Source organism: Erinaceus europaeus, chromosome 18 (genome assembly GCF_950295315.1).
Source record: "Erinaceus europaeus chromosome 18, mEriEur2.1, whole genome shotgun sequence".
Taxonomy (NCBI): domain Eukaryota; kingdom Metazoa; phylum Chordata; class Mammalia; order Eulipotyphla; family Erinaceidae; genus Erinaceus; species Erinaceus europaeus.
In genome coordinates this window covers 68,747,869-68,819,957 of record NC_080179.1, presented here as the reverse complement: position 1 = coordinate 68,819,957, position 72,089 = coordinate 68,747,869, and the positions used below count along the sequence as shown (strand labels likewise).

General features: G+C 41.6%; 1 protein-coding gene, 1 non-coding gene and 1 pseudogene across 5 annotated transcripts; 2 read left to right on the top strand and 1 right to left on the bottom strand.

Moving 5' to 3' along the window:
• Positions 1-14,205: 14,205 nt before the first annotated feature.
• Positions 14,206-31,623, top strand: MMADHC (metabolism of cobalamin associated D). Of its 4 annotated transcripts, none has more exons than XM_060178107.1 (8): positions 14,335-14,412; positions 14,903-14,968; positions 19,131-19,275; positions 22,653-22,870; positions 26,012-26,117; positions 26,971-27,101; positions 29,581-29,667; positions 31,008-31,623. In XM_060178107.1, exons 2-8 carry the CDS (start codon positions 14,960-14,962, stop codon positions 31,200-31,202), a joined length of 891 nt encoding a protein of 296 aa, XP_060034090.1. In that variant the 5' UTR covers positions 14,335-14,412; positions 14,903-14,959; the 3' UTR covers positions 31,203-31,623. The 4 variants fall into 4 exon arrangements, with proteins under 4 accessions (XP_060034089.1, XP_060034090.1, XP_060034091.1 ...); XM_060178108.1 differs by lacking the exon at positions 14,335-14,412 and adding an exon at positions 15,579-15,749 and having other exon boundaries at positions 14,762-14,968; XM_060178106.1 differs by lacking the exon at positions 14,903-14,968 and having other exon boundaries at positions 14,206-14,412.
• A 4,822-nt stretch (positions 31,624-36,445) lies between these two features.
• LOC132534518 (U6 spliceosomal RNA) lies at positions 36,446-36,553 on the bottom strand. The gene has a single exon (XR_009546224.1). It is a non-coding gene; the product is annotated as a U6 spliceosomal RNA (small nuclear RNA).
• Positions 36,496-38,435, top strand: LOC132534278 (dihydroorotate dehydrogenase (quinone), mitochondrial-like; annotated as a pseudogene).
• The last annotated feature ends 33,654 nt before the right edge of the window (positions 38,436-72,089 follow it).

Genomic DNA, 72,089 nt, shown 5'->3' with positions numbered 1-72,089 from the left:
TATTATGTGCACTTAAGCAGGTGCACCATGGCCCAGACCTATGATTGTGCCCTTTAGCTAACATTTCCCCAGGTCCTCCCACTCCAGACCCTGGCAATCTCTATTTTACTCTCTGCTTCCTAGTTAGGATTTTTTTTTCTTCAGATTCCACATATAAGTGAAATTATATAGTAGTATCTGTCCTCCTATATCCGGCTTATTTTACTTAGGATAATGTCCTTCAAACAGACTATTGGGCTTCTCAGTGGAGATCTCTGAATGACTAGACAAACGATACCTGACAAGAATAGAAAGTGATGAGAAAGGTCATCAAGGCTAGGAATCCTGAGAAGCTAGAAGTCCATCATAGGGAGAAAATTTCAGGAACTGGGTGTCTTGAGGAAAATTAGACATGAGCAGCCTGAGAACACTGGGTACACAGCAAGGGAAGCCAGAGGACCTATTGCTAAAAAAAGACATGGAGGTACACTAGAAACGAACTAAGATAGGCATCAGAGTTCCTGAAACTCAAGCCTGGAAAACAATTGCAATTTTCAACAGATCATCAAGTATGTGAAAATTCGTGAAATTCCACACAAACACCTTATTTCATATATTTGTTATTGGTCTTCCCCAGAACTGGCTCCATTCCATCTTTAGCCAGTCATAATATCAGACTACATAACATCAAACAGCCAGTCAATTCAACATTAATCAAAACTCCAGTTAGCCAGCCAGCTGTTTTCTGTCCACAACACCAAGCAATCAACGAACTAACTTCATTGCCTAGAAAGAGGGAGTAGACCAGATGTCTGGGCATTATAACAATTTTAGGGGCCAACTGAAAGCAGAAGTATTTGTTGTTATTTTCACACACAATCTTAAAATTATCCACCTTGCAATTTTTTTCTCATGGCTAGGACAAAGACCCAACAAAAATCTAAGCAATACATATGCAAACTGATGTACACGCATGCGATGAATTCTAGGAATGAGCATATGTGTTACAAAACATTCCACTTATGGACGGGGGGGGTGATACACCATTTCATACAGTCTCAATATTACCAGCTTAATTGAGCATGACGCAAAATTGAGTTTTCTGCCAGTTTGTGACTTTTCTATGCCCTGCCCTGCCGTGCTCTGTTCGCAATTTCAGAGAACAGTTCTAGGTTCTTTAGCCTTCTGATGTTAGATAACAGAAGACGCTACCAGAAGATGAAGCCCTGGAGGAAGGAATCGCTGGAACAAACTCCCTTCTTTCCCTGTTTCCAAGGACTTCTCTGGAAACTACAGTTCCAGAGAATAGGTAGCCCCTATTTCCATGTTCAAGTTCCCACCAGATAGCCACAGCTGTGGTTCCTTGAACTCCCTCTGTGACATCTGTGAAATCCATACTCTGGACTAAAATTCATCTACACAGAAACCTAGTTTTTTTTTTGTTTTTTTTTTAGTTGGATGCTTGAGTGATACTCAGAGTAATCTGGAATAAAAATGGATCTTCTCAACCTGGGGCTTGAAAAACTGGTCTACAATCTACTAAACAGCAGCTCAAGGAAGTCGGGTGGCAGCGCAGCAGGTTGAGCACACGTGGCGCAAAGCGCAAGGACCAGCGTAAAGATCCCACTTTGAGCCACCGGCTCCCCACCTGCACAGGTGGTGAAGCAGGTCTGCAGGTATCTGTCTTTCTCTCCCCCTTTCTGTTTTCCCTTCCTCTCTCCATTTCTCTCTGTCATATCTAACAATGACGACATCAATAACAACAACAATAATAACTACAACAACAATAAAAAGACAACAAGGGCAACAAAAAGGGAAGTAAGTAAATATATATTTTTTTAATTTAAAAAAAGAAAGAAAGTAAGTTGTGGTCTATATACACAATGGAATACTATTCAGCTATTAAAAATGGCAAGTTCACCTTCTTCACCTCATCTTGGATGGAGCTTGATGGAATCATGTTAAGTGAGCTAAGTCAGAAACAGAAGGATGAATATGGGATGATCTCAATCATAGACAGAAGTTGAAAAAACAAGAGCAAAACTTGGACTGGAGTTGGTGTATTGCCCCAAAGTAAATGACTCTGGGATGGGAAGAAGGTTCAGGTCCTGGAACATGATGGCAGAGGAGGACCTAGTGGGGGCTGAACTGTTATATGGAAAACTGGGAAATGTTATGCATGGACAAACTACTGTGTATTACTATCAATTGTAAACCATTAACCCTCCAATAAAGGAAATTTTTAAATGAACAAATATATATAAATATATACAGATAGTTATAGAAATAATAGTCAACCCATATCAGTGACCAGGGGAGAACTATTATAGCTTTCAATGGAGGGAATGGATACACAGAACTCTGGTAGCGAAAATGGTGCAGAATTATACCTCGGTTATCTTATAATATTGTAAATAAATAATATTAAACCACTAGTAAAATTAAGATAAATGACCAAAAAATTAAAAAATTAAATAAAATATGTGTTATATCACCAAGTGTTGGATTAGCAACTAGCAGCAAATATTTGGGAACCCCCTAAGTATTTGAAAATTAAATAACTCATAAATAAAAAGGACATGAGATACTTGAATAAATCAAAATTACAACATGTCAAAATGTATGTGCTGCAGCTAGAGCAAATTTTAAAAGAGGAAATAAAATAGAAAATCAGAAAGGTCTAAAATCAACTATCATGGCTTCTGCTTTATGAAACTAGAAAAAAAACTGCAAAATTAAAAACAAAGTAAGAGAGTAGGAAATATTAAAGAACTGAAAAACAATGATACAAAAAGACAGTCCAAAAATAATGAAAGCAAAATTTATTAAAAGCTGGGGTTAGAGAATAAATGAAGTTGATAAACATCTAGTCATATTCATGAATATAATAAGAGAATAAATTAATTACTAGTACTTGAAATAAATTAAGGGAATTACATATCATCATATATCTGAAGGGAAATGCCAGATCTTTAAGAGTATATTATCTAACTGATATGGACACGCTCCGTGCATAGAGAACAGTGAATGATTTTACATTCTATCCATAATATTAATAACAACAACAACTGATTATTTACAGTTCTTAGGTGAACTTCTAATAATCACAACAATAATAGAAAAATGCCATTTATTCCCATTCTACAGATATAGATTTGGAGACTTGTTCAATGGAGATATGAAAAGATACTTTAGTTATGATAACAGAAGAAAAAGTATGAGCCAGAAGAAGTAAGAATTGAAGTCTTGGCAATTCATCATAAAAGAGAAATGGCTTGAGCCAGTGCTCACAGGATCAATGTTAATGACTGCCAAGATTTTTCACTCTAAATGTCATAGTCTGATACTAACAGCAATCTAGTCGCTTAGCAAAGTACTTTAAGTCAATTCTGCAGCTGTTTCAACACTTACTGAACACCTGCTCTATCCTAGGCTCTGACATCACAGTGATGACAGAAGACAGAGAATGTACCGATATATGTACAAAACCAGCACACAGCTCGATGCCACTGCGTATAGTCCTCACCCTCAAAAAGCTTATACTCTCTTTAGTTGCCTGTGTACATGTGTACATATATGTAAATCAACAAAAAGAAACATAGGAAGTTAGCATCTGAGCTAATCTGAATAATGAGTTCAGGAAAGCCTGAAATTAGTATGAATTACCCAGAGACACTTTCATACTAATGATGCTTTAAAGTTGAATAATAAAGTCAGTTGCAAAAAAAAAAAAAAAGTCAGTTGCATTGGCTACCTATGGTTTCACTCTTATGTGAACCGGACCCCAGCTTGTTGTTGAGTGCACAGCTTTCAGAAGTGTCACCAGCAGATTTTCACTAAAGCATTTTGCTTTAAGTAGACAAGAGAAAGGACAGCGATACACAAAAGGGTGGGAGAGAATTTCCAAAACAAAAAAGAAAAAGGCTACAAAGCTCATTTGATATGCATGCAATGTCCCTGGACTGAGCAATCGAGATAAAAGTTAAAATAGAGGAAAGATTTCCCTGACCCAGGGCTTTATTGATTTCTCAAGACAAGATACTTTGATGAACAATTAATAAATGTGCTTCAAACATCAAACCTAACAGAAAATAGAAATTTTCTTCCAAAGGATACATCAGTGAAAAGCTTGTGGGCTGGGGCAGAAGCCTGGTCTGCTCAAATGACAGGACACAGGGCAGGAGCCTCCAAAATGTCCAGGGGATATTCCCATTGCAATTTGTCAGCAGAGTAGAAAATGTTCTTAGTGACAGGAATACACAGCCCAGAATATAGCCTTCCCCTCACACCTGGCTCAAATCACCTCAGAGCTATGTGGCTCTCCTCTCGTGGCTCCCTATAATGGCCCCAAATGCCAATTAAACATCTTTACCATCTCTGTGTCTAAATGTGGACACAGGTATCAAGTGTGGATGCCTGGTGAGACTAATTAAGTATGTTGCCCAAGTGTGAAGCAATCAGTCCTAGAATGGAAGAAGAAGAAGAAGAAAAAAAAAAAAAGGAAGTAACTCCCAGAGGTAAATCTGATACGGTTACTGTCCTTATAGAAGTTTCATAAGACCGCAGCTCTTAGCACTAAAAAAGCAAATGACCCCATCCACAAATGGGCAGAAGATATGAACAGAACATTCACTACAGAGGAGATCCAAAAGGCTAACAAACATATGAAAGACTGCTCCAGGTCACTGATTGTCAGAGAAACGCAAATAAAGACAACATTGAGATACCACCTCACCCCTGTGAGAATGGCATTCATCAAAAAGGACAGCAGCAACAAATGCTGGAGAGGCTGTGGGGACAGAGGAACCCTTCTACACTGCTGGTGGGAATGTAAATTGGTCCAGCCTCTGTAGAGACTGTCTGGAGAACTCTCACAAGGCTAGACATGGACCTTCCATATGACCCAGTAATTCATCTCCTGGGGATATACCCCAAGGACTCCATAACACCCAACCAAAAATATGTGTGTACTCCTATGTTCCTAGAAGCACAATTCATAATAGCTAAAACCTGGAAGAAACCCAGGTGCCCAACAGCAGATGAGTGGCTGAGAAAGCTGTGGTGTATATATACACAATGGAATACTATGCAGCTATCAAGAACAATGAACTCAACTTCTCTGACCCACCTTGGTCAGAGTAGAAGGAATTATGTTAAGTGAGCTAAGTCAGAAAGATAAAGATGAGTTTGGGATGATCCCACTCATCAACAGAAGTTGAGAAAGAAGATCAGAAAGGGGATCTGACTAAATTGAAAGTAGGGCACCAAAGTAAAAATCCTGTGGTGAGGGGGAGGGTGGACATGTGGCTTCCTGGGCTGGCAGGGGAGTGGGGGTTGGTGGGATGGGACACAATCTTTTGGTGATGAGAATGGTGTTTATGTACACACCTATTAAATTATAGTAATATTAATCACTAATTAATATGAGAGGAGGAAAATTGATTATATGTCTAACAAAGGGACTTTTCAAAGCTAACCCAATAACCAAATAATGTAATGATAACAGTAACTATCCATTTTCTTCTCAAACCCTAAGACAGCAGGAACCTCACATTTCCACTATAGAGCCTAAACTTCCCCCAGTCCTGGGACCCTAGGGTGGGGCCCACTTTTCCATATGCTTCTCCCAATTCTTATCAAATAATGTTGCATCCGCTGACTGCAACCTAATCAAGGCAATGAGTGCCACCCCAGCATGTTTCATTTCAGACTGTGTCCAGAGACTTCATGTGTGGAACGACAACCCTTCAACTTCATCACTCGGGTGAGACCTTTCCTTTCATAGTATACTCTAATTCCATCCCAGGTGGTTCACTTCCTAACAAAGTCCTAAAACCTAGATACAGACCAGGTTCCAGGAGATAGAACATATTTTCACAGGTATCCATAAACTAGGACAAATATATACCTGAAAGCAGAAGTACACTAGAGTTTGCAGTGAGTACCCCCCCCCCCCCAACACTTCATCTCCACTATTCCAACCTTTGGGTCCATGATTCGTCAACAATTTGTTTGGCTTCATATGTTAGCTCTCTTTTCAGCCACCAGGTTCCAGATGCCATCAGGATACCGGCCAGGCTTCCCTGGACTGAAGATCCCACCAATGTGTCCTGGAGCTCCGCTTCCCCAGAGACCCACCCTACTAGGGAAAGAGAGAGGCAGACTGGGAGTATGGACCGACCAGTCAACGTCCATGTTCAGCGGGGAAGCAATGACAGAAGCCAGACCTTCTACCTTCTGCAACCCACAATGACCCTGGGTCCATGCTCCCAGAGGGACAGAGAATGGGAAAGCTATTGGGGAGGGGATGGGATATGGAGATTGGGTGGCGGGAATTGTGTTGAGTTGTAAGCCCCCCCCATCCTATAATTTTGTTAATGTGTCCTTTCTTAAATAAATAATTTAAAAAAAAACTCATTTTCCAACTCTTTCCCTCACTAAGTCACCATTTCCACCATGACAAATTCTAGCATCATAACATGGCCCTATATTGCCACCTAGTGCCTAGAAGTAAACCTGTATGTGTCCCAAGGTGGCATTTTCCTGCATTCAAGGCACCAGCATGACCAGTGTGTTTCCTCCTTCTATTACTTCAGGGTGTAGGAAGTCACAATTATGGGTTTATTTTACTGTAGTTCAAACTATCATTTTTAGATCATTCTCCAGTACTCTGAACCTGCAAATCATTTTACCAGGATAACTTCCTCAGCACTTAGTATATAATATATAGTAGAATAATAATATAATAACTCCCTTCTTCCCTTCTCCCTATTATCCTTTATTATTGAGATGTAGAATCTCTAAATAGAAGTGATACATTCTAATGCTACTATTTGAGGCATGAAATATAGTTGGGAAGAGAGGTTTGCAGCTAATAAATGCATCCCAATTATTCATAACATCAGCATTTGACTGGCTTTAGAATCTACATGAGTATGTTTATGCCCACATCCAGGCTCACAGATATTAAGGAACTGTCACTATGAGACACATGGTACCATATGGAAAGGGGGGGGGGGGCTTGTATCCAAGTCTTCCGGTGTGATGCAGTATCCACAAGTCAAGATGAAATATATCCAGGTCTTCTAATTTCTGACATGCAGATGCAGCATAAAACCAGGAAATGGAAAGATACTCTTTAGTCCTGCAATTTCTTAGTTACTTTCTGATGTAGAATCCAGTTTGATTTCTTTTAAAACATCTGCCTCTTTTCCCAAGTATGGGGAGCCTTTGGCCTTCTGCTGTGGATTTATTCACATCTACCCAAAGTCTGTAATCTCTAGCCTCTGGTCTTTGAGTGGCATCTGTACATCTCAGAAAGCGTTAATACAATCCCAGAATAGTACAGATCAGTATAAGTTAGAGTTCAGGCTCCTTATATCTTTCCACTTCCAATGTAGAAAAAATGAGTCCCGAATAATTCTTTTGGCTCCATAGTCATTGATAAATTGTACGGCAGTGACAGCTAGTGTTCATAATGTATATTGCACTTTTCACCAATACAGTTTTTTCTTTAACCTATGATCTTCAAATTTTATCATTCATAAAAAAATCCCGATTCTTAAATACAAGTAGCGAAGTCTCTCTCTCTGTCTGTCTCTCATCTCTGTGTCTCTCTCTCTTTCTGCCTCCAGGGTTATAGCTAGGGCTCAGTGGCAGCACTAGGAACCCACTGCTCTTGGTGGCCTTTTGTTTGTTTTTGATAGAACAGAGAGAAATTGAAAGAGGAGAGGGGACAGACAGGGACAGAAAAAGACAGACACCTGCAGACCTGCTTCACCACTTGAGAAATGGCCCCCTCCCCTCCCACTGCAGATGGGGAGCCCTAGGTCTTGAACCCAGATCCTTTCACGGGTCCTTGTGCTTAGTACTATCTGCACTTCACCCAGTATGCCACTACTCGGCTCCCTACATTCTGCTTCTCTAAAGCTGGGATGATATACACCATGAAAATCCCACTGTTTTCAAGCCTTTCCCAGTGCCTAGGCGATCTCATTCCAGAAAGTGCCATGGCTCTTGCTGAAATGCAGCTTCTACAATGGCAGTTTGGGGACACACCCAAAGAGTTTACATTGTTTTCACAAACTCTCAGTTTTATGCCCCTATTTAAACCTAGGCATTCCTACTTTTTTTTTCTTCTGGTCACCAAGGTCCCACTGCTCTGAGAGGACATTTACAGCTAAAACAAGAGACAGAGGGAGAGAGAGAAATGCACCATAGCACAAAAATTTCCTCCAGTGTTGTGGGGACCAGGTAGGAGCCTGGGTCATAAACACAGCAGAGCAGACACCCTCCCAGATGAGCTATCTTGCCAGGCCTTTTACTTCTTCACCACAGCGTGAATCCTCTGGTAACATGAACTACTGAGGCCTCTTGCTCAAGGGTTAAACAGATCTTGCTTAAACCTTCTCAACTTTTTTTTTTTTTTGGTCTACAAGATAGCTATAGTCAGGGCGAGGGGAGAAATCAATTACTAATGGGAGTCCTGCCTAGTCCAGGCCTGTCCTTTCTAGACCAAACCACAGTATGGAAAAGACAGGAAGGCTTAAGGCAGTAATAGCCCCTATTAGCACCTTACATCTATGGATCTATGGGAACCAAAGTTCCGATTGCCCTACCACCTCCCCACAAAGATGGAGTTCAAGAGAATTCACTGGTGATGGGGAGAAACAATAGGGGAAGATGACCAGAGGACTCTGAAACCCGACTCGATCAGGATCCGGAGAGAGAAAAGGAAAAAAGGAAGGACATTTGGAAGTAGTAATAGGTGTGAGTGTGACTTGGAAGAGGAGAGAAGGACCACAGGAGAAACAAAAAGGGCAAATATGTATAAATATAGACAGAGAATTACAGAAATAATAGTTAATCTCTACCCGCAACCTTGGGAGAACTATTGTAGCTTCCAATGGAGGGAATGGAGATACAAAACCCTGGTGACAGAAACAGTACAGAATTATGCCCCTGTTATCTTATAACTTTTTAAATTGATATTAAGTCACCAATAAAATTTAAAAAAAAGAATTCAGGGAGTCGGGTGGTGGCGCAGCGGGTTAAGCACAGATGGCGTAAAGCACAAGGACAGGCAGAAGGATTCCGGTTCGAGCCCCGGCTCCCCACCTGTAGGGGAGTAGCTTCACAAGTGGCGAAGCAGGTCTGCAGGTATCTGTCTTTCTCCCCCTCTCTCTGTCTTCCCCTCCTCTCTCCATTTCTCTCTGTCCTATCCAACAACGAACAACATCAACAATGGAAATAATAATAACCACAACGAGGCTACAAATTGCTTAGTCAATAAATAAATATTATAAAACAAAGACGTGTTTCTCTGTGTAGAACGTATGGCAACCTTGATAGATCAACTGTCAGTGAGCAAACACGGGTAAATACTGCCAAAAACAAGACTGGAACTGCTCCTTGTCATTGATGTGGTACAATCAAGCTACCAGAAAGTTCTGGAGAAGGGAAAGCTCACCAAACAGCCTGTCGTCATGAAGGCCAGATTCTTCAGTAGAAGAGCTGAGGAGATTAAGGATTAAGGTGTTGGGGTGGGTGGTCATTGTATCGGTAGTCTGAAACTACATAGGAAGGTTCATTAAATGTCGAGAGAGAGAGAGAGAGAGAGACAGAGAGAGAGAATGTAGTTTCAAGTCTAATTCTGTGACCAAGTAAAAGGATAAAAGCCAAATGTTTACATGCTTTTTCCTTTATCCATACCTTTTATTATTTCTTCTACTACCCTGCCTTTTTTTTTTTTGCCCCAGGCTTATCGCTGAGGCCGAGGAATGCCTACACTTCTGATGGCCATTTTTTCTCTTTCTTTTTTTTTTGTTTTTGTTTTTATTAAATTGGATAGGACATAGAGAGGTTGAGAGGGGAGGGGAAGATAAGACAAGTGAGTGAAACACATCCACATGCAGACCTGCTTCACTTGTGTGAGTCCTTGTGCTTTGTACTATGTGTGCTTGACCTGATGCGCCTCCCCAGGGGCTCCTCATTACCCTGCCTTTACATCTCACTGTTTCTCAGCCAGCTAGTGGTTCCAAGCAACTTTCCTTAAAGTAAGGCATACATTGTCTCCAAATTTCTAATGTGATTTAGACAGGCTTGGTTGAGCAGAAAAGATTCCCTATTGTCTGTTGGGGTTTTAGAATGCTGTTGTTACTGAAAGAACTAACTACAATTGTTTTCCTAGGTTGAGCATTTCATAGTGACAATATAGTCTTTAGTTTGCTTAAAAAGGTTTCCCTTATTACTGAGAACTAGTGTTTCTTAGAATAAAAAGGACACCATTTGTTTATCAAAAAGTTTTCAGGTAGACAAAGGAAACCCCAAATATTGGCCTCTGAATAGTCTCACACTCTAGTAATGTCATCAGTCCTAAAAGTTCTATGAAGCTATAACTTTGGCTGACTTTGCCTCTTAAAAAGAACAATTCAAGGGGGTCGGGCGGTAGCGCAGTGGGTTAAGAGCATATGGCACAAAATGAAAAGACTGGAGCAAGACTCCTGGTTCGAGCCTCCAGCTTTCCACCTGCAGGGTGGTCACTTAACAAGCAGTGAAGCAGGCCTGCAGATGTCTTTCTCTCCCCCTCTGTCTTCTGTTCCTCTCCCATTCTCTCTGTCTTCCCCTCCTCTCTCGTTCTCTCTGTCCTATCCAAAAACAATGACAGCAATAACAACAATAATAATAAATAATAACTACAATGATAAACAACAAGGACAACAAAAGGTAAAAAATAGCCTCCAGGAGCAGTGGATTGGTAGTATAGGAACTGAGTCCCAGCAATAACCCTGGAGGCAAAAAAAAAAAAAAAAAAAAAAGGCCCTGAAATGAGTGCAGCCTAGAATGTTCTTTGCTACGACCACAGAATGCTGCAAGCTCAGAACTATAGGGATGCAGAGATTACACTGGCTCCTGTGCTGAATATGGGCCCCAGATCAAATTGGTGGGGTTTACAGTTAATATTTTTAAAATTTATTTATTTATTTTCCCTTTTGTTGCCCTTTTTTTTAAATTGTTGTTGTAGTTATTATTGTTGTTTTTATTGATGTCATTGTTGCAGGATAGGACAGAGAAAAATGGAGAGAGGAGGGGAAGACAGAGAGAGGGAGAGAAAGACACCCACAGACCTGCTTCACCGCCTGTGAAGCGACTCCCCTGCAGGTGGGGAGCCGGGGGCTCGAACCGGGATCCTTACGCCGGTCCTTGCGCTTTGCACCACTCCCTACAGTTAACAATATTTATACCCCTTTCCCATATTTGGGAGCTACTCTTCCCTGACCCAGCTTTCTAGCCCTTTTTCCAGCCATGACAAAACAGCTGATAAACATCTACCTAGCTATCTCTCTTCTTTCACTCAGTTTTACTGTCATGGAAGGAATAGAGTTTTTGGTTTTTTTTTTTTAAGCCAGACAAACCCAAGATGGGCTCTTGCTTACCTTCACCATATCAAGCAGTCCACTTAATCTCTCTGAATCTCAGTTTCTTTACTGATGCATCGTAGACAATTCTCCTTCCAGCAGAATCATTGGGTCAACAGATGTATGAACATATAGAAACTGGAAACAGACAAAAGCATAAAAGCATCTTAGGACAGAGATAGGACAGAGAGAAATTGAGAGGGGATGAAGACACGGAGAGGAAGAGAAAATAACACCTGTGGGCCGGCTTCACTGCTTGTGAAGCTTTCTCCCCAAAGATGGGGAACGAGGGCTCAAAGCCCCATCCTTGGTGGGTCCTTGCACACAGTACTCTGTGCGCTTAACCGGCTGTGCCACCGCCTAGTCCCCCTCAGGGAGTCCTTCTGTTACATATCCGTACCTGACAGGTTACTCTCTGTTATGGCAAGGATGAGTAATTTATGGTTCCTGGTCTCAAAGAGTTCCTACTAATCAATCAGTCAGACTTACCGTTAAGGAGCCTGGACACCTAAGCTAAATCAGAATAAAAATTATGAAATAGAGAAAGTAATGAATTACACGTATATTCAATATAAGTGCAGTAGCCACTTCTCAGAGGTCTTCTGTGGCTTCCAAGTTTTGAACTCTGTGTGTGCGCTGCCATAAAGTGTTAGCTATGTGTTGTTAGCTCATTTAATCTTCACGGTCCATGAGGTGGGAACTATTACTCACGTTTTAAAAAAGAGGAGACTAAGGGGATGAGTGGTGGTGCCCCCACCCAATTGTGCACATACATGACTTGTGCACAAAGAACCATGTTCAAGACCCTACTCCCTACCTGCAGGCAGGAAGCTTCACAAGTGATAAGCAGTGTTTTAGGTATCTCTCTCTCTCCCTATTTCCCCCATCTCAATTTTTGTCTCTATCCAAATTATTTTTAAATATAAATTTGTGATATGAATTTATACTTTTTAAACTATTTAAATAGATGAATTTTAGTAAGGGGGCTTGGGAGGTAGCATAATGGTTACACAAAAAGACGTTCATGCCTGAGGCACCGAAGGTCACAGGCTCAATGCCTATGACCAATATAGACCAGAACTGAGCAGTGTCCTGGTATAAAAAAAATAGACTAGGATAGGATAGGGTAGGGTAGGGTAGGGAAGGAAATGAAACAAGAAGGATAAAATAACTTACTTGGGGCCTGCAAAACACCTCAGTTGCACAGTGCACCTGCTCTGCTAACCGCACAACCCCAAGCTCGACACCAACTCTCACTGCGTGGGGTAAAAACTAATGACTTTGGTGCACTTGCATCTCTATCTGAAAAAGTCGACCAGGGCGGTGAAGCCTCAGCAAAGACAAATGGAAACGGGGGAGGGAAGGGACTGCATAATACAGTCCAGATATAAATATGGGAGGGGGGCAGGCGGTGGGGCACTGTTAAGCGCCCATTTTACTGTGTGCAAGGGCCAAAGGTCAAGCCCCCGGCCCCCACCTGCAGGAAGGTTTCATGAGTGGTGAGCAATGCTGCAGGTGCTTCTCTGTCGCTCTCTCTCCCTATCTCCTTCTTCCCTCTCAATTTCTCTGTCTATCCAATAATAAATAAATATTTTTAAAAAATAAAAGGAGGGAGTCGGGCGGTAGTGCAGTGGCTTAAGCAAGGACAGGCTTGGTGTGGGGATCCTGGTTGGAGCCCCCCGGGCTCCCCACCTGCAGGGGAGTCGCTTCACAGGTGGTGAGGCAGGTCTGCAGGTGTCTGTCTTTCTCTCCCCCTCTCTGTCTTCCCCTCCTCTCTCCATTTCTCTCTGTCCTATCCAACAACAATGACATCATCAACAATAATAATAACAACAACAATAAAAACCAACAAGGGCAACAAAAGAGAAAACAAATAATTATAAATAAATAAATAAATGGAAATATCAGGGTCTGGAGAGACACCTTTCCATCATGGTTATACAGAAGACTTTCAAGCCTGAGGCTCTGAGGTCCCAGGTTCAATCCCCAGCACCACCATCAGCCAGCGCTGAGCAGTGCTCTGGTGTCTCTCTCTTTCATTTAAAAAAAAAGAAACGAATGTAAAAAAGGAGGAGGAGGAGAAAGAAAAGAAATGAAGTATCCGCATGAGTAACGTGTGGGCTTGCTGCTTTTTTTTTTTTTTTTAAATGCAATTGGGGCCGGGTGGCGGCGCACCTGGTTGAGCGTACATGTTGCCATGCTCAAGGACCCTGGTTCGAGCCCCCGGCCCCCACCTGCAGGGGGAAAAGCTTTGTGAGTGGTGAAGCAGGGCTGCAGGTGTCTCTCTCCCTCTCTGTCTCCCCCTTCCTCTCGATTTTTGACTGTCTCTATCCAATAAATAAATAAAGATAATAATTTTAAAAAAAAATGCAATTGAGTGGTCCGGGAGGTGGCGCAGTGGATAAGGCATCGGACTCTCAAGCCTGACGTCCTGAGTTCAATCCCCGGTAGCACATGTACCAAGGTGATCTCCGGTTCTTTCTCTCTCTGTCCTCCTATCCTTCTCATAAATAAATAAAAGACTTTAAAAAAAAATGCAATTGCTAAATGGATGTGATAAACTTTCACGTGAGGCAAGTGTTACTTACTGAGCCTATAGTCCTGGGCTCCAAAACACTGATTCGTGAAAAGTAAGCAACTGAACAGAAGGCTGTCTTTGAAGACTAACGAGAAAGTCTCGGCGTGGACGAAGCTTATCGAAGGAATCAACGCGTTTACGCGGTTGACCCTGAGTCCACTTCGGACACCCAACGTCTCCAGCCTCCACTTCCCCATCACCCGCCCGGGCCAACGGCAGGAGGCGCGCCAGAGATCCGCTGTGCGCATGCGCATCGTTGGCTCGACGCTCCTTGCCATCCATGTGCTCGGTAGCGACTCCTCTAGTCTGACCCCAGCCAAGGGAGGGGCCGAGGGAGGGGCCCGCCCCGTCCGCGCCGTTGCCGTTGCCGTTGCCGCCGCCATCTTCCCAGCTGGAGGAGTCGGGCTCCGGGGCCGTGGGCAGCGGCGGTGGAGACTGGTACGGCTGGCTGCCTTCCGCCCGCTTTGGTCCCCCCAAGTTGGCCCCTTCTTCGGGCTGTAACTCTCACTATTGTCCCCGTCCCCAAAGCAGCCCTGCCGCTGTCCGCGGCCGCCCCGTCACTCCCGTTTCCAGCCTGTCACTTCCTTGCCCCTCAGCTAGCCGGAAGCTGTGCCTTGGAGCTGCTGCCAGGCGGCTCCGGTGGGTGTTTAGACTCCCTCTCGAGCCTCTGGCTGCCGAGCAGGACCCTCGCTCCCTCGTCCTTGCCCCGCGGGGGTCTCCGTTGGGGTCGGAGTGGTGGGGGCGGGGGACGGAAGCCGAGAGGACCTGGAGGCGCCGGTGTGGTGCGCCCGCGTCTCTGTCCGGCTGTCCGGCGAGGGCGGGGCTCGGGGGTTCCGGGGAAGAGCTGGGCCCCCGCGCGCGGCGCTGCGAGTAACGAGTCGCTGCTGTGTGTGTGTCCGTGTCCGTGTCTGTCTGTGTCCTTCCCCAGCAGTAACCTGACGGGAGAAGGTGCCTCTGCCCCCTGCGCCGTCCGGCTCGGCTAGAAATGGCCAGTGTGAGTAACTCGGCGGCCTAAGAAGCCCCGCGGTGGTGAAGAGGGGGACGTGGGGGCGTCTCAGGGCGCAGATGAACCCGGCGTCGCGTCCTGGCTTCTCCCTCCCTTCCCACTTACCTATCTCCCTCCCTCCTTCCCTCCCTCCCTCCCTCCCTTCCTACCTTCCTTTCTTCCTCCCTCCCTTCCTACCTTCTTCCCTCCCTACCTTCCTCCCTCCCTTCCTTTCTTCCTCCCTTCCTACCTACATAACCTTCCTCCCTCCCTTCTTCCCTCCCTTCCTACCTACTTACCTTTCTTCCTCCTGTGTTTCCTACCTACCTTGCTTCCTCCCTTCCTTTCTTCCTCCTTCCCTTTCTTCCTCCCTACTTATCTTTCTCCCTTCCCTCCTACCTTCTTTCCTCCCTTCCTCCCTCCCTTCCTCCTTCCCTCCCTCCCTTCCTTCCTCTCTCCCTTCCTTCCTCTCTCCCTTCCTTCCTCTCTTCCTTCTCCCTTCTCTCCTCTCTCCCTCCCTTCCTTCCTTCCGACCCTCCTACTCACCTACCTACCTATCAACCTACCACCTCTCTTTAATCTTCGCTGTTCATTCACTTACTTCCTTATTTGCCCCCAGGGTTATCACAGTGATGTCACTGGTACCTGCAGAATGAATCCAGCGCTTCCTGTGGCCTCTTTTCTTTCTTACATTTGATAGGACAGAGAGAAATTGCCCTGGATGGGGAGATAGGGAGAGAGACAGATACCTGCAGCACTGCTTCACTGCTTCTGAAGCTTACACCTGCAGGTGTGTTTGGGGGCAGTGGGGGGGGGGAGGCTTGAACCCTGGCACCAGCGGCCTTGAATATATTTTTAAAAACTTGTCAGGTGGCAGAAGAGCTCACTTGGATATTATTACGCTGCTTTGCCAAGTGTGCAACCCAGGCAAAAGACATGTCAGTTGAGTTTTATTTCCTTTGGTTAACTAAAAGGAATGTGTTGTAACCATCTGGGTACCGGGAAGAACTTTCCAAGTTCTACAGTAGATGACGTTATTCAGTGAATCTTGCTCGGAAACATAAGGCAATATGCAATCAGGTACAAATGCAAAGTACTGGTCTATTAGAAAGCTACACTTAATCTGAGAATTTTTTTAAATAACATTTTTAACGATTTTACTAGTAGTTTACCAACTTGTAGGATTATACTTTCACACCCACCTCCAAAGTTCCTGAGAGCCCCACCATCAGCCGTTACCATACTCAAGCGTTGAATCTGAGTTTTGAAATAATGATTTGGGTTATCTGAGTTTAGGGTGGGGAGAGCAGAAATTATGCTCAAATGAGAACACTGTGTTCAAACATCAAAAAGTTGTTCCACTTAGTGGAGTGTAAAATATGTGAAAAAGATTAAAAGAAATAAACTTGCACTGTAAAGTCAGGAGTAAGTCAGAGAAAGCCTAAAACTCAGTAAGTTGGGTCTTTATGTCAACTGATGACTTTGTCAGAGCTCTGTTAGGAAGATCAACAGTCAAATCAAAGTGATGATGGAACATGATAAATAAATCAAATGATGTGATGAGAAATACGTTTTAAAAGTAGCCTACCAACCTGGTTTTATTCTGGTGTTTATGAGGGTTTCCCAGCCATTAACACAGAATGCTACTATTGTTCTGCCCAGGTAGAGCCACCCCTAGCCATTAACACAGAACGCCACTACTGTTCTGCCCAGCCATTAACACAGAACACTACTACTGTTCTGCCCAGGTAGAGCCACCCTAGCACTCTTCAGAATACACATTTCTCAGCTCTACCTTTATTCCCCTGAATTGATGACATCTACCCTCCTCCCAACACATTTCTTTAAAAGTTAATATGTCCTGCATGAAACATTTCCTATTTCCCCACCTGTGTCATATTTTTTAGGTTTTTCAATATCATTTCATAATACAGTGTTTGTTCTTATACTTTTTTATAGTAAACTAAATATCAGCAAACTTAATGTAAAAGGATGAGAAAGTAAATATTTTAGGTTTAGGAGACCATAGAATCTGTGACTAGTTATCTTCTACCATTATGAACCTGTAATGCACAGACAAATGGCTGTGACTATGCTACAATAAAATGTAACCCAAGGAAAGGAAGCCTCCTACACTGCTGGTGGGAATGTCAATTGGTCCAGCCTCTGTGGAGAACAGTCTGGAGAACTCTCAGAAGGCTAGAAATGGACCTACCCTATGATCCTGCAATTCCTCTCCTGGGGATATATCCTAAGGAACCCAACACATCCATCCAAAAAGATCTGTGTACACATATGTTCTTGGCAGCACAATTTGTAATAGCCAAAACCTGGAAGCAACCCAGGTGTCCCACAACAGGTGAGTGGCTGAGCAAGTTGTGGTCTATATGCATAATGGAATACTACTCAGCTGTAAAAAATGGTGACTTCACCGTTTTCAGCCGATCTTGAATGGACCTTGACAAATTCATGTTAAAGTGAAATAAATCAGAAGCAGAAGGATGAATATGGGATGATCTCACTCTCAGGCAGAAGTTGAAAAACAGGATCAGAAGAGAAAACACAAGTAGAAGCTGAACTGGAATTGGTGTATTGCACCAAAGTAAAAGACAGGTGGATGGGGGGGAGAATACAGGTCCAAAAAAGGATGACAGAAGACCTAGTGAGGGTTGTATTGTTATAAACAGAATAAGACAAAAAGTCTTTTAATCTTCCAGAAAAAAAAAATGTAACCCAACTAAACAGTGGGTTATATTCCATGCCACTTTGGCAACCGCTGCGTTACATAATTTCACCCCAAGTCTAATTAAAGCTTATGTTTGGGAAATGTGCAACAAATGCATATTCACCCATTGTAACTCAGGCTGGGAAATGACCACAGCAAGAGGAAGTTTACCACAAAGACTACTTGTCAAAATGAAAGATAAGGGACATTGCCATGGAAACAGGAGAAAAGGTACCATAGGTGAAACTTAACACTAGCCATAGGAGAAAAACAAGGATTCAGAAGTAAGCAAGCTTCGGTTCTGTGAGGTTTGAAAGTGCCTTATTTTGAGGATAGAAGATTCTGACTAGTCATGTGCCATTCTTCTTGTGGAAAGGCCTCTCTCGGGCACAGACTCCCTGGCATGGCCGCTCTGTCGTACACCAGAAGCGGATGCCTGAGAGAATATGCTCTGAGGCAGCCGGAGAGAGTCCGCTAGGTCTTTTCTCCATGTTCGTAGCTAGAAACGCAACAAGAGATCACCAGGGGAATGTCTGATGGACAAATCCGTTTATTGATCAGAGAGGCAAGGCTTTTAAAGGGTTGCAGAGGGAAGTAGCTTGTTTATCCCATATATGGTTAAAGCAGAAAAGGGGCAGAGAGAGGTAAGGGGTTGGGAAAACTATCAGGTGAGTGATGTAAGGAATGAGGAAGCTAGGCTTTGCTGCGCATGGGTGTAGGGTCCTTGAGTGTCAGGAGCTTCAGGTTTGGTTATCGTCTTATTCAGAAGGGCAAGAACAAAGACGTGAGAAAAGCCTCTAACAGCATCTGTGTGAGCAGGAGAGCAGTTTTGGGAATGAGGAAGTGGGGTTGTCAATGGCTGACAGACAGAGTTGTCCTGAGAGCAGAGAGAAGATGGGTCAGGCATGATAACTTCTGGTATCTTGAATAAGCAGAACATTTGGTTTAAAGACAGGGAAGTAAGCTGTTGTATTGGGAATGCAGAGTCTGACAGGTGAAGCTGAGCCTGAAGGCCGTTCTCTGCCATGCTCAGTCTCTGGTAGAGTGAGGCTGACAGGAAGACCGTGTTCCTCAGGCGCCCAGCTCTCAATGGGAGGTTCCACCACGCTCAACCGCATCCTCACAGTTTCCCTACAGTCTTGCAGGGTTTAGTGTTGTTGCTAAATTGGGTATCTTTTAGATGTTTTTATTTCTACTGCAGCATTCTTGATAGTAACCTTTTTTTTTTTTTTTTGGAAAAGGGATATACACTTAAAGTAATTTAGTACTTTTTCTGATCTGGTCTTGTTTATTTTTAAAAATTAATAGACTTACTTATAACATAGCAGATGCTTGTTTAGTTTTAGAAAATAAACTGCAGTGTGAAAATTCATTAGATCATCTATGTAAGTATATATAACATTTGTATCTAAAACAACTTTAATGGTTTTGTTTTGTCATTCATAGGTGCTCTGTAATAGAGCCAGGCTGGTTTCCTATCTCCCAGGATTTTATTCCTTAGTTAAAAGGGTTGTCATCCCCAAAACCTTTTCAACTGCAGGATCCTCAGGGTCTGATGAGTCTCATGTTGCCACTGCACCACCAGACATATGTAAGTAAAAGCTTCTGTTGCTGTGCTTAAAACTGTCTCAAAAATCTTAAACCCGTGTTTCCTATATGCCTTCTAACACCTTCGTTCCATTAAAAACAAAATTATAATTCTGTCATACATGTGTCATTGGAGAACTACAATATAGGAAGCGAAGAATGAATATTCCTCTTTTTTTTTTTTTAGTTTTCCTCAATTTTCAATTTTCTTGTTTTGTTATTTATTTATATAATGGAAACACTGACAAGACCATAGGATAAGAGGGGTACAACTCCACACAGTTCCCACCACCAGAACTCTGTATCCCATCCCCTCCCCTGATAGCTTTCCTATTCTTTATCCCTCTGGGAGTATGGACCCAGGGGCATTATGGGGTGCAGAAAGTGGAAGGTCTGGCTTCTGTCATTGCTTCTCCACTGAACGTGGGCGTTGACAAGTCAATCCATACTCCCAGATTCTCTCTCTCACTAGTGGGGTAGAGCTCTGAGGAAGCAGAGCCCCAGGACACATTGGTGGGGTTTTCTGTCCAGGGAAGTCCAGTTGGCATCATGGTAGCATCTGGAACCTACTGGCTGAAAAAGAGTTAACATATAAAGCCATACAAATTGTTGAGTAAACAGGAACCTAAAGGCTAGAATATTGCAGATGAAGATTTGGGGTCTCCGTTTTGGAAATAGCTATTAGGTCTATTTTAGTTATATTCCAAAGGGTCCATGACTTTATTAGTTTTTGCCTGAGCCTGACATCTGTTATGCAGCTGAATCAAGTAATCATCTGGGGAGATGGTGTCATGGCTGGAAAAAGGGCTGGATCAGGGAAGAGAGTAGTTCCCAAATACGGGAAAAGTGTATAAATATTGTTGACTGTAAACCCCATTGATTTTATCTGGGACCATATTCAGCTTAGGAGCCTATGTGACCTCTTACATCACTGTAGGTCCAAACTCGCATTCTGTGGTCATGAGTAGTAACATTCCGAGTTGACCAATTTCAGGACCCATCTTCTTCAAGTGGTAGACAAAGTATGTTATCCAACTCCCCTTCAGAGGATGGAACATTCTCTACCATTGTTGATCCACACTGAGGGCAAGGTCTGTGGGGGCCCCCAAAGGTTCCATTGTGTTGTTCCTAATGTGGAGATGACCAGTAATAATGGAAAGAGGGATTTATTTGAGGTCTAGGCCCATCATGTCTGTGTGGGAATCTCAGGACTCCCTGACTAGGGCCCCAGCTGATGGGATGGCCTGATAGTAAAGAGTCATCATTAAAGTATGCCAGTCTCTTGCCCTTATTCAGCTTTTGTCGTCCTTACTTTGAATATTCCTTTTTTTTTTTTTTAAGAATTTGTTTATTTATTCATGAGAAAGATAGGCAGAGAGGGTTGGGCAGTGGCGCAGTGGGTTAAGCACACGTGGCGCAAAGCGCAGGGACCGGCATAAGGATCCCGGTTCGAGCCCCCGGCTCCCCACCTGCAGGGGAGTCGCTTCATGGGCGGTGAAGCAGGTCTGCAGGTGTCTATCTTTCTCTCCCCCTCTCTCTGTCTTCCCCTCCTCTCTCCATTTCTCTCTGTCCTATCCAACAACAAAGCAACGTCAACAATGGCAATAAAAACCGCAACGATGCTGCAACAACTAGGGCAACAAAAAGGGGGAAAAATGGCCTCCATGAGCGGTGGATTCATGGTGCAGGCACCGAGCCCAGCAATAACCCTGGAGGAAAAAGAAAAAAAAAAAAAAAAAAAGATAGGCAGAGAGAGAAAGAGCCAGACACCACTCTGGCACATGTGCTGCCGGGGATTGAACTCAGGACCTTGTGGCTGAGAGTCCAATGCTTTATCTACTGCGCCACCTCAAAGTTTATTATAGCCCTCATAAATAACAGATGAGAATGAATGAATGAATCAAGAGATACAGCATTGACCAAGGCTGCAAAGTGCGTGAGTATATCACCATACCTACAGAGAAGAAAACAGTAGAGGAATTGGGCCTGACCTTGGGAGACGAGGGGGTTAGGTGACCCACCTCTGCTTTCTCTGTTGCAGAACCACACGATTCATCAGACTTGCCCTTGGCCTGTGTGAAAAGACCCTGCAATATTAGTGAGCCCTCCTAGCACTGCTCCCAGGCTTATCAGAGCACCACCCTTGACTTAACTTCACTTTACTTGGAATGGGAACCTGTTGGGGACTAGAATGTGTCTAGTGTGCTTAGACCACGGGCTTCCGCCACACTGGCCTCTCAGTCCTCATGTCCAGAGCTCTGACCCAAACTTTTCTGTTCATAATGAGTTTTACTCCCCACTTCTTTTGCCCAGTTAACTCCTGGGACAACTTCCGTCTCAAATCCTACTTCCTTTTTTTTTATTTATTAAATAAAGGCAGAGAGAAATTGAGAGGGGAGGGGGAGATAGAGAGGGAGAGGCAGAGACAGAGAGACACTTGCAGCCCTGCTTCGCCACTTGTGAAGCTTTCCCCTGCAGGTGGGGACTGGCGGCTTCAACCTGGGTCCTTGTGCACTGTGATGAATATTCCTTTTTAAAGCATTTCCTTCGACTTTAGGTTTTCTGTGTTTTTAAACACTCATGGTCCTTCATGAAACAAATTTTCTTTTGATCCTTTGTTACTACTATTTTCACCATTCTTCCCGGAATCCTGTAAATGGAATTGAGACTTTCTGCATGTTAGTGTTAATCAAATCAGTAACTTACTATATGCAAAACCTGCTTCTAATCCATTTTACTTATCACTATCTTTAATCATCGTGATATACTTATGTTGCTTCCTTAATAAACCTTAATTTCTTACTTTCAGTAACAGTGCTCATATTATTCAGAAGCTGTGAATCCTTGTTCAACAACTAAAAAGTTAAATTATGTGACAAAATATGTTTGAGAAATAACATTCCTATCTTGAAGGTTTCTAATGTGCACTGAAATTTGAAAGGTATCCTCTTGGAAACTTGACCTAATGTATTCCTAAGGTACTGCACATAAATACAAGGAATTAAAGTAAATGCCATCTATTCTGTTCTCTGACGTAGTATTTATTTTTTACTGTAGTATGTCCTGGGTTTCATTCAGTATAGTGAATGTACATAAAGACTTGCTGTATGTCTTAATGATTATCCAGCATTGTGTTGTCGGGCATATAATAAAATATTAGATCAGTTCCGTAATAATGGATTTGCCTGTGAGCTGACAACTGGTAGCTTTGATTATTTATTTTGGAGCTGAGATGGAACTAATGTATTCTCAGAGGTAATGTCAAAGGACTTTCATTTAGGTGATAAATACTGATGATAAGATGAACTTTTTTCTTTAGTCTACCAGTACATTTGACTGTTAAGAAAGTGATTTTATTTATTTATTTATTTTCCTCTTTAGGCTCTCGAACAGTTTGGCCTGACGAAACTATGGGGCCATTTGGTCCTCAAGATCAGAGATTCCAGCTCCCTGGAAACATAGGTTTTGATTGTCACCTCAATGGGACCTCAGCACAGAAGAAAAGCCAGGTTCATAAAACTTTACCTGATGTGCTAGCAGAACCTTTGTCAAGTGAAAGGCACGAGTTTGTGATGGCACAATATGTGAATGAATTTCAGGTAAATTACTACTATCATTTCTTCTGCTTTTCCTGTTATTAATGCTATTATACTACTTTTCACTTAATCTGAGCTTCTTACTCTTGAAAAGGTTACAGAGAATCGATTTAATTTCAGCATTATGCAAAAAGCAACAAACATGTAAAATATACATATTGCTTAAGTTTAAACTGGCTTCTTTAGTAATTACATTGTTCTTCAAAAGTATGTGTGTAATCGCAATAATGCCTATTTCAAATGTAAGTCATTTAGCAATTGAGTTGTCAGGGATGCCATGACATATTTGTGGATAGAAAAACAAAAGTAAGTCATGACTTCTCTGACAACCCAATATTAGTATACCGGAATCTTGTCTTCCCTGTTTTTTCTGTTTTATACATGATACTGCAATTTGTATACAAGCCCAGTTCTGATGAATTTTATATTTCTTTAGAGAGCCATTTAAAATAGTAAACCTTTGAGGTCTCTCAGATTTTTCAGATATGTTAAACTTAAGTGGATGGCCTATTCATGTGTTATTTTAAAAAATAATCTCTGAGAGTTTTGTTAAATGAGTGTTTAAAACTGTTACTGCATAATAAACTCAGTAAAAGTGTGTTGAATCATTGCCCACTCAATTGAGAAGTTACTTAAGTTCTGCCAAGGCCCTAGTCTTTATCCCTACTCACTTTTCTACATGTTTTTAGGCTGACTTTGGTCAAAGCCACAATATTGGGTTGTCAGAAAAGTCATGATGCATTTTTTTTGCAGAGGAAAACAATTTTAAAAAGTATGGCATGGCTTTTCCAACAACAACCCAGTGTTAAGAGCAGCAATGTACATCTAGCCTTGGGACACATAGATGGTCTCCCCTGACGCATAATCCCTTTTAAGTCTTAGTGACTCCTACTCTGCCTACCAGTTACAGGATATAATTCCCGACTTGCTATTTCTGCTTCCACATTTCTGTCAGCTGAACATGTTTATCTGGCTATCTCACAGATTCCTAGACTTTTCATGTCTAGTACTGATTAGTCCTAAACCTGTTCTTAACAGCCCTATGATCAGTTACATAAATGACTTAACCATCTTCCCACTGTTCCAAGAAAAAAATTAAAGTACCACCATCAGTTCTCTCTCTCCAAATTGTGACAAAGTTGCAGTGCTTCCATTTCTGAAATAGCTCTTAAAATATGTGTATCCTTTCAACTCTTACTGTCAGAATTCAAAACCTCTTTATTTTGCCTGGATTCTTGGAGACATTGTGCATAAGGAACTATGAAGATAGAGTAAATGCCAGTTCAAAGATTAGCTTTGCTATTTACTTATTTTTGTGACCTTGAAAAACTGGCCTTTCTGAGCCTCTACATGTAAAACAGAGTTGACATAACCCCTAACCTACAAAGTTTCTGTGAGGATTAGATGTGGAAATGCATATGGAACACTTCTGTACACTTAGGTGATCACTAAATACTGGCTATTAATGGTTGCTACTTTCCTGTCATCTGCTTCTTTTTCTTACCATACAACAAGCATTAGATTTTTTTTGTTTGTTTCTTTTGTTTTGTTTTTAATAATCAGAGCACTGTTCAGCTCTGACTGTGCTGGTGCCTGGAACCGAACATGGGTCCTATAAGCCTCTGGATGAAGGTCTGTCACATAATCTGCTTTCTCTGCAGGGCATCAGATTTTAAGGTGTATTTATGTACTTAAGAGAGTAAGAAATGAAAGTATGGGGGGGCTCAGGAGGTAGCTTAGCGGGTGGCGCAAAGCGCAAGGACAGGTGTAAGGTTCCCAGTTCGAGCCCCGGCTCCCCACCTGCAGGGGGGTCGCTTCATAGGCAGTGAGGCAGGTCTGCAGGTGTCTGTCTTTCTTTCCCCCTCTCTCTGTCTTCCCTTCCTCTCCAACAACAACATCAGTGGCAACAATAACAGTAACAACAACAAGGGCAACAAAAACGGGAAGAAATGGCCTCCAGGAGCAGTGGATTCGAAGTGCAGGCACCGAGCCCCAGCAAATAACCCTGGAGGCAAACAAACAAACAAAAAGAAATGAAAGTACTACTTCCTCATGTACAGTGCTAGCGATCAAACCCCGGAGATGATGTGCTAGATAGAGGACTATGCTCCACCCAGGTGCACGCACTGACTCCGTACCTGCTGTTCCTCGCTGCTTACAGGCTAATGGACATTGTATTGATTTCCTTCCTGCATTCAGGGCCTCTCATCATGGCCACCGTTCATTGTGGTAGAAATACACTAAGAGGTTGAGACCCCCCGGTACAGGAGCTTTCCCCAGCGCTTTGGCATCATCCATGTGGTGCCAGAGCTTGAACTTGGGCTCTGCCCCTGGCCAGGTGCATGCCGCAGCTGATGAGTTCTCTCTCTGACCCTGAAGTCAACATTTCTGAACATAGCATCGATGTATTTCCCTACAGTTTAGATGTTTCATTTTCCTCCTTAACTCCTAGTCTTATTTCCATTTACTCTTTGCCTGTCAAAAGCATATGTTTAATTAACAAGTAATTCATCTGTGATGGTTTCAACTTTCTCCAACACAGTCAATTTCTTCATTCTTCGTAACTACAGCAGTCTTCATATTTGATTGCATATGTTTTCTTAAAGACTTACTTATTTCTGAGAGAGAGCTTGAGCACCACTCTGGCACACGCAATGCCTGTGAGTCCAAGGCTTTATCCATTGCCCCATTTCCTGGGTCATTTGTTGGTTTTCTGTTAGTGTCCTGTGCCCTCTGAGCGAAGACTGTGTTTTTACCATCATAGTGATGTATATAGTAGGTGCCCAGTAAATGTCAGTTGAATAAAAACCTCTAGATTCTTCTTTAGAACAAGACATATATTAGTAGTTTAGTTTTTATACCCATTTGAGAGATTACAGAACAAAGGAAAAGGGATATTTAGATCTCAAACTATCAGAAGCGGTAACATTGTATAAAAGCTATTCATTTTAGTTCCCTACGGAGCTCCTAGAACACCAGTTTATTTTCACATTCATCATAAAGAAAAAGTCTGAGTATATAAGTAAGCATTATTAACTCATTCCCGTTGAATTAGGTTTATTTTGAAAACTTTGAGGACAAGTTTCTAACATTAAAATGATTGAACTCCAGATTTTGTTTACTTGTACGTCTTATTCCTCTTAGAGTAATGGTGTACCTGTTGAACAAGAAATTAACAGTGCAGAAACTTACTTTGAAAGTGCCAAAGTAGAGTGTGCAATCCAAACATGTCCAGAATTGCTACGAAGAGGTACATTGTACTTTTACACTAATGTGTAGTAGATGTCATTGGATTGTTAACGTGTTCACTATTGTATTCCATCAGAATTGTAATTCCCTGTGACATATTGTCTTACTATGGGTGTCTGGAAGTATTACATGGCCCAGATAAAAATTTTCAATCATCCCCTGTCATCATACCACTATAGCGGAACAGTCAGTCTTTCAATCATCTCCTTTTAAACACTTATCGGGGGCCAGAGAGATTGTTCCCTGCATAGGATGCGTTCCTTGCCGTGTGGGTGGCCCAGGCACGAGCCCTAGTACCAAATGTGACGGACGTGTCATGGCACTGGGGATTGCTCTGGTGCTAACTTGTCTCTTCCTCTCTTTCTCTTTTGGTCTCTACATCTGAATACAAAATCAGACCTGGAGCAAACCCTGGCTTCAAAATTAGGTTTACTTATGTATTTATTTTTCTGTGAGGTAGTGACAGAGAACAGAAGACTGTTCAGCTTTGTTGAACAGATAAGAGTTGCCCTCTGTCCCCGGACCCTAGAATTTTTAATAGCTTAAACCAGTGTGAGTTTATATAGCAGCAGTTATATAAACTAATGGAACTGAGAAATGTCTGCGTAATTTTTATTTAGTAAGGAGACCAGTAACAGAAACTCAACTTTGATTTGTTGGAAGTAATATCTCAGTTCATCCAGCAAGCGCAGAGGTAAATCAAAACTAAGTTCATTTCTTCCTCTTCAAAAATAATAGGCTTTTATAACCTAGCTCAAAATCACTCTGGTTTCTGAACAGTATCTTTATGTGTGGTTTCTTTTATAAAAAAATCAAATTATTTCTGCCTGAATTTTTCTTTATTTCATTTATAGATTTTGAATCACTATTTCCAGAGGTAACAGCCAACAAACTTACGATCCTGACTGTAACACAGAAAACTGAAAATGATATGACTGCTTGGAGTGAGGGGGTAGAAAACGAAAGAGAACTGCTCTTAGAGAAGGTAATTTTTAATTTCTGACAGTTTCATCTTACTTCAATACCAATAAATCAGTGTTTTATACCAGTTGAGTAGTCTTTAGCCTTTATTTTCTGTTAGTATCTTGCAGTACATCTTGACTGAAAATAAAAACCACACTTTTTAGTGTCTTTGAAAATCCTTTGTTACTTACTTAATTTTTTTTTAATTATGTGTTTCAGGAAATGTTGGAAATAATAGTAGCAAGCAAATATCTGAATCTCCGCCTTCTCCAGTACCTCACCCCACAAATCCCAACTGCTTTGCCAGTTTAGAACTCTTGCTGTGACCTCAGTTTTTTTTTAATTTTTTTATTTATATAAAGGAAACATTGACAAAACCATAGGATAAGAGGGGTACAATCCACACAATCCCCACCACCAGAACTCCGTATCCCATCCCCTCCCCTGATAGCTTTCCTATTCTTTATCCTTCTGGGAGTATGGACCCAAGGTCATTGTGGGATGCAGAAGGTGGGAGGTCTGGCTTCTGTAATTGCTTCCCCGCTGAACATGGGTGTTGACTGGTCGATCCATACTCCCAGCCTGTCTCTCTCTTTCCCTAGTGGGGAAGGGCTCTGAGGAAGCAGAGCTCTAGGACACATTGGTGAGATTGTCTGTCCAAGGAAGTCTGGTTGGCATCTTGCTGGCATCTGGAACCTGGAGGTTGAAAAGAGAGTTAACATATAAAGCCAAACAAATTGTTGACCTATCATGGACCTAAAGGCTGGAATAGTGCAGATGAAGGCTTGGGGGGGGGGGGGGCGGGGACCCGGTTTTGTTCATAGCTAGTAGGCATATTTTAGTTACATTCCAAAGGGTCTGTGGTTATGCTGTTTTTTTTTTTTTTTTGTCTGAGCCTGAAATCTCATATGCACGTTGATCCTAATTTTTATCTGGGAAGATGATGTCATGGCTGGCAGAAGGACCAGAAAGTTGGATCAGGGAAGAGAGTAGCTCCCAAATATGGGAAAGGTGTATAAATATTGTTGACTGTAAACCCCATCAATTTGATGTGGTCTGGGGCCCATATTCAGCTTAGGAGCCTATGTGACCTCTGCATCCCTGTAGATCTGAGCTCACATTCTGTGGTCATGAGTAGGAACGTTCTAATATCAGGACCCATCTTCCTCAGGTGTAGCATAGAGTATGTTGTCCAGCCTCCCTTCAGAGGATGGAATATTCTCTACCATTGTTGATCCAAGTTGAGGGCAAGGTCCTATGAGGGCCCCACAAAGGAGTCTATTGTGTTGTTCCTGATAAAAATGACCGGTAACAATGAAGAGGGGTTTATTCGAGGTCTAGGCCCACCGGTGACCTCAGTTCTATGACAGCATCACTTTGCTTGGGCTCCACTTCTTTGCCAGAAAACACAGCTGCAGCAAGTAGGAAAATCACCTCCTTTGTTTTCCTTCTTAGTGACCAATCTTATATGACAGTTTTTTGAGTTTTACAGTCAGGGCTAGGAAGATAGCATGATAGTTATGCAAAACGACTTTCAGACCTGAAGCTCTAAAGTCCCAAGGAAAGAGGAAAAATTTTTAAAGTAGCTAATTCCTTATTTTTAAATATTTATCATCTGTCCCCTTTTTTAAAAAAACATTTTAATGTGATCATAATAATTGTTACTGTCCTTTTTATACTGCTTACCTACTGGTAAAATAAGTAGATAAATAAATAAAGGATAATAAGGCCAAAATTTTGAATAAGTGATATGTTCAGGTGATATGTAATGATTATACACTATACAGTTGGCATGAGGTAGTGAAAACTTAGCATCCTATCCAGCCCTGAACTTCATCTATCCATTATTCTTTTTTTAGTGTGCCTTTGCAGAAATATTTTATAATTATAAGTAGATAGAGATCTTTCTAAAGAGCATACAGACAAGTGTTTGCTTTTTAAAGCCTTTCATTCAAAGTAATGACCCTTAAGTTTTTTTTTCTTTTCTTTTCTTTTTTTTTCTAACACTGGGCCTCATATGCACAATTCCACCACTCCCAGACCAATTGTTTTCATTCTGATTACTGTAGGTAGGTAGGTAGGTAGGTAGGTAGACAGACAGACAGACAGACCCTTGCACTTGGTAAGTGCTCTACCAGACAAATTATCTCTGGGCCCAATGTTTTGGGCTTTTTTTTGTTGTTTTGTTTTGACCATGTGAGATACAAAGCAACCACTATACAGTTCTTAATACATTAAACTAATTGCATGTAACTGATTACAAATAATTCCTAAGGTAACTAATTAATGAGAAAAAATTTAAATTCAGACTTTTTAAAAGAAAGTATTTAGGTGGACTATTATTAATCTTTTGAACTAGTGGAGATAATGACTTTGAATTTTGAATCCTTTTAATATGTTTTTTAATTTGACTGAGTTCTCAATCTGATGGAGAAGATGTATTGGAAAGGGGGGTCTGTTGTGATGCTATCTTGAACATCCTTGTTCCTCTTTCTCTCCAGTTCATCAGTGGTGCTAAGGAAATCTGCTACGCTCTTCGAGCTGAAGGCTATTGGGCTGACTTCATTGATCCATCATCTGGTTTGGCAGTAAGTAATTACATGAAAGCCACATTACATAATGCATAATAGATCATTTTTATTATAAATTGCTAATAATTATGACCTTGACTTTTTAAAAATTATTTAAGAGTTTAGAAATCCTCACAGTTTTACCCAGAGGACCACTATTAATCCACTACATATAACTTAGACCTCTACTGCTCACCGTTCAGTTTCCTTATCATTTTAATTGCATTTATTAAAAAATAATGGGAATAGTTATTTTGTGCCATCCTCTCTAAATCAGTCTTGTTTGATTCATGCTGAAATTAGTGTGTTTATTCTGTTATTTGAAAATTAGCAATCAGTACCATGAAAGAAGATAGTTATTTTTAGAGTAGATGATTTAAAAAGAATGTTTAAAATGACTTTCTCCCTTTCTGTCTCTCTCTCTCTTTTAATTTATTATTTAATGAGAAAGGTAAAGAGACAGTCATCAGGGTCATCAGCTCTGGCTTATAATGGGACTGGTTATTGAACCTGGGACCACAAAACCCCGGACATGACAATCTTTTGCATAACCATTATGCTATCTTCCCAGCCCTTTTTATTTTATTTCATTTATTTTAATAAGAAAACTACTTTTTTTCCAAAAATAAATCACACATTTGGTTATGGTCATAAGCTTTTGTGATAATAAATACATATTTCTAAGAGATTTCTGAGAAACTATAATAGTAATCCTTTTAACTGTCTTTAGTAAACGTTATTGGAAATTCTAGATACACTATAATTTATCTCATTTTCTTTTTTCTTACCTGTTTCCTGTTCTATTCCTTGTCTGAGTGTCATTTTTAAGTATATGTTTATTATTAAATGATAATGATGATACTACATTATCATGCATAAAAGTGTTTGAATCTCATATATAATCTCCCCTCCTTTCTCATTCTCTTTTTTTGTAAATAAATAAGTCTTTTAAAGAGGAAGTCATTTTTTTTAACTTAAGATATATCATCCAGTTAAAAAAGTAGTCTTTTTTTATTCTTAAAATAGAAATATGCTCTTCTTAAAATAAAAAATATATTACCAACTAAAAGGAAAAACTCCACTCTTGTCTTTTATTTCCTTATCTTGAAAACTGTTAAGAAGATCCATAAATTGCTGTCGATGGTTTAGTTCATTTTTAAAATCTCTATAATGTCATGCATTTGGATCTAACAAGAAACTTGCTAGATCATTTATTTCACATACTCAGAATTCAAGGGAAAAGGAGATGGTTTGGGGACATGCTGTATGTGTCCTTTTTGTTATGTATATTTATAGGCATAAAATTTTCTTTCTTAGTAATAAAAATATGACTTTATTTTTGTGTGTATTTCCTCTAGTTTTTTGGACCATATACGAGCAACACTCTTTTTGAGACAGATGAACGCTATCGACATTTAGGATTCTCTATTGATGATCTTGGCTGCTGTAAAGTAATTCGACATAGTCTGTGGGGCACCCATGTGTTTGTAGGAAGTATCTTCACTAATGCAACACCAGATACTCGTATTATGAAGAAATTGAGTGGAAATTAGCAGTAATTCCAATTCATTTGCTTGTGCTATGTGTACATAACATTTGGGTTGATCTATAAAAACTATCAAAGTTTTAAAAATTTACTTATTCTAGATATTTATTTCAACATTTATGCATCTACACCTTTGGCGATGGCTGTGTAATGTTCGGATCTCAAATAGTCATATCATTGAATACATGTTGAAGGCACACGTCCTGCAGAATGTGGTGATAGACATGTAATGAGGATATTGTTTCAGATTGTTTCTTTCTCCTTTTTCTTGGGAAAACTACTTTTTTTCCAAAAATAAATCACACATTTGGTTATGGTCATATGCTTTTGTGATAGTATATATTTCTAAGAGATTTCTGAGAAACTATAATAGTAATCCTTTTAACTGTCTTTAATAAACGTACTTGACAATTCCAGATGCACTATAATTTATCTCATTCTCTTTTTTTCTTACCTGTTTCCTGTTCTATTCCTTGTCTGAGTGTCATTTTTATGTTTATTATTAAATGATAATGATGATACTACATCATCATGTATAGAAGTGTATGAATCTCATTTATACTAAAAAATAATTCTTAATTCCTAGGGTGAAACAGATAAATGTAGTTTTTTCTTAGACAAAATTGTGCCTTAGCTACTAAATCATATTTCTCTGATTTAGCAATAAATGAAGGTTCCGGTGCTTTATAGAAATACCTCATTTATGACAAAAACTTGTTTATTTGTCTGTCATCACTGGGACTTCATTGTTCTAGTAGGTTTTTTGTTTTTGAGAGAGAGAGAGACTAGAGCACCTAAGCTTACTTGCTCCGTGATGTTGACCAGACTCAAACCTGGATTGCTTTGTTGTAAACCAAATGCACTTTACCCGCTGCTCTACCGTGCAAACTCCCCCCCCCCCCCCATAGTTTTTACCTTCTTAGTGCTTCTGAACTGGTGTGGTTTTGTCTCATCATCAGTATCAAGAAGTTCATTCATTGATTAAAATCACCAAAGTTGCAGAACTTAAGCTAAAAAAGCTTTTTAACACTTCATCCACATCCCATAGATGAAGAAAATTGAGAATTCATTCCACTGAACTCTGAATGCCTTTGAAAATTTATTGAAGCATGAATCCTAAAATTCAATTACAGATCTACTCTCTCTTCCAACAGAAGTTCACTAACTCCACGATTGAAACCTTCCTCCTTGGGCTTTTCTTGCCTGTAATACCAGCATAATTCTCACATTTGTGAACACAAGTCCACTTTTGCTCCAACCCTGTCTTCCTTTCATGACTAGTCTTTGTGTTTCTACACGGCAAGATTTCTGTAGCTTAGCACTGTTTGAACCAATTCTTTTTGGAGATCAGTCCTCTGTGTTAGCAGGTTTAGCAACATCCTTGACCTTTTCTGCCCTTTACACGTCCTTAGCAATCCCTGGTTATGACCAAAACATCTCCAGACATTGCGCATCTCCCCTGGGGAGCAACATGCTTATCTGCAAAGCATTTAACCAGACGTCCTGTAATTCATCTGGCAATTCACTCTCCACTTGAGAACCTCTAATAGAAAGCACCTTGTGACTGTAGATGTAGTGATAGATTTGATCACCCTGGGAGGGCAACTAAATATGCTAATGAGGTAGTTCCACACTCACAGATTGATTTCATTAGCCTGATGAGACTTAAGCATCAGTGGTTTTTTACATTTTCCCAGGTGCTTCAGATAATAGTCATTTTAAAATCATTAATCCGTCTTAACTTGATGAAAGTGCTCTCTAACGAAATAAGAGGAGGATGTGGCCATGGGTATATAAGAAGATACCGGAGCAATGACGGAAACCTCTCCAACAGCTGGCACACCTGAGGCTCTCTGCCTCCCTGCGTGAACTCTGGAGCCAGAGTGGCGGCCAGGCTTCTCACTCTGACGTGAAATTCCAACCTCATTTGGAAGAAATAAAATCTGTTTGGTTTAATATATTGGAAACAAAACTGAAGCTCTGCATTTAAGTCTAATGTTCTCCATTAAGAGCAACCTAAGTGAGGCTGGGGAGATGGCATAATAGTTACGCAAAAAAAAAAAAAAAACAACTAAAGATCACGGTTCAATCCCCAGCACCAGCATAATTAAGTAGTGCTCTAGAAAAAAAAAATAATAATTTTGCCAAGTACTTGAACTTTTCCTAGAACCTTGTAATTTTTTTAAATTTAATAATGAACGACAAGTCGTTGGACAAAAGGGTTCTAATTCTACATAATTCCCACCACCAGAGTTGTCCATCCCACCCCCTCCATTGGAAGCTTTCCTATTCTTTATCCCTCTGGCAGGATGGACCCAGGATCATTATGGGGTGCAGAATGTGGAAGATCTGGCTTCTATAATTTCTCTGCTGGACATGGGCGTTGACAGGTCAATCCATACTCCCAGCTTGTCTGTCACTTTCCCTAGTGGGATAGGGCTCTGGGCAGGTGGGCTTCCAGGACACATTGGTGAGGTCATCTGCCCAGGAAAGTCAGGCTGGCATCATGGTAGCATCTGTAGTTCGGTGCCTGAAAGCATTAAGATAGAAAGCAGGACAAATTGTTTAATAATCAGGAACCTAAAGGCAAGAATATAGCAGATAAGATTTGGGTTTTCCATTTTAGGAAAAGTTAGGAAATCTAGGTATATTCCAAGAGACCCATGTCTTTATTAATTCTTGCTTGAGCCTGACAACTGGCATGCAGGTGAGCTAAAGGTATTGCGTGGGAAGATGGTGTCAGAGTCGAGTCGGGAATGAGACTAGAAAGCTGGATCAGGGAAGAGAGTAGCTCCCAAAAATGGGAAAAGTATAAAAATGCCATCAACTGTAAGCCCCATTGATCTGATCTGGGGTCCATAACCAGCACAGGAACCTGTGTAGCCTCTGCATCCTTGTAGGTCTGAGCTCACATTCCATGGTCATAGCTAGGAGCATTCTAGGCTGCACTAGTTATAAACCCATCTTCCTGCAGTGGCAGAGTATGTTGACCCAGTCTCCCTTTGGACAGTGGGCAGTCCCCACCATTGTTCACATGAACCTGTAATTCTTGGATAGTTAAATCACTCTCTTTCATAGTTCCTAATTATACTCTTTAATTACTAACTGATTTAGCAGTTGTTTTACTATATTCAATCATTTTTTTCTTTATTGGGTAATTAATGTTTTACATTCTACAGTAAATACAATCGTTTGTACATAACATTTCTCAATTTTCCACATAACAATACAACCCCCATTAGGTCCTCTGTCATCCTTTCTGGACCTGTATTCTCCCCCCCCCCACCCCCCACCCCAGAGTCTTTTACTTTGGTGCAGTACACCAATTCCAGTTCAGGTTCTACTTGTGTTTTCTCTTCTGATCTTGTTTTTCAACTTCTGCTTGAGAGTGAGATCATCCCATATTCATCCTTCTGCTTCTGACTTATTTCACTTAACATAATTTTTTCAAGCTTTATCCAAGATTGGCTGAAAACAGTGAAGTCACCATTTTAATAGCTGAGTAGTATTCCATTGTGTACATAGACCACAACTTGCTCAGCCACTCATCTGTTGTTGGACACCTGGGTTGCTTCCAGGTTTTGGCTATTACAAATTGTGCTGCCAAGAACATAGTATACACAAATCTTTTTGGATGGGTGTGTTGGGTTCCTTAGGATATAGCCCCAGGAGAGGAATTGCAGGGTCATAGGGTAGGTCCATTTCTAGCCTTCTGAGAGTTCTCCAGACTGTTCTCCACAGAGGTTGGACCAATTGACATTCCCACCAGCAGTGTAGGAGGGTTCCTTTGACCCCACACCCTCTCCAGCATTTGCTGCTGTTACCTTTTCTGATGTATGACATTCTCACAGGAGTGAAGTGGTATCTCCTTGTTGTCTTTATTTGCATTTTTCTGACAATCAAAGACTCGGAGCGTTTTTTCATGTGTTTCTCGGCCTTTTGGATCTTTTCTGTGGTGAATATTCTATCCATGTTCTCTCCCCATTTTTGGATGGGGTTATTTGTTTTCTTGTGGTTGAGTTTGCAAGCTCTTTATATATTTTGGTTATTAGCCTCTTGTCTGATGTATGGCATGTAAAGACCTCCCATTCTATGAGGGGTCTCTTGGTTTAAAACCTTAACACTGGAATCAATATTTTAAGAATTTATTCTCCGTATTTTAGTCTGATGGCAGGAGGACGTGAGATCCATTTGCCATCTGTATACAGAACATGTAACTTAGTTTACCCTTATTTAAAGTTATTTTAAATAATATGAATTTGGGGGGTCGCCGGTGGCAGACCCAGTTGAGCACACATGTTACCATGCACAAGGACCCAAGTTCAAGCCCCCAGTCCCTACATACAGGGTAGAAACTGTATAAGCAGTGTTGCAGGTGTGTCTCTGTCTCTATTCCTCTGTCCTTTAAATAAAAGGGGGAAAGTGGCCACCAGAAGCAGCCTGTAGGCACTGAGATCGAGGGATAGCGCTGGTATGGACATGAGGGTGATCTGGCTGGGGCATCTGTCACCCCATTGATCGTCAGGGTTGATAACACTGGTAGCAGTAGTAAGAACAACAGTAAAATGAATTCCCATCTCCAAATTCACAATCGTAAATGTAAATTGCTAGATTTGAAGTTGTTGAAACTGAGTTAAAAGCTACAGGGGAGCTGCAGGGGGTACAGAAATATGTTTGCTGCATTGTGTCCATGTCGCAGTGATATTAGCCCTGTATGAAACCTCAGTGAGGAAAGAAAGATAAACGTTTACAAGGTCAAATGGTCGCTCATGGGAAATAAGTGAACTCTGCTGGGACGTGAAGGCAAATTAATCTCAAATGAATGAGCTCTTGGCTTTAGGATAGCTTTCTATTTATAGCCCTTACAATCAAATGTAAATAGACACAGAGTAGTTTTGCAATGGCAAGCCCAAAGTTCTGCACAAATGCTAGACAATAAAATTTCCAAGTGTGAGAAACAGCATGGGGATGGGAGTCAGGCGATAGCGCGTTGGGTTAAGCGCATGTGGCGCGAAGCACAAGGACCAGCATAAAGATCCCGTGTTCGAGCCCCCGGCTCCCCACCTGCAGGGGAGTCGCTTCACAGGCGGTGAAGCAGGTCTGCAGGTGTCTATCTTTCTGTCCCCTTCTCTGTCTTCCCCTCCTCTCTCCATTTCTCTCTGTCCTATCCAACAACGACGACAACAATAATAACTACAACAATAAAACAATAAGGTCAACAAAAGGGAATAAATAAATAAACATTAAAAGAAAAATATGGAATGCTTCACGAATTCGCACGTCATCCTTGCACAGGGGCCATGTTAACTTGTCTTAATTTATCCAACCCTTCATTCATACGCAACAAAGATAGGCTGCAGTCGGACATTTGGTCAGTAGATGGCGCCATCTTGCTACCTAGAAACATTACATTCCGTAATTCTAGCTTTGCAAAATATTTGAAACTTCAAATTTTGTTTTTTAAAAACCTGCTTCTATTATTTCTACCAGATTGATATTTGAGATTTTCTGTTAACAGAGACTCCTGTGTACAGCTAGTGACTTGTTTCTTCATAGTCCCCCCCCCCCCCCAATGCCATTCTTTTGCTCTCTGAAATTAACTGCTCTATCTTTTAAAAAAAAATCTCTGGGAGCTAGGTGGTGGTGCACCCAGTTAAGCACACATACTCCCAAGTTAAAGGACCCAGGTTCGAGCCCCTGCTCCCCACCTGTAAGGGGTCCACTTCACAAGTGGTGAAGCAGGTCTGCAGATGTCTATATTTTTTCCTCTCCCTCTCTATCCCCTGGTCTTCTCTCATTTTCTCTCTGTTCTATCTAATAACAAATAAAAGAAAATAAATATCCAGTGCAAGCCAAACTGTTTAATAATTGCACATCATTTATTTTACTTTTTGAACTGAATTTCTGTAGAAGTATCCAATTGTCACAGTGCTTTCTAGTGACTTGAATACAGAAGAAAAATGAAGAGAGAGTCTAAGTACTTGCACATTAAAAGACAGTAAAGAGACAAAGGCAGGTGCAGCCAGGCTCACAGAAAATGGACCGCCACTAAGAATCAGCCTGGGAAAGAAGAAGACCTCGGTGGATGCTGCCTTGGACTATGCAGAAGGGGTTCGAGTCCTGGGCCACTTGGCTGACCACTTGGCAGTGAATGTGTCCAGTCCCAACAGAGCTGGGCTTTGGAGCCCCCAGGGAAAGAGTGAGCTGTGGTGCTTGCTGACCAAGGTGCTGGTGAGAATGTAAAATTTTGTCCAACCTCTGGGGAGAGTAGTCTAGTCTCACAAGGCTAGAAGTGGACCTTCCATATAACCCAGTAATTCCTCTCCTAGGGATATAGCCTAAGGACTCCATAACACCCAACCAGAAAGATTTGTGCACATCTAGGTTCATAACAGCACAGTTTGTAATAGCTAAAACCTGGAAGCAACCCAGGTGCCCAACAACAGATGAGTGGCTGAAAAAGCTGTGGTATATTTACATAATGGAATACTACGTAGCCATTAAGAATAATGAACCCACCTTCTCCTACCCATCTTGGATGGAGCTAGAAGGAATTATGTTAAGTCAGCTAAGTCAGAAAGACAAAGATGAGTATGGGTGACACCACTCATCAACAGAAGTTGAGGGAGAAGAACAGAAAGGGAAACTCAAAGCAGAACCTGACTGATTTTGGAGTATGGTACCTAAGTAAAAAACTCTGGGGTGGTGGGTGAGAAGAGAGATTCAACTTTACTGGGGGCGATGGGAGCAGACCTTTGGTGGCAGGAGTGGTATTAATATACACTCCTATTCACTTATAGTCTCACAAATCGCTAATTAATATGAGAGGGGGAAAAAATAAAAGGAACATGTAAGCCGACTGTGCTGGTGAAAATCTCACCAGACGTCACGACCCTGGACAAGAAGGATAGCGCCAGTGTGGTAAGAGTGTTGGGCCACCCTGCCAGCCTTGAAGGTGTCCTGTGCGCTCATACAGGAGGGCTGAGTGAGAAGCCCCTCTGAGATTTTTCGACTGAAATCACCCGGGAGATCCCCATCATTGGAGTTGGTGATGTAAGCAGTGGAAAGAAAGTAGTGGAGGAGATAAGGGACAGGGGCCTCCCTGGTGCCACTGTACACCGCCCTCACCTGCCAGGGACTACTGGTGGTGGGCACAGGGAAGAAAGAGCTGGAAGCCCATTTGAAAAACCAAGGTTTTACCAGAGTCACAGATTCCACTGGAGCAGATGATCAGCAGTGAGGCTGCTGTAGGTGGGAAGCTTGATCTGGAACCTTCCCACTAGATCAGGGCACCCTCTGTGGCCGGATGGAGAGTAGGGACTGACCGACGCCCCAAACCACAGGAGCCCTTCCTTGGACGCCCATCTGGACTCCAAAAGTTAATCGGAAGGGGTCAGTCACCGGAATTGACACAAAATTTTCTTCTCTCACTTGTCACAGCATGAACCACAACTGTGATTCTAGAGCAAAGGGGTCTTGGGGGTGAAAAAATTAATTCATTTAAAATCTAGATTAAGAGCTGCGGAGATACTCGGTGCCACTTTGCCTGAGACCCCAGATGCCAATGTTCAATCCCCGGCTCCACCTTATGTCAGAGCTGAGTAATGCTCTGGCCCTCTTTCTCCCCCTCTTTTATTTTCTCTCTTACAATAAATAAATGTGTATATATGTATATATATACATAATAAATATGAATTTGTATATATATAATAAATCTGAATTTGTGTATATATATATATATATATATACATACAAATAAATCTGAATTTAGGTGGCTGGACTAAATTTAAATTCTACCAGGTAGCTGGTAGAATATAGCTGAGATTCCTAGTACTCTGGTTTCTATTTCATATGTGATTCATTTGACTTGAAATAATAAAATAAACCTGAGGAAAAAAAAAAACACACCTGGACTTAAGCCCTTACCATGTCTGGAGGACCACAGCTTTGCTCAGATGTGACAGGTCCTTCCAGGCCTCTGATAATCAAGTCTGTTGTCTCTGTTATTTGTAGGAAATAAGCCCAAGACCTTGCACACACATGATAGCACTTAATGACGTCACTGGGTCGTTTTTTTAAATCATTTTTTAAAAAGAGAAGAGAGATGGGAGTCGGGCAGTAGCGCAGCTGGTTAAGCGCACGTGGCGCAAAGCGCAAGGACCAGCATAAGGGTCCCAGTTCGAGTCCCAGGCTCCCCACCTGCAGGGGAGTCGCTTCACAGACGGTGAAGCAGGGCTGCAGGTGTCTTTCTCTCCCCTTCTCTGTCTTCCCCTCCTCTCTCCATTTCTCTCTGTCCTATCCAACAACGACGACATCAATAACAACAATAATAACTACAACAATAAAACAAGGTCAACAAAAGGGAATAAATAAATATTAAAAATAAAAATAAATAAATAAATAAATTCAACAAACTAAAATTAAAAAGTTAAAAAATAAAAAAAAGAGAGAGGAGAGAGACCGGAGAGACACTTCAGTACCTCTCACCATCCATGGAGTTCTGTTAGTCATGATATTCCCATGTGGTCCCCAGGCTCAAACCCAAGAGTCCCTACCTGGAATGAACTATTGTCTCGTCTCCCAGTCCCATGGATAAGTGGTGATTAACTAATGAAACTGAGAATCTCTGGTCTATTCAATGGTGAAAACCAAACAGTGATAAGTGCTGTTGCTGATATGTCTGCATAGTTAGAAAAAAAATAATAATAACATGCTGTTGGGGCTGGGGAGATAGCATAATGGTTATGTAAAACGACTTTCACCCATGAGGCTGCAAGGTCCCCAGGTTCAGTCCCTAACACCGCCATAGACCAGAGCACTGCTTAGCTCTCTATCTTTCTGTCTCTCACTAAAATAAACAAAAATATTTTCTTTGAAAAAAGATAGTAAAGAGACTTGTTGGAGGTGGTATTTATCCTCACTATACAGACAACCAAGAAATCCTCAAATAGAGAAATCTGGCCTTAGTAATAAAAAAAATCTACTACTGTCTCAAATTTCAAGTTGATATCTTAGTGGTGCCTCCATATGCCCAATGATAGGAACTGTTTCTTTGAAATTTTATAGGTTTAACAAAATTATAAGGGTTATCTCCTAAGTCAAAAAAAAAACTCATTAGAAATTAAATAATATTTTAGTTTAAAATACAACATAAATCATTTTAAAATAGAATATTGCATGATAGGGGGCCGGACGGTAGCACAACGGGTTACATGTGGCACAAAGTGCAAGGACCGGCGTAAGGACCCCAGTTAGAGCCCCAGGCTCCCCACCTGCAGGGGAGTCGCTCCACAGATGGTGAAGCAGGTCTGCAAGTGTCTATCTTTCTCTCCCCCTCTCTGTCTTCCCCTCCTCTCTCCATTTCTCTCTGTCCTATCCAACAACAATGAAAATAATATTAACAACAACGACGACAGACAACAAGGGCAGCAAAAGGAAAAAAATGGCCTCCAGAAGCAGTGGATTTGTAGTGCAGGCACTGAGCCCCAGCAATAACCCTGGAGGCAAAAAAACAAACAAACAAAAAAAGAAAATTGCATGACAGATACAGGAAAATTTATGAAAAAATAAATCAATTGAATTCTTTCATGTTACAATACAGTATTTGAAACATAGCACTCAAAATCCATAGTGTATCCATAGAAGATACAAAATTTATGGCTATTTTAGTATTAATATTTTACATCTCAGTTTTTTGAAAGGTAAGATATGTGAGAGCTGACATTTTCTTGAACCTTAAGGTCATGATAAGTGGGTAATGGAAATTTACACAAATAATTTATAGGTAAGAAAAAAGCAGACATGTATTAGTGTTTTAGTTCTTCAAAATCATCTAATCTTTTTTTTTTTCCAGGTAGAAATTGAGAGGCAAAAACAGACAGGAAAAAGGAAACACCACACCGAAGTTTTCTCCGATGTTGTGAGGAATATGGGAGAAAGGGAGTTTGAAGCTGAGTTGTACACTAGACAAAGCAATCACATAATCCAGGTAAACTGTCTTTTTGGCCCACTACGCATTGGTTTTTACATGAGAAAATTCAGTCCTTTATTATAGTCTTAGGAGATTTCTTCCTGGTCACCTTCCTGTCTACATTTCTTGGCCCTAGTCTGTTCAAGTATTTCTTTAGTTGACATTGTTTGATAATTTGGTTAGGAGGCTCTGAAGTTAATATTTTCTATGGTGAAAAAGTACTGTATGGGCTTTTAAAATATCAATTTTCACTACATGACCATCTATTTTTTTTTTTTGTCCCCAGGGTTATTGCCTGGATTCAGTGCGAATCCACTGCTCCTGGAGGCTATTTTTTCCCCTTTTTGTTGCCCTTATTCCATCCTTATGGTGATTATTATTATTGTTGTTGTTCCTGTCATTGGATAGGACAGAGAGAAATGGAGAAATAATTTTTTTTTTAAAGAAACTAGAAATTTTAGAAGTATCAGCATTTATAGTTGACATAGTGTGTTTAGAAAGCTAAATCTTACAAAGGCCTATGTTGGTGCAAAGTAGTTTTTTTATACGGAGTTTGGCTAAATTACTGTAAAGTTCAAACTGTTTACATTTACTGTAGTGTCTCTATTTATAAATCAAAAAGAGATTAGAATTAACAATTTTTGAACAGATATTACCTATAAATTTACATAAGTATCTTTTAATATTCACAAAAACAGTATGGGGTGACAGAATCTCCAATTCATGAGAAGGAAGTTGAAATTTAGAAAAGCCTAAGAAATTATATAAGGTCACATGTTGTTTTATCCGGGCTGGCTTCACGGGCGGGTAACAGAGACGACCAGAGACACGCGGCTGGGCCGGGAAACTGTATTTCTTTATTCACGAACAACGATTCATAAACTAACCCAAACTAGTCACCAAACAGAACTCTCCTGCATCCTTCTCACATGGCGGCACCAAGAAGTCTCGAACTCTGTCGGGGTTCTTTGGGGGCGGGGACAAGCGGCCCTTGAAACTAGCAGGACTAAACCAATTTTCCTGGCAGGGGGAGAGCTAGATCAAACCAATGTAAAGCATACAACAGTCACAAAGCTTTCTTAACTTTTCTCTCTTAGCCTCTCTCTCTCCCTCTCTCTCTTTCTCTCTCGCCCAGTCTTGCCAGTCTCTTGCCCTTATTTAGTCCTTGTAGTTCTTACTTTGTCTGACAAGGTTAGCTTTGCAGTGACTGAGGGACATGTAATAGAAGGTAGGTGAGGAGAGGAGGGTGTCTAGGTTTAAGAACTGTTTCATTAGGTACTATATGATGTCTTTTTAGGTCTTTCTACTTGCTTGCTTCATATAGTGACTCACTGCAAACTATAGTGAACTTTTGCTTTAATATTTTAATATATATTTTAAAATAGCATATGCATTTTCCCCTAACTTATGGATACATGTACATATGCCTTATCTCATAGGCCCTGGTCTATATCTAGGTTTTGAGGTTTCGTTAAGAAGTTTGTCACCTGGGGGTTGGGCAGTAGTGCAACTGGTTAAGCGCACGTGGTGCAAAGCATAAGGATCAGTAGAAGGATCCCAGTTCAAGCCCCCGGTTCCCCACCTGCAAGAGAGTCGCTTCACAGGCGGTGAAGCAGGTTTGCAGGTGTCTGTCTTTCTCTCCCTTCCTCTGTCTTCCCCTCCTCTCTCTATTTCTCTCTGTCCTATCCAACAACAACAATATCAATAACAATGACAATAATAACCTCAACAATGATAAAACAACCAGGGTAACAAAAGGGAAAAAATGGCCTCCAGGAGCAGTGGCTTCTTGGTGCAGGCACTGAGCCCCAGCAATAACCCTGGAGGCAAAAAAAAAAGAAGTGTGTCACCCGAAATGGACTTAAGGAGTCCTGTGAGCTAGGAAAGGTCTCACCAGAGTAATGAAACTGAAGGGCTGACCTTTCATGTCCGATATCTCTGGGCACAGTCTGAAATGAAACAAGGCATGAAAGTCTTATGCATAATCATTATGGTATCTCCCAACCCTACGTCTCATCTTTTCTTACAACTGATCAGCATCTCATTGTGTATATACTACATTTGCCTGAACCACTCATCTGGCCTGAGACATTCGGGTAGCTTCCAATTTGGGGCTATTACAAATCGCCGTAATTTTTCTTTCTAATTTTTATACATGTTCTAATTTGATACAGTTTTAAATGTCTAATTATTTATTAGCTACAACAGACTTTCATCTGAAGCAGAGAGGCCTCAGAGAAAGAAAAGCCAGAGCACCACTTCAGTACATGCAGTGCTGGAGATCAAATCAGGAACCTCAGGCATGAGAGTCCAACACTCTACCAGTTTCTACTATTTCCCCAGTCACTAACCCAAGCTCTTAGATAGTGGCCTAACCCAAGCCCAGTCTTATTGATATGAAAGTCACAATGTTTCATACCACATGGCTTTGTGAAAATTATTGGTTAAGCTTCTCTCTTTTGGAAATAGCTTTTGGTTATTTTACTGAGAGGAAGGATTTGATGATGGGGAAGTCATTTATTACTTAGATAGGCATCATTTCAATGTGATTTACAGTGATTGTGAGAAATGATTATTTTTATGTACTCACACATAGGAAGTTTTGATGGTATAGATTATGTGGGAGGTACCTTTTATATATTCTGCTGCCTTTGGGAACTGAAAGTTCAAGAGACCTTTGAATTCTGATTTTAATAAAAAGAGCACTATTTTTAGACTGGCTAATAAAATCAATCAATAGATGAAATTAAAATTTTTAATATTGCAATTCCTAACATGATTCATGAATAAAGTGGAATATCTTTATTCATATATAATTCATATATTGTTCAATATAAACACTATGATTGAATGAAGATTAAGAATGTCATAAATGGGAGCCGGGCGGTAGCGCAGCAGCTTACGCCCACGTGGTGCAAAGCTCAAGGACCGTCGTTAAGGATCCTGGTTCGAGCCCCAGGCTCCCCACCTGCAGGGGAGTCACTTCACAGGTGGTGAAGCAGGTCTGCAGGTGTCTGTCTTTCTCTCCCCCTCTCTGTCTTCCCCTCCTCTCTCCATTTCTCTCTGTTCTATCCTACAATGACGACATTAATAACAACAACAATAAAGAAAACAATATAGGTAGCAAAAAGAAAATAAAGAAAAAATAAAATTTAAAAATCCCACCAAAAAAAAAAAAAGAATTCACAGCTCAAACCCTGGCATCACTGGATCTGTCCCAGAAACAGGAGGACTCTCCAGAATAGCTTAATCTTGAGTAGAGTCATTCTGCGATGTTTAATTTTTCTAAAGAAGCCCCTGTTCTAAGCAAGAGGCATGTATTTCATTAAAGCCTTCTCATGTGAAAAAAGAAAAAAAAGAAATGCTATGCAAGTGAGGTTACTTCTTACTAGACTAAGAGGGAGGTATGATAGAGGAAGAGTTGTTTGACATGGATGGTTTTGGAAAGAGAGATAGAATTTCAGACAGAACAGTGTCTTCAGATATAAGACAGTGAGGAAGTATAGAGCATGTCCAACCATTAGGAAGCAGCACCATTTAATTTTGATTAGATTGACTGATTGACTAATTCAGTCATTCAACAAGTATTCACTGAAACCCTGGTATATGCCAAGTATTACATTACTAGCTTAGGATTCAAAGATGTCTGAGACATAGCCCTTTTCCTCAAGAAGTTTACTGACTAATAGGTGGTGTTGAGTGAATTCAATGAATACCTGTAAATATAAATGAATACTAACTCAAGCACTTTTTTTAATTCATTCAATACATATTCAAGTACTGCAATGGAAATAGTCTAGGAATTATTTTAATATAGTCTAGTATAAATGGCTGTGCCTTTGAACCTGCTCAGAAAGGATTAGCAAGTTCATCTAGTTTAATTTGGGAATATAGTTGTTACTATTAGGAAAGACCGGAGCACTTGGAGTTCAGAATGAAATGTCAGCAAAGGACGTACTATGGACTATCTCCAGTGTTCATCTGAGGAGTCCGACTTAATTTAGTCAGCTTGAGGAAGTCAATGAGAGATTGTTGATTACTTAAGAGACAGAATTAATTTGAACTTGACTTTTATTACTTTAGTTCAGGCAGAACTTAAATAAGGAGAAGCAGAAAACGGAGTTTTGAAAGATATAACAACTTAGCTCCTAGGAATATATATATATATATATATATGAGAACTGAAAAATAAATGTACAGAAATGTTAACAGGGAGTCTGTCGGTAGTGCAGTGGGTTAAGCGCATGTGGTGCAAAACGCAAGGACCGTAGTAAGGATCCCGGTTCGAGCTCCCGGCTCCCCACCTGCAGGGAAGTCGCTTCACAAGCGCTGAAGCAAGTCTGCAGGTGTCTGTCTTTCTCTCCCCCTCTCTGTCTTCTCCTCCTCTCTCCATTTCTCTCTGTCTTATCCAACAACAATGGCATCAATAACAACAACAGTAACAACTACAACAAAGGGCAACAAAAGGGAATAAATAAATATTAAAAAATGTTAACAATATTATCTTCCATTATGGCTCTAAGTGGAAACAATTCAGGTATCCATCAACTGATGAGTGGATAAACATGCGTATCAATATAAAAGAATATTAATAAACTTTAGAAACGAATTATTAATAACTTATGGTGTTTTGTAAATGAAACTTGGAAACATACTAAGTTAAAGAATCCAGACACAGAAAGGTTGCTTATTATATGACTCTTATTTATTCAAAGTGTTCCAAATAGGTAAATGCATAGTAACATAAATTGCCAAGAGGCCAATTAGAGAAATGGATTCCAGGAACTGGGCAGGAAAGAAGACTAGGGAGTGACTGTTAATGTGCCCAAGGTTCTTTCTGATGGTGATACAGTTATCCAAAATTAGATAACAGTGGCGAATAAGTGGTTATATGAATATACCCCAAACTACTGCATTATACACTTTGAAATTATAGAGTTTATGGTCTGTGAATTATATCTCAATAAAGACGTTATTTCAAAGGTGAGTAGTTAGAAGACTGCTGATATTCCAACCAGAACATAGAGAAGATGAAGAGAAGAAATTTGGAAGGAAGATGAATTTAGAATCCATTGAAGTTAAGACATTTACATTCAGACATAAAAATCTTATTGCGAATTCTTTAGAGGTGATACATTTTGTACAAAGTACTCACAAAACTTAACAGGAAAATAAGCCCATCAAAAACGGGAAGAACTGAACAGATTCTTCTCCAAAAAAGACATACAGATAGCCAACAAGCACATTGAAAAAAAAAACAGGAAAGAGAATGAATAAATGCTAATTGTCACTTATTCTCAGGAAAATAAATGCAAGGCAAACCAGTGCTGAGCTGACACTTCACATCTGTGAGAATGACTTACATTTAAAAAGCCAAAAGCAACAATTACTGGTGAGGATGTGGAGGAAGGTGGACCTTTATACACTGCTGACAGAAATGAAAGCTGGTCCAGCCCCTCTGGAAAGTACTACGGAGATTTCTTAACAATTTAAAAATAGATCTGCCACCAAGTCCACCAGTTCCTCTCCTAGGTGTTCGAATACTATTCAGGTGCAAGAAAAGGGAAGTCTTGCCTTCTGCAATCTGGATACAATATATGAATGAGGAGGTGCGAACAATATTGATTATTACTGAAAATGGTCTGTGAATATCGACAGGAGCTCTTGATAATGATCAGGAAACTGAAACTTCATGACTTTGCACTCAGTTCTCATAAAAAGACATGGCTCAGCCACCTGGAGAGTGTCCCAGAGGTTGTTTCCAACTGTCTCTTGGACCCCCACGGTCCAAAACTTCCATCCTAAGAAGGCTAGGAATATTCAAATAGGTTGGAAATTCACCATAATTTCTGATAGTCCATAAAAGTCAGAGGAGGAAAGTCCCACATGTGACTTACCTGATCTTTCAGATGATACAAATATAAATAGATCTTGGCGGGGGGGGGGGGCTGGGCAGTGGCACACCCCTTTGAGTGCACATACCACTGTGCCCAAGGACACAGGTTCAAACCCCCACTCCCCACCTACGGAGGGGTGGACTTCATAAGTGGTTCCGTCTTTCTCCCTCTCTATCTCCCCTCCTCCCCTCTCAATATCTCTCTGTCCTATTAGGTATAATTAAAAAAAAAAAAAAAAGGAAAGAGAGAAAGAAATAAAGAAAAAAAAAGAAAGGGAGGGGAAGGAAAGAAAGAGAAACAAAGAAGAGAGAGAGAAAGGAGGGAAGGATGGAAGGAGGGAAAGAAGGAAGGACATGACTGCAAAGCACATGGTTGATAGAAGCAATGGATTCATAGTGCCAGTACTAAGACCCAGCTATACAACCTTGAAGGCAATTAAAATAATATATATACATATATATATATTAAATAATGTGCTTATCTTTCCTTCTTTCGTATACCCTAACTCCAGCAGCCTAAAAAAAAAAAACCCATGTGTTAATTGCTGTGTACTGAAGATTAACTGGGTATTTGGGGGTTTTACCCAAACAACTATGTGACAATTCCTACAGTGTAAATTACAACATTGGCCCATCATTTTTTTTTTTGCTAATTTTTTTTAATTTTTTTTAATATTTATTTTATTTATTTATTCCCTTTTGTTGCCTTTGTTGTTTTATTGTTGTAGTTATTATTATTGTTGTCATCATTGTTGGATAGGACAGAGAGAAATGGAGAGAGGAGGGGAAGACAGAGAGGGGGAGAGAAAGATAGACACCTGCAGACCTGCTTCACCGCCTGTGAAGTGACTCCCCTGCAGGTGGGGAGCCGGGGTTCGAACCGGGATCCTTATGCCGATCCTTGTGCTTTGCGCCACCTGCACTTAACCCTTTTTGCTAAATTTTTACAACTCATTAATGACGTTGGTGATGATGGTTATCAAGGAGGTAAGATGGCAATTTTCTGTTATTTAAGGTATTTCAATCCAAGCAGAGCATAAACATTATAAAAATTCATACTTTCAACTAGATCTATTTTACATGCATTTGGAAGCTAACTGTATTTAATCACTTTTTATTATATAAGTTAATGATGTGGATAATGTTGTTGACTCTTTATTCACCTTTTAATGGGTAGTTTCAGAACGAAAGCAAGCAAATGCCCTCCTACAGTGCTGCTAAGTGGTATATGGTCAAAATCATACAGGAAGAGGACAAGCCATTCATCAAGACCCACACCCTTAAGTTACAGGGAAGGCAAAATAGAATGGAAAGGTATTTATAGCATCTCTTGCAGTGGCCCAGGAAATATTCAAACATCTGGGGGTTGGGCGGTAGCACAGTGGGTTTAGTGCACATGGCACAAAGCACAAGGGCTGGCATAAGGATCCCGGTTCGAGCCCCCAGCTCCCCACCTTCCGGGGGGGGGTCGCTTCACAGGCGGTGAAACAGGTCTGCAGGTGTCTATCTTTCTCTCCCCCTCTCTGTCTTCCCCTCCTCTCTCCATTTCTTTCTGTCCTATCCAACAACAATGACAGCAATAACAACAACAATAATGACCACCACAACAGTAAAACAACCAGGGTAACAAACGGGAAAAAAATAGCTTCCAAGAGAAGTGGACTTCTGTTGCAGGCACCAAGCCCCAGCAATAACCCTGGAGGTAATATATGTATATGTATATGTATATGTATATGTATATGTATATGTGCTAAAACCATCTTTCTTTTTAATTTTCCACAGCTTAAATAAACACTATGAGTAAAATCTAGGCTGCCTTTCTAGACTTTCCCCAAATGTGACTGACAAATTTCCAGTGTTAGGGTGTCTAAGCTCTCATTTTCCTGCCCAGTTAGTCTCTTATCTTTTCAGAGGTTGTAGGTACATTATCATGGTTTTGGATTCTATAGGCTCGCGGCTTCTTTGTTCTTTCTTTTTCTTGTTACATATTTTCAAGATATGCCCTTCTTTGTTCGTGATTCCATTTGGCAAGGAAGCAGCGGAAGGAGTCGAAACCTAATTCCATTCATTTTGCCTCTTGCTAGTAGCAATGGTAGATGATTTATTCCTGAAAGAGGTTGGGAGTATTGGCTGGGATGAAGTTCAGGGAATATGGTACATTTCAATTATCTGTGCTCTTAGTTCTCTAGCCAACGAATCCAGTCCTGGGCATATCATTCAAGGGTAACTGCCTCAAATGTGGGGTAACCACATACCTCACTCCCTTTGTTGCCAACACTATCTATCCAATTTTGTCAGTAGCCCCACAGCACTAGAAGGATTATAGAATTAAATTACAGAACTAAAGAAAGCATTGTCCTCAAGGGCCTGGGGACCTTATAAAAATGTAGATTGTGACTCAGTAAGGCTGAAACCTGAGATTCTGCATATTTGAGACCCCATGCCATGCTGTTCTTATTAGTACTTCTAGTAGAAACATTTAAAAAGTTGTGACAGGGAGTTTATAAGCAATAAATACAAACTCATTTGAGGGCTGGTAACATAACTCACCTGGATGGGGACCTGCTTTGCCATGCACTTAGCCCCTACCACACCAGGAGTGGTTTTGGTGCTGTTCTCTCCCCTCCCCCCTTCTTTCTTCTTCTTTTTAAATATTTATTTTCCCTTTTGTTGCCCTTGTTGATTTGTATGGTTGTAGTTGTTGTTATTGATGTCATTGCTGTTAGGACAGAGAAAAATAGGGAGAGAAGGGGAAGACAGAGAGGGGGAAAGACAGATAGACACCTGTAGACCTGCTTCACCGCTTGTGAAGGGACCCCCCCCCCTTGTAGGTGGGGAGCCGGGGGCTTGAACCCAGATCCTTACGCTGGTCCTTGCGCTTCAGGCCACATGCGCTTAACCCACTGCGCTACCACCCGACTCCCTTTTTAAATTTTTTAAAGATTTATTTATTTCCTTTTTGTTGCCCTTGTTTTTATTGTTGTTGTAGTTATTATTGTTGTTGTTGACGTCATCATTGTAGGTTAGGACAGAGAGAAATGGAGAGAGGAGGGGAAGACAGAGAGGGGGAAAAAACGACAGACACCTGCAGACCTGCTTCAGCGCCTGTGAAACGACTCCCCTGCAGGTGGGGAGCAGGGGGCTTGAACCCGGATCCTTCCGCTGGTCCTTGAGCTTTGTGCCACCAGCGATTAACCCACTGCACTACCGCCCAACTCCCAGCCCCACCCCCCTTTCTAACTGAAAAAGTTTTCCTGGAGAAAATTGGGAGCAATGACCAAAAACAATAGCAAGAATTTTTAAAAAATCGCTTATTCTGAATAAAGCTTAAGGTGATAAGGATCCTTTACAGTGCTTTTCAACTTAAATGCAAATATCCATATGCTGCTGTACATTAATAAATTTCAAGCACGTTTCCTTTTAAAAAAAACACTTGACATGACAGGGACACATACAAATAGGAACTGTACTCTCTTTTTTAAATTTTATTAGTGACAATATTGATTTACAAAAGTATAAGATAACACTAGTATAATTTTACACCATTCGCACCACCACAATTCTGTATCCCCATTCCCTCCATCGGAAGCTATAGGCGTTCTCTCAAGGTTGCCGACATGGGCTGACTATTATTTCTGTAACTGTCTGTCTATATTTGTATGTTTGCCCCCGTTTCCCCCTATGGTCCTCCCCTCTCTTCTTTTCCGAGTCACACCCACGCTTATCACTACTTTTGAGCGGCCTGCCTCTTTTCCTTTTCTCTTTCTGGGTCCTGATGGAGCTGGAGTTCAGAGGCCTCTGTGCATCTTCCCCTATCATTTCTCCCCCTCTGGGAGTATGGACCAAAGATCTTTTTGGGGTGCAGAAGGTGGGAGTTCTGGCTCTTGTAATTGCTTCTCCTCTGGACATGGGCACTGGCAGGTCAATCCATACCTCCAGCCTGTTTCTATCTTTCCCTAGTGGGATAAGACTCTAGAGAGATGAGGTTCTGGGATACATTGTAAAGACATCTGCCCAGGAGCGTCAAGATGAAATCATAGTAGCATCTGCAACACGGTGGCTGAAAGGCAGTAAGATATAAAGCAGGACAAAATGACTAATAAACAGGAACCAAGAGGGAGGAATAGAGCAGATAAAAGTAGGGATATTAGGATGGAAAGAAGTGAGGAACACTATTTTAGGTCCGCTTCTAGAGGCAAATGACTTTCGTAGTTTTTGCTTGAGTTTGATAGCTAACATGGATTTGGACAAGAATATTGTCTGGGAAGATGTTGTCAGAGTTGAGAAAAGAACTAGAAAGCTGCATTAGGGCATTGTTGAAAAAAATCTATGAATAAAATGAACTACTTACCCTATCCACCTGAACCAGGGTCCATATCTATTCATATTTAGCACAGGAGCCTGTGTAACCTCTGAGTCTCTGTCAGTCTGAGCTCAGCCCATGGTCACAGCTAAGAACATTTAGTCTGCACTCATTTCTGGACCAGTCTTTCTTGTGTGGAAGAACAGGATGAATCAGCCTCCCTTAAAAGAGTGGGTCAGTCCTTACCATCGCTACTTTAGAGGGAGGACAAGTTTCTGTCTGGAGTGTCCCACGAGAGGGCTTTTGATGATATTCCTGATGGAAGTGATCAGTGATGGTGTCTCTTTTCCTCTCTCTCTATCTCTACCTCTTCCTCCACTCTCAATTTCTCTCTGTCCTGTTGAGTTTGCAGTGCTGGCACTGAGTGATAACCCTGGTGGCAGAAAAAAAAAAAAAGTCCAATGGCTGAATAATTGTCCTTTGCACATCAAAAAGCCTGTCTAAATATGAGGTTTTTGGCTCAGGGTTTCTTTTTTTCCAAACCGTTGCTAATCGAAATAAATTATTACCTTCTGAGATCCCTGGCCTCTGCATTAGTGAAATGTTTTCCTGCATTTATAGAGTAATTCATTTCCTACACAGCCATTGTTCATGACACTTCATCATGCTGAAATGCATTTTCTTGATTGTCCATCGAGTGACCTGGGAGTAATAAACATGTTGCTACATTTAGTACACTGAAAAAATGTCCTTTATGAGTGAGGAACAGAGAGCAGGCAGGCAAAGAGATGGAAGATGCAGGAGACCAATTACACAGAAAAAAAGGAAGAAGTCCCAGAGCTGGGAAAAGAGAATAACTCTTGTGCACATGATAGAGTGTCCACGTGATGCTGATATTGACACAATAGAGTGTTTCCTGACCAGGTTCAACCTGCTAGTTGTCACTGTTGATACCTGGAGACAACCGGAAGAAGAACTGGGTACATGATACAATATCCCAGCGGCGGCGGGGGGGGGGGGGTGGTGGTGGTGGTTGTGGTGGTGGTGATGTTGTGCTTTGTGGGGACCAATCTATAGCACTGAGAAACCAGAGAAGCAATCTCAGAGTAGAAGGCAGATTTCAAAGGCAGATGTCATCAGAGCCATGCAGATAGGCATTGTCATTCTTAACTTTCAAAGTCCTCCCTGCCCTTTCAGGAAGCTGTACATCCTCGTCTAGCTGTGGTCTTCTAGCATGAGTTTGGGGAGGGGGTGCTCCCTGGAACTCCAGTACACACACATTCCTGCTAGTGACAACACCTTACTCCAAGGGCTGAGTTCCCTGGCACAATGGTTTGCAGGCTGAGTGGCTCCCACCGCCTTTTGCTTCCCTTTTTTTCCTCTGCCACCTCGTTTCTCCAAAGAGAAACCAAAAATAATGTACTTACTCTCCATCTTTCTGAGTGATAATTAATCACAATATCAGCCTGGAGAAACCCCATCGTGAATGTTTCTGGGGCTATCTTGTGACACAAAAGAGCACAGAAAGTGAAAGATGTTCACCCTTCCACTATGATAGCTGTCATTTTAGACAATGGCCATCAATCACAGAACAGCATTTAGCCTCTCTGAGCAGGCAGGTTTATCCCAGGAAGCATGATGAGAGGATCAACCTCCTGCTTTCAAGACTGACTTTACATTAAATGCTTGTTTGTATAAGAGAATAAGCACAGGGATATTCCATTATCTTCTCTCTGATGGTGACAGCAACAGATGATTTGTAGAAAGACATAGTTTGGAGAACTTTCCACAGACTGCATCACATTTAAGCAGATATCTCCAAAGATGACCCTGACATATCATTTATGTACTTTAGCTAGTGAGGTATTCTTCGTGACTTTAAAAAATATTTTATTGACTTTAATGAGAGAGAAAAAGAGACATACCAGAGCATTACTCAGCTCTAGGTTATAGTGGTGCTGGGGAGTAAATTTAGGACTTCAGAGTCTCAGCCATGAAAGTCTTTTGTATAACCATTGTGCTGTCACCCCAGCCCTTCTGTAAGATTTGTTTCCCCTCAAGCTGGGGCTCGGTGTAGGCACTAGGAATCCACTGCTCTTGGTGGCCATCCCCCCCCCATTTTTATTGGATAGGACAGAGAGAAACTGAGAGAGGAGAGGAGATAGAGAGGGATGAAGAAAGACAGACACACCTGCAGACCTGCTTCACCACTTGTGAAGTGTGCCCTCTGCAGGTGGGGAGCTGGGGGCCTAAAACTGCAGTCCTTGCACAGGTCCTTGTGCTCCACGCTACGAGAGATGAACCTCATCTTGTACACTACCTTCCGGCCCCCTATGACTTTTTTTTTAAATATTTATTTTATTTATTTATTCCCTTTTGTTGCCCTTGTTGTTTTATTGTTGTAGTTATTATTGATGTCGTTGTTGTTGGATAGGACAGAGAGAAATGGAGAGAGGAGGGGAAGACAGAGAGGGGAAGAGAAAGACAGACACCTGCAGACCTGCTTCACCGCCTGTGAAGCGACTCCCCTGCAGGTGGGGAGCCGGGGTTCGAACCAGGATCCTTATGCCCATCCTTGTGCTTTGCGCCACCTGTGCTTAACCCGCTGCACTACAGCCCGACTCCCCCCCTATGACTTTTTAATACACTAGTCCTGCTCATTTTTTCATGTTCTGTCCCTTTTAGAAAAAAGTTCCTTAGCTTCACTTATTGTAAGTAATTATACCTTTTTTTGTGTGTTAGGTATGTATCTATACTAGATTAGAAGAGAGAGAAAAAGCACAGAGATCCCACAAGGCCAAAGCTTCCTTCAGCATAGTGGTAATTGGGGTCAAACTTGAATAACATGGCAACACAGCACACTTTCCTTCTTTTTTAAAAAATTTTTTTTTCAAAGCATTTATTTATTTATTTCCTTTTGTTGCCCTTGTTTTTATTGTTGTCGTTATTATTGCTATTGATGTTGTGCGTTGTTGGATAGGACAGAGAGAAATGGAGAGAGGAGGGGAAGACAGAGAGGGGGAGAGAAAGACAGACACCTGCAGATCTGCTTCACCACCTGTGAAGCGACTCCCCTGTGGGTGGGAGTCAGGGGCTCGAACCCAGATCCTTCCTCTGGTCCTTGTGCTTTGTGCCACATTCGCTTAACCCGCTGTGCTACTGCCGACTCCTCACAGTGCTCTTTTCAAATGAGCTATTTCGCTGGCCTACTAAATTTCTATCTTTCATTACTATTTCCAGTATTTTATAACCAAATCTCTTTCTTTCTTTCCTTCTTTTTTTCTCTCATTCTTCCTCTTCTACCTTTTGTTGTTGTTGTTATCACTGCGTTTTCACCATTCCTGGTAGACTTTTTCAGACAGAGAGGCAGAGACAAAGAGATCACATCAAAGCTTCCTCGAACAGGGTGGGGTTGAACCTGAGCTATACACAAAGCAAAAGGCACAAGATACTTCTCTGGTCTCTAAGTCTATTTCTTAGTCTTTATGATCAACTTCATCTATGCTGTTATTCAGGACATATGTATTGAATGCTTTCTCTTAATAATGACTAAAATGTTCTATTTTATTTTGTCATATGTAGTTGTTCTCTGAAGTATTCCAAATTAATTAGTGCCTGAGCATTTAGGTCTACCTCATTCCTCTAGCATCCTTTCCCAATATCATTTCCTCTCTCTTGCTCATACTGAAATATGAAAAAAACTAGATAGAGCTCACTGATAATATCTTACAGTCTGAAAGATTTCATTCGACTCCACAATTTAACTTAAAAGCAGTTTCCTCTGAGTTTTTTGTTGTAGTTTGTTTGTTCTTTGTTTTGCCTACGAAGTGTAGTATCAAATAAGTCTTATCAATATTTTTTCAACCCCTATTAATTATCTATGAGTACTAAGAACAAAGATGTATATATATCATCACTAAGCTCACAAACACTCCATCAGTCTCCTTCAAACCCATAATTACACAATCCTTCACTTTCAACCATTTCATGCTTCTGTGTTCTCACCTTCCTTGTCTCAGCCTTTATCTTTTTGTCAGAAGCGCAGGTATAATAGCAGAATGTGAATGCTGGCCCAGATTTGATAAACAAAGAAACTCAAGGTATCATTTTCTATCTTAGATAACTTCAGAGAACGAGAGACTGCTAGTAGCTATTTACCAAAATCCAAAATCATCTCCCCCCTTTCCCTGGGAAACACCGTGACTTCATTTTATAGCTTTTCTTCTGTTGGGAAGTGACCGAGCTCTCCTGTTTTCCTAGTGGTGCCAGTAAATGGATGTACTACTCAGCTTTTAAAAACGGTGAATTCACCTTCTTCACCTCATCTTGAATGGAGCTTGAAGGAATCATGTGAAGTGAGATAAGCCAGAAAGAGAAGGATAAATACGGGATGATCTCACTCATGGACAAAAGTTAAGAAGAACAGAGGGAAAGACACAGAACCAAACTTGGACTGTGTTTGGTGTATTGCACTAAAGTAAAGGACTGGGGGGCAGGGTAGAGGTAGGTCCTGGAGCACAATGGTGGAGGAGTACCTAGGGTTGGGGCTTTAGAGTGTTATGCAGAAAACAGAAACATTCTTATTTTTTAAATTATTTTTATTGTCTTTATTTATTTATTGGATAGAGACAGCCAGAAAACTAGAGGGAAAGGAGATAGAGAGGGAGAGAGACGGAGAGACACCTGCAGCCCTGCTTCATCAATTATGGAGTTTTCCCCCTGTAGGTGGGGACTAGGGGCTTGAAACTGGGTTCTTGAACACTGTGATGTGTGTGCTTAATCAGGTATACCACCACCTGGCTCCCAAAACTGAAGTTTTACACATGGACCACCTGTTGTATTTAGTATAAACTGTAAACCATTAATCCTCCAATTTAAAAAAAAATCTTTTAAATGTATGGGTCAGTGCCTAACCTCAGCTTAGTCCAACCAAATCCAAGACATTATTTTCCTGAGAGTCAGGTCTTCTTCCCAAGAAGGATTATTTCCATAATCTAATGAACAGGTATCCAAATCAAATAGCCAAGTCTCCTGGTGGTTATTTCTCTGAGTCTAATTCATCAAAATTTCTCCCCAGGCGATTTCCTTACTATGTTTCCTTTAACTTATGCAGTTACTGCTGAGGGACAAAGCCAGGGCGACACTACTGTGAGTTTTGATAAGTGGACAGAGTTGTATAATCAGCATCATAATCTCATATAGAACATTTCCAACTTTCCTCAATTTTCCCCAGAGCCTTTGTCACCTGCTGGATCGCTTAACACCATTCACCACTGGGCTGTTATTAGTAGTATCATTTCTGTTGGGTTGTTGGAAAAGTCATGAAGTATTTTTCTGTTTTTCTATGCAAAGGTGCATCATGACTTTTCTGATAACCCAAAAGAATGCAGTATATATGGAATTACTGAGTAGGAGTGTCCCTTTTGGATTTTGTTTCTTTCATTAACATAGAGCCTGCAAACCATACTTAAGTTATCACTGTGTGCTCTTTTCTTATTGCTAACCACCACATTCCATTTATATTGATTCAGCACAGTTTGCTTATCATTCCTCAGTTGAGAGACTTGGGTTGTTTACAGTACTTGACTATTATAAATGAAACCATTCTAAACTTTCCTGTACAGAATTTCATGTGAACAGAGGTTTTATCTCACTTAGGTTAAAAGAAAATAGTGCTCCGGGAGGTGGCGCAGTGATAAGGCTTTGGACTCTCAAGCATGAGGTCCTGAGTTCGATCCCCGGCAGCACATGTGCCAGAGTGACGTCTGGTTCTCTCTCCTCTATCACTTCTCATGAATAAATAAATAAAATCTTTAAAAAAAAAAAAAGAAAAAGAAAATAAAAGGCAAAAACCAAGAAGCAGTATTGCTGGGTTTTTGAAAGAAGTATCTATTTAGCCGTATAAGAAACTGTCAGACTGGTTTGCAAAGTGATTGTTCTATTTTGCATTTCTACATTTGTAAATAAAGTTATCCACTCTACTCTACTGCCAAAGAAGAATTTAGAGTATAGTAAAAAAAAAAAAAAAAAAAAAGAAAGAACCATTTCTCTAGTTTTTTTTTGCTTCGCATAACATATAGAAAATACCCATGCCTTTGTACTTTTTTTCCCCCACAAATCAATACTAAGTTAGTGATTTACAATACAGTTGTTGACACATGGGTATAACTTCTTGTCTCCCTATGATATTTGTCTGCAAAACACTGTCACCCCCAGTTTAGGTCCTTTCCTACCATCATGCACCAGAACCCCAATGCCATTTCCTCCCCCAGTGTCCTTTGCAATACACGACACCCAGCCCAATTTTTATTTTTATTTTTCTCTTTCTTCTTCTTGTTTCCTAAGTTCCATATATATTTTTTTTATGGCTGACTAGAATTCCATTGTGTGATAGACCTCTTTTGTTTATGCTTTTGATATTTATTTATTTCCATTTTAGATTATAAATAATGCTGCTCAGATATTTTGTATGGGTCTTTAAAATGTTTATTTATTCATGACAGAGAAAGAGTGAAAACCAGAGCATCACTCTGGCTCTTGTAATGTAGGGTTTGAAACTCAAGACCCCATACTTGAGAGCCCAACACTTTATCCATTGTGCCACTTTCAGGGCCCAGATGAGCCCTTTTTAATAGACGTATACTAACCTGCTCCAGGCCATATGCTTCTGTTCCAGAATAGATGTATCTGACTTTATCAGAAGCCCCTGAAGCCCCTTTTTAAAAATTTCTTTATTGGAGGATTAATGGCTTACAGTCGAGAGTAAAATACAATAGTTTGTACATGCATAACATTTCCCAGTTTTCCACATAATAATTCCACCCCCACTAGTTCCTTCTCTACCATCATGATCCAGGATCTGAACCCTCCCCCCACCCCAGAGTCTTTTACTTTGGTGCAATACACCAACTCCAGTCCAAGTTCTGCTTAGTGTTTTCCCTTCTGATTTTGTTTTTCAACTTCTGGCTGTGAGTGAGATCATCCCATATTCATCCTTTTATTTCTTACTCATCTCACTTGACATGATATCTTCAAGCTCCATGTAAGATGGGGTGGAGAGTGAATTCACATCTCCTACAACCACTTTTATATTCTTTTTTTTTTTTCTAGAACATCCATGAAATTATGTAAGCAAATTTCCCATGAAGTTACTTGCCCTGCAGACAAGAATTGAAGCAATTTAACCAACATCTTTCCAGTGAGTTGAAGTCACTGGAATATACCCAGGCCTTGTAGGAATCACCAGCCTAGGTCTCTCTGCATGTGGCCTTCCCCTGACAGGTGTAAGCTACCATCTGTACTGTAGGAAGCAGTGCCAGCCAGACCCCAGGGGAGAGCCTCATACAGGCCCTTTGTCAGCACATCTGCTGTTGCTGGATTAGGGTAGCTGCACATAGCCCATACTGACTAACTCTCAGTTAGGTGGACATTGCAATTAATAGGCCTGTGGGACTTTGCTATCTCTGCATCGTGGCATCATTTCTCTTACTTGATGATGAAAGTTGTCAGAGGCCATGGGGAGTCGGGCTGTAGCACAGCAGGTTAAGCACAGGTGGCGCAAAGCACAAGGACCGGCATAAGGATCCCGGTTCAAACCCCGGCTCCCCACCTGCAGGGGAGTAGCTTCACAGGCGGTGAAGCAGGTCTGCAGGTGTCTATCTTTCTCTCCTCCTCTCTGTCTTCCCCTCCTCTCTCCATTTCTCTCTGTCCTATCCAACAACGACAACAACAATAATAGCTACAACAATAAAACAACAAGGGCAACAAAAGGGAATAAATAAATACAATAAATATTTTTTAAAAAAGTTGTCAGAGGCCTGACAAGTCATTAAGATATTATTTGTGATCCAATGACTCTCCAGTCATCCTGGTGGTCCCTTGCAGTGGAAGAGGCCCTAGGCAAGGGGAGAGGTATGTGCTCGGAGGCCTGTCTGTGCTGGCAAGTCTGGCCTCACCACTTCTGGCTGGAGAAACTGGTTAACAATCTTGTCTTGGCTCAAGGCTTCCTGCACACTTAGCAGGTATTAAACACTTCCTGATCCCTGACTCTGATCTTACCAAGGCTCAGCTTTGCTGGATCATTTTGCATATAGTTTATATCATTAAATGATCCAGCAATGAAAGATATAAGGCCCACCTTTGCCTACTGCTGCCCACTTTGAAAAAAGGGGATGAATGAGCTGCCCACCCCACCTTGCTCTACAAAGAATATACCTTTCCTGCTTTGGAAATCTGATTATAATGGTCTGCTTAACCAACCAGGGGCTCACATGGGTTTCTGTCATTGCAAATTTACCTGGGCAATAGGCTTTCAGTTAATCCTCTCAGAGATTGTAGGCTGAGGTGGGATGAGATTACATAGCCAAATATATTTACACAGATGTCTTTTTTAGCCCGGCTCATAGCCAAAATTGCATTTGCATTTGTAGCAAAATCACAAGCCAACATTGCTAGAAACCTAAAACCAGGATACTGAGCGGGGGTGGGGAAGGTGGGGAAGAAAATGAAGATTAAGAAGGAGAAAGCAAGCTCAGGGGGAAGGCTGGCAGCGGTAATCAGCTGAGAACAGCAGTTTGGTGTGCAGCCTGTGCGGTTATTTTCTGATTAGGCTGAGTTGTCTGTCTAATCAGATTTTCTGCTCCCCTGTTATCCATCTTATTAGGCACTTTCTATTTGTGAGGCTCAGGATTCCCTCCTGACCACAAAATGATTCAAAGTAACAACTCACAAAGACACTGTCTATGGGGTAGCTTTTCTGAGGATTTCTTCCAGGTCATGTCTCCCTTTGCCTGGAGAAGTAGGACAGAGATTTATTTCTCCCACATTAGAGTCTCAGAAGGAGTCTGGTCTTCATATAAATCTACTTATGAGAATAGCATCTTTCCAAGACTTCTTTTTTTGATTTTTATATTAGCTAGACAGAAAGGGTTTCAGATGACAAAGAGAAACCATAATACCACTCTGGAATATCCCATGATGGGACTCAAACTGGAAGCCTTAGACAGGTGAGCCTCAGTTGAGCAACTTCCCCACTCACTGACAATATCTTCTTTGTCAATAATAATAATAATAACAACAACAACAATAGCAACAACAGCTACACTCTGGAGGAACTGGGTGCTGGTGCACCTGGTGGAGTACACATGTTAGGATGTGTGAGGACCCAGCTTCAAGTTCCCAGTCTTCACCGGCAAAGGGGAAGCTTCACAAGTGGTGCAGCAGTGGTGCAGCTGCCTCTCCTTTTCTTTATCACTCTTTTCCTTTCTTTCTCTCTCTCATCCTCTGTGGAAAAAAAAAAAAATGGCCACCAGGAGCAGTAGAACAGTGCAGGCACTGATGCAGGCACCAGTGATAACCCTGATGGGAAAAACAAAGACCTCTCGTGGCTCGAACCTGACCTAGGAGGACTCTGTCAACATAAATACATATTGCTCAAGCCCCAGGCAACCAGAAGAGCAGAACCATGGGTAGATCACATAGGCTGCATCTGTTGATATTAGTGCTCATAATTTCCTCTTGCTGGAAAGAGCACAGGTGGAATGGAGCTGAGAACGACCCTTACATATTACCCTTGCTCTGCCAGGGACAAAGGGACACACACAAAATATTTTTTTCCCTGGTATTCAAGCAGGCATGTGAACCCTGACTATGCAGAACAAAGAATAGAACTTCTCTGTGAAGGGTTTGTCTAAACAACCTTCAAAGACAAATTAGAATGAGGAGAGGACTTCCTACCATCCTTATGATTTAAATTGTATGACTTAGACCCAGGAGAATTGTTGGAACAATTTGTAAGAATGCTTTTTTTTTTTTTTTTGGAACAAGAAAACATATTAACGTTGAAGACAACCAACCATCTTCCACAGTGCACATGGGGTAATTTTATTTCCAATTCCATGACAAGCAAAATGTGGCTATTGTGCAGAACAGGCAAATTCTGCCCTATGGCTAAGAAGAACTGAAGTCCAAATGGAATGTGAGATGAAAATGCAATTTCTCTCTAACTGCCATCTGCAGATGGGCTTTAGTATGCCTTCAGCTGTTTTACAAAGTCATTCACATTGCACAAGGACTTTCTGACAGCCATATATATGTGAACATTTTTAGTGACTCTTCTAAGAAAGGTAATCTACAGATATCTACTTGCTGCTAAATCTTGGCTACTACTAGGACAGAACTTCCTAAGATTTGAAAAAAGAAAAGTGTTTCCTCTTTACTTGTGGCTTCCTTTTCTTTCAGAATCTATGTTTCTGCCTAGGAGTCTGTGTTAGGTCCGGACAGGAAATCCTTGTCTGGATGACAGAGATAGGAAAACGGATGAGTGGAGATCATTGGAAAGTGATGTGTCATGGGAATCAGCTTTCCAGGAATGAAGAACCATGCCTGGACCCAGTTCTGTTTCTACTGGCCACATAATACTGATCAAATTCCACTATGTGATAAGCATAGTCCAGACCCTGAAATCACAAAAAAAGAAGAAGAAGAAGAAGAAGAAGAAGAAGAAGAAGAAGAAGAAGAAGAAGAGGAGGAGGAGGAGGAGGAGGAGGAGGAGGAGGAGGAGGAGGAGGAGGAGGAGGAAGAAGAAGAAGAAGAAGAAGAAGAAGAAGAAGAAGAAGAAGAAGAAGAAGAAAAGAAAAAGAAAAAACCCACAAAATCGCTCTCACAAAAGCATGGCATATTTATTTATTTACTTATTTATTATTGTTCTCCCTGTGGCTTCACCATTTTGGTGAAAACAGGATGGTATCTTTTAGACAGAGACAGACAGAAAGACCAACAGGAAGACACCAGGACACAAAATCGTCCTCTACTGTGATGGGTAGAGACTCAAACTTGGTTTGCAGGAATGACAAAGCGGGCACTTTACCCAGACTCAATATTCCTTTTTTTCAAAACCATTTTATTGGGGTGTGGGGGGGGTTAATGGTTTATAGTACAGTTGTTGACACAGGTATAATTTCTCATCTCCCCATGGTAGGTGTCTGTGGACTGCTCTACCTCCCAACTTAGGTTGATTGCTGCCATCATGCACAAGGACCCCATAGCGCTGTTGTGTTCCCTCTCCCCAGGCTCCTCTCTGTCCTCCTTTTCCAGAGTCCTTTGTTTTGATACAATATGTTAAAAAAAGGCATCCAAGTTCTACTTTGTATTTTCCCTTTCTGTAAAAGAAAGGCTGGCTTCCCCCCTTCCATTACTGTGACATGCCACTCTTCCCTGCCTCTTCCCTGCCTCCTCTTTTTCATACCTGTACTCAGAATCTTCTTCCAGTGGTGGCCAGGCTGTCAGACACTATCAGGACTTACCCTTGACTTGGTTCCCCAGGTAGGAGCTTACAAAACAAGGATGAAGAAGGTGAGGCCCCTGAAGTCAGGTTTCTTTTTAAATTTTTGAACTTTTTTTTTAATTGTATTTTATTATTGGATAGAAACAGAGAGAGATTGAGAGGAAGGGGGAGATAGAGAGGGAGACACTTGTAGCCCTGCTTTACTACTCATGAAGCTCTCCCTCTGCAGGTGGGGACCAGGGGCTTGAACCCTAGTCCTTGTGCACTGTAATGTGTGCGCTCAACCAGGTGCACCACCGCCTGGCCCCTGAAGTCAGGTTTCTGCCCAAGTGTTAACACAGGGAAAGAATTCAGAGCATTCTACAAACTAGCACAAACTTTCATGTGCAAAGCAAACATAGGAGAAGGGGTGTTCGGTGCTGGTAACAGAGGCAGCCCAGATAACTGGAGCCTGAATTCCAAAGCTGTTTCTCTTCTGTACTCAAACTGACCTTCTTTTCCCAGCTTGCTTTCTTTCTTTCTTCCTTCCTTCCTTCCTTTCCTTTTTTCTTTCTTTTAAAAAAATATTTGCTTGAGAGTCGGGCGGCAGTGCAGCGGGTTAAGCGCATGTGGCACAAAGTGCAAAGACCGGCATAAGGATCCCGGTTCCAGCCCCCGGCTCCCCACCTTCAGGGGAGTCGCTTCACAGGCGGTGAAGCAGGTCTGCAGGTGTCTATCTTTCTCTCCCCCTCTCTGTCTTCCCCTCCTCTCTCCATTTCTCTCTGTCCTATCCAACAACGATGACAACAATAACAACTACAATAAAACAACAAGGGTGACAAAAGGGAATAAATATTTTAAAAATATTTTTAAAAAATATTTGCTTGTTCCATATGAGAAAGGCTGAGAATTTCACATGAGATAGAGAGAAAGAGATAGAAACAAGGCAGAAGCCAGAACACCACCCTGGCATAAGCAGTATTGGGGATTACACCAGGCACCTAAAACATGCAAATCCAGTGGAACCATTTCCCCAGCTGTGCAATCCCTGCTGGCTTAGTTCTCCCTATTTATTCCAGTCCCAAACTCCTTTGCACCTGCTCCAGGATTCTCAGGCATTCCAACAAACACCCTTTCCACCCACTTCTGATCACTTCGCTGCCTCTTAACTACTTCCTGCCTTTCTGTTCTATTACAATCTCTTAGGTTAGTATTTCTTCTCTATACATGCTACTTCTATTGAAATCTGCCTTTCAGGTTGGCCTAGTACATCACCAGCCTTACCCATCCCACGTTCAAGCCCCTGGCACCTCATAGGCATACACCTCATATAGTGCACCTCATTTGGTGCAATAGGAAAAGCTTTGGTACTGTGGTGTCCTTCTCTCTGTTTATCTGAAAGAAATTGACTCAGAGTGGCAAATCACACATGTGTGAGGTTCTGGCATACAAAACAAATAATAAAACCAATTCTGCCTTTCTTGGGAGAAAAAATAGCTCACCTTGATAGTGCAATGTTTTGTCACATATACGACCCAGATTCAAACCTGGCTCCCACATAGTGAAGGAAGTTTCAGTGCTGAGGTCTCTCTCTCTCTCTCTCTCTCTCTCTCTTTTTTTTTTCCTCCAGGGTTATTGCTGGGCTCGGTGCCTGCACCATGAATCCACCACTCCTGGAGGCCATTTTTTCCCCCTTTTGTTGCCCTTGTTGTTGTAGCCTCGTTGTGGTTATTATTATTACCATTGTTGATTGTTGATGTTGTTCGTTGTTGTTGGATAGGACAGAGAGAAATGGAGAGAGGAGGGGAAGACAGAGAGGGGGAGAGAAAGATAGACACCTGCAGACCTGCTTCACCGCCTGTGAAGCGACTCTCCTGCAGGTGGGGACCCGGGGGCTTGAACCGGGATCCTTATGCAGGTCCTTGCGCTTTGTGCCACGTGCGCTTAACCCACTGCGCCACCGCCCGACCCCCGCTGAGGTCTCTTTTACTGCCAGCCAATCCCCACCTCCCTTGCTATCTTAAAAAAACAAAACCTGGGAGTCGGGCAGTAGCGCAGCGTGTTAAGCCCAGGTGGTGCAAAGCACAAGGACCAGCGTAAGGATCCCCGTTCGTGCCCCCGACTCCCCACCTGCAGGGAAATCACTTTACAGGCGGTGAGGCAGGTCTGCAGGTCTCTCTCTCTCTCCTCCTCTCTCCATTTCTCTCTGTCCTATCCAACAACAGCTACAACAATTAAAAAGCAACGAGAGTCGGGCTGTAGCGCAGCACGTTAAGCGCATGTGGCACAAAGCGCAAGGACCCTTAAGGATCCCGGTTCAAGCCCCCGGGTCCCCACCTGCAGGGGAGTCGCTTCACAAGCGGTGAAGCAGGTCTGCAGGTGTCTATCTTTCTCTCCTCCTCTCTGTCTTCTCCTCCTCTCTCCATTGCTCTCTGTCCTATCCAACAACGACGACAACAATAACTACAACAATAAAACAGCAAGGGCAACAAAAGGGAATAAATAAATATATAAAAGAGAAAATATTTTTAAAAATAAAAATAAATAAAAAAGCAACGAAAAGGAATAAATAATTTTTTTTTAAAAACCTGCCTTTCTCTTTATCCTTCATACCAGTGGAGAACCTCTCAGGTGTTACAACTCTCTCATCCTGTCCCACAGACAGGCCCTAAACAGGGAACCACAAATCCCGACAGTCACTTTCCAGCTATCCCATTATCTTCACTATTTTACTGAAGCCATCTCCTTCAGTGGTCTCACTCTCTAATCACGACATCCTTGTTCCTATCTTTTCTCAGATGCCCCAGCTCCCAACCAGGGTCCATGATACCAGTCTCAGAATGAAAGGTGCTAAACCAAGCTACCAAGGTACTGCTCAGCTCCTAGTCCGCACTCTCAATGAGCGATCAGCCCACACTTGTACACCCTGAGAACAGTAAACACAACCGCACTGAGTCACACTTCCTATTTTTAAACAGCTCTATCACTGGAGAAACCCTTCATTAAGCTGAAGTCTCTCTTACTATAATTGACGTTACTGGTTCTAGTCCTGTCTTTTGAAGTTCTGTGAAGCAATCTAAATTGCTTTTACCGTGTGACAGTCGTTGGTTCATTTGGAAATTTTCGTCATCTTCCTCCTAAGACTTCACTACTCCAAGACTCATCAACTCAGATGTCTCTTTATTTTCTGAGCACACGGCATTTTGGAGTTTCATCTTCTACAAAACTGCTCTCTCCTTGAGCATTGTCCAGGCGGTGTATGTGGCACACAGAACTGTGAACATTACTTGGTGGTAATAACTCCACCCCTCGTCCAACAGACAAATAGCTCCTTGCTTTGTTACTGTGGTGATGCTTGGTGGTGTGGGTGGTAGGGAAGTGGTGATAAAGGCAGTGATGGTGGTGAAGGTGATGATGATGGTAGAGGTGGTGGGCTGTGATGGCTTCAGCAAACATGCACTGCTGTTGAGTCACCAGTCAACTAGTTAAAACAGGAGACGGTTTGGGCCTGCTGTTAGATCTGAAACATCTTTGCTGTGCTGTTGGCTTTTGGGATCAAGATCAAGTTTTACCTTGATAGTTCTAAGCTATCTACCCTTTTAATCTATTGAGATCATTGTAGGTCCTTATTTTGTCACTATGGCTTGTCACTCTTCCCAGCTCAGTTCATCAGCAGATTAAAGAACATGCCTTTCTCAATTTTTTTCCTCCGGGGTTATTGCTAGGGCTTGGCGTTGGCACAATTTTCCTGGAGGCCATTCCCCCCCCCCCCCATTTTTCTTGGATAGGACAGAGAGAAATTGAGAGAGGAGAGGGAGATAGAGAGAGGGAGAGAAAGATAGATACCTACAGACCTGCTTCACTGCTTGTGAAGTCATCCCCCACCCCCACCCCCGCAGGTGGGGAGCTAGTGGCTCAAACCCAGACCCTTGTGTGGGTCCTTGCACTCCCTCTATATCTTTATCCAAGTTTCTGATTAAATGTGACTCCAGCAGTGTTAAATTTAGGGGTCTATGAAAAGGCACTAAACTGTGTCCTTTGGGGTAACATTTACCTTTTAATCGGCATCTTTTGGATACAGGTGTTTAATTCATCCATTTTAATGTGCCTCGTTTTTCTTGTTTTGTCCCCAAGGCTGTCTTGAAATTTAGCCCCTCTCTCTCTACATATCACATTTCTCATTTGTACCAATTGAATAATGGTGACTCCCCCCCCCAAAGACTAGTTTACAATGGCTTCTTCAATTATATTTTCTTTCTTTCTTTCTTTCTTTTTTTTTTTTTTTTTGTAATCACCAGATTCTTTTCTCTCGCCATTCTGTTAACGTAGAATCTAGGAAATTTTCATTAATATACAGTGAGAAAAATTCCAAATCGTTCTAATTTTGGAAGCCAAGATAGCACTTGTCTATCTCTGTCTTAAAACACATTGTCTCCCCAAAAAATCCCTTATGGGAGAAATAATTCATTCCTCCTAAGAACCTTAGTTCTCATTGAAACCTATTCTGCCTTCTATCAGGGTTACTTGTGCACAGATCATATTCCTCCTGGACCTGCCCCCTAAGTTCTTACACTTGATTATAAATTCCTTGGCAACAAAAGATGCTGCTTATTTTTTCTTTCTGCCTCCTGCAGTGATTACACCGTGCCTTGAATGGCTTGAATTGAACGGAATTGCATAAAGCACGATAATCAATTTGATCTATGCAGTTTCAAATCATTTTTTGGTCAAATTGGATTATTTTCACCTATCTGAATATCTAATTTTTTGCACAGTTGAATCAGTCTTGCAGCTAATCGGATGCAGTCACTAAGACTACTGAAGACAGTACATTCATTTTCCCCGATCTGATGGTTTTTAATCATATCATCACAGCTATTCACACAGAAAAATAAAACAGTAGATTAAATAGCAAACTATCAGCAGAATGATAAATGATATCATCCCCAGGCCCATGGGCTCTGCAGTTTCTGCCAAATTATTCATTCAGATTTGATCCAACACCTTTTTGTTCTGTGATAATAATAGTCACTAATTACTGAGTATTTTCTATGAGTTAAACATTTAACTAAAACAGTATAACATGGTGGGCTTGGCTGCTCACCTGGCTGTATCAGTTACTATGTGTGCGACCTTAAGTTAATTACTTCCACTGTAAACTAACATATAAGAAAAGTCAATTGCACCCATATTTTTAAAATGCTTGCTCCAACCTCATGTCAACCCTATGAGTCACTATTAGTTTTTCCTAATTTACAGTCTCACAGGGATGCCCAGTACTGTGGGGTTCATAGAAATGGCCATGCTAACATATCTAAAACAGACTTCCTAGCTTCTTCTCACAAGAAGACCCCTAGTTTCATCTGCTCTATTCTTACCTTTGGGTTCCTGTTTATTAAACAATTTGTCTTGCTTTATATCTTACCACCTTTCAGCCACCAAGTTGCAGATGCTACCATTATAGCATCCTAACTTCCTTGGACAGACGGCCTCACCGATGTGTCTTGGAATCTCACCTCTCCAGAGCCCCATCCCACTAGGGAAAGATAGAAACAGGTTGGATTAACCTGCCGATGTCCATGTTCAGTGGAGAAATCATCATAGAAGCCAGACCTTCTTCCCTCTGCACTGCATAAAGAATTTTGGTCCAAAATCCTACAGGGATAAAGAATAGGGATGCTTCCAATGAAAGGGATGGGGCATGAAACTCTGGTGGTGGGAACTGTATGAAATTGTACCCCTGTTATATTACAATCTTGTTAATCCCTATTAAATCCGTAATAAATTAAATTAAAGTAAATTTAAAAAGAAAGAAATGACCATACTGGCCAGACAGTGGCACACCCAGTTAAGTACATATATTATTATGCTCAAGGACCAGGGTTCAAGTCCCTGCTTCCCACCTGCAGGGGGGACACTTCATGACTGGTAAAGCGGGTTTGCAGGTGTCTATTTTTCTCTTTTCTTCTCTACCTCCCCCTCCTCTATCAATTTCTCTTTGTCCTATCCAGTAAAATAGAAATAAAAATAAGGGGGTCAGGCTGTAGTGCAGCGGGTTAAGCTCACATGGTGCGAAGTGCAAGGATGGGCATAAGGATCCCAGTTCCAGCCCCGGGCTCCCCACCTGCAGGGGAGTTGCTTCACAGGCGGTGAAGCAGGTCTGCAGGTGTCTGTCTTTCTCTCCCCCTCTCTGTCTTCCCCTCCTCTCTCCATTTCTCTCTGTTCTATCTAACAATGACGACACCAGTAACAACAACAATAATAACTACAACAACAATAAAAACAAGGGCAACAAAAGGAAAAATAAATATTAAAAAAAGAAATAAAAATAAAAGGAAAAAGTGGCTACTGGCAGAAGTGGATTTGTGTGCAAGCACTGAGCCCCTGTGATAACTCTGGTGTCAGAAAGAAAGAAAGAAAGAAAGAAAGAAAGAAAGAAAGGAAGGAGTTACTATACTAGGGAGCAGATATTGTCTTTCCCTCAAAGACTTCACAATCTTGTAAGGCTGGCTAAATTTCAGCTAATTAACTGTAATCAAAAGCAGATCAAATATCTGCCATAGCAACACTGATGTGGAAGGTCTGAGAGCCCAGAGGATCTGATGGATGGCTACAAATGCAGAGTAGAGTTATTTGAAATAGGAGGGATGAAAGCATCTTCATTTTCAGAGCAGAGGTGAAGGTCATCCAGGGAAAAGCATCATGTATGTAAGGCCTCAGGGATGTAGCACCAGCCAAGGCAGTGTTCAGCTAGCTTAGCAGCAAGCAGCATAGTAGGACCTAGTCATAGTAGATGACTGACGATTGTAGATGACTGTGACTTTTCCAGCCTAACTTTCTTTTTCCATAGCTCACCTGCAACATGGATTCATCACTCATCAAATAGCGTGTGCTATTTTCTTAGAATACGAGCAGTATAGTATACTACGACAACAATGAAAACCAATAGCTTAGTAGGACCTAATCACAGTAACTTTTATAACATGGACGAATCCATACAGCTGGAAAGTATCAGAATCTACTTCATATAGGAAAATGGAGATGCATTTTGTGAGACCCTTTTTTTTCCCCCCTCTGTAAACGATCACATAGGGTACAATGGGGATTGATCCAAGAAGTCAAAACGGCATTGAAAGAGGTTAGAAGCTAAGTGGTGAAGAAGACAGATCTTGCGTGACTATACTGCTGGAAAAGTCACAGTCATCTACAATGGTGCATCTCACCTTGGGGCTGAGCAAGCCTGTTCTGGAACAGGCTATTGTACTAAAGATAGGTTAATTCCAGAGTTATTGGAAAAGTCATGACACAACTTTGCATAGAAAAATATGTCATGACTTTCCTGATAGTTCACCTATAGTTCCTATAGTTCCTGAGAGAACCTATAGTTCCTGAGAGAAAGAGAACCAGAACATCACCCTGGCATGCACAGTGCCAGAGATTGAGCTCAGGACTTTGCACCTGAGCATCCAACGCTCCATTCAGTGTGGCATCTCCTAGGTCACTATTGGGAGTTTGGGGGGGGACGCTTTGTGGTGTGGGGTGGGAGGAATCCTTGCCATGAGCAAATGAAATCCTTCAATGTACAGATGGGGTTGGACTTGCTGTGAAGTTAAGCGATCAATAATAAAACTAAAGCTTCTGGGGCCCTTGCTTTCATGAATCCTTTGCAAGACTTTAGTCTGAGCTTTGCATTCATTTTTTATATGTATTTATTCTCTTTTGTTGCCCTTGTTGTTTTATTGTTGTAGTTATTGTTGTTGTTATTGATGCCGTTGTTGTTGGATAGGACAGAGAGAAATGGAGAGAGGAGGGGAAGACAGAGAGGAGGAGAGAAAGATAGACACCTGCAGACCTGCTTCACCACCTGTGAAACGACTCCCCTGAAGGTGGGAGAGCCTGGGGCTTGAACCTGGATCCTTCCGCCAGTCCTTGCACTTCGTGGCACGTGCATTTAACATGCTGCGCTACCGCCCAACTCCTGAGATAGTTCCCATTTTCTTTCCCTTCTGCCTAAGTAGCATCTGGACATGGTGGACACCTTACATTTACTGTTACACTGTCATTTATAGCTGTGATAGAGAGCCTTGTGGTCCACTCACTGCCCGTTACGCCCTGATTTCATCTAGGGACTGCTTCCTTTCGGTGGACTCCAAGGTGTCCTGTGGCACCACAGATGATGCCCTGGTGTGTCGCTACACCAGGTTCTTTGTCCCAACCTCAGCCTCAGCCTCTGCTCGGTTCCTCTCAGTGACTCCTTCCTCTGGGGGCAGAAACAGCTGCTTTCACAGCTGGGGATGTAAGTTTGGGCTGGTGCAGAGACCCCTTGAGGCAGCTTTTGGGTATCTCTGACTGGCTGATTTCTCCCCCTTCATGTGCCTCTTGCTGTTATGCCCAGCAGGTTTTGTTTGTTTATTTGTTTTTAGAGGATTCTAGTTACCTCAGGCTACTCCCTAGGAAAGCAAATGCCAGCCATCCTGATTCCAAGGCCTACAGATTTATGAGCAACCTCCCAAGACACATGCTCTTAACTTGGATCTCGAGAGAATGCAAGTGACTGTTTTCCTTTCAAGCCTCCTCTCCTCTTAGGTCTGTTTGCACGTCCCTGTCTGCCCCTCAGGAGCTCTCTCTTCACATGTCATCTTCATACTCTTTGCTCTGTGCTTTAGCCAAAACAGCATTTCCTATGTCCTTGCAGATCTGTGACTTGGCTTTGCAGTAGAAAAACAGTAAAGGGGGGTGGGTGGGGGTGGAAATGCAGATAATAGAAGTGGAGAAAAAAAAAAAAGGAAGATTGTTTTAAATGTCTGATTTACTACAATACATTTGTACTTATCAATCCATCACACACAGCTTTCCCTTCCCGTCATGACTGAGGCTACCCATATCAAGAGCAGTCTTCTAGTTACCAATGCCCACACCCTCAAGGCTGCCTCTCCTTATCTGCTTATCCTCCTTCACTCTTCCCTAACAGTCTCTTCTCCTGAAGAGTAGCATCCAGACATATTCCACTGTCACCTGTCCTACACTGACTCACTTCTCTGACCCTAAATGCTCCTTCAGCTCTAGTCCCACCTCTCCTATCAGAGAGAGCAAATCTCTCAAGTCCGTTTTTTTAAAACCACCTCCGATTCTTTCATAGCTCTTTAGTTATCATGAAAATGAGACACAGGGAGTTGGGTGGTAGCGCAGTGGGTTAAGTACATGTGGCGCAAAGCTTAAGGGCCGGTGTCAGGATCCCGGTTCAAGCCCCTGGCTCCCCACCTGCAGGGGAGTCGCTTCACAGGCGGTGAAGCAGGTCTGCGGGTGTCTGTCTTTCTCTCCCTCTCTATCTTCCCTTCCTCTCCCCATTTCTCTCTGTCCTATACAACGACGGCATCCATAACAACAACAGTAACTACAACAACAATGAAAAACAACAAAGGCAACAAAAGGGAAAATAAATATAAAAAAAGAAAATGAGAC

Bases quoted from the DNA above. Each gene is read 5' to 3' on its own strand.
- MMADHC (XM_060178106.1), top strand. From the start codon at position 14,221: ATGCGCATCGTTGGCTCGACGCTCCTTGCCATCCATGTGCTCGGTAGC. The intron at 26,118-26,970 runs GTACATTGTACT...TTTCATTTATAG, and splicing joins TCCAGAATTGCTACGAAGAG to ATTTTGAATCACTATTTCCA. The intron at 29,668-31,007 runs GTAAGTAATTAC...TATTTCCTCTAG, and splicing joins ATCCATCATCTGGTTTGGCA to TTTTTTGGACCATATACGAG.